General features: G+C 44.5%; 2 protein-coding genes and 1 long non-coding RNA gene across 5 annotated transcripts in view; 2 read left to right on the top strand and 1 right to left on the bottom strand.

Moving 5' to 3' along the window:
- Positions 1-10101: 10101 nt before the first annotated feature.
- On the bottom strand, positions 10102-23049 carry Tsn (translin). 3 transcript variants are annotated; one of them, NR_153836.1, is made up of 6 exons: positions 22225-22316; positions 21361-21454; positions 20333-20429; positions 16788-16903; positions 16279-16358; positions 10102-12625 (listed from the first exon to the last, which is right to left on the bottom strand). NR_153836.1 is itself a non-coding variant. In NM_011650.4 (6 exons), the coding sequence occupies exons 1-6, from the start codon at positions 22652-22654 to the stop codon at positions 12392-12394; spliced, it is 687 nt and encodes a 228-aa protein (NP_035780.1). In that variant the 5' UTR covers positions 22655-22934; the 3' UTR covers positions 10102-12391. The 3 variants fall into 3 exon arrangements, 2 of the variants coding, with proteins under 2 accessions (NP_035780.1, XP_030108858.1); NM_011650.4 differs by lacking the exon at positions 22225-22316 and adding an exon at positions 22589-22934; XM_030252998.1 differs by lacking the exons at positions 16279-16358; positions 22225-22316 and adding an exon at positions 22589-23049 and having other exon boundaries at positions 12552-12625.
- A 10381-nt stretch (positions 23050-33430) lies between these two features.
- Nifk (nucleolar protein interacting with the FHA domain of MKI67) lies at positions 33431-45419 on the top strand. The gene is made up of 7 exons (NM_026472.4): positions 33431-33585; positions 35170-35313; positions 39213-39321; positions 40941-41152; positions 42194-42250; positions 43932-44066; positions 44338-45419. Exons 1-7 carry the CDS (start codon positions 33481-33483, stop codon positions 44527-44529), a joined length of 954 nt encoding a protein of 317 aa, NP_080748.3. The 5' UTR covers positions 33431-33480; the 3' UTR covers positions 44530-45419.
- A 25490-nt stretch (positions 45420-70909) lies between these two features.
- Positions 70910-71193, top strand: part of Gm28867 (predicted gene 28867) — a 4129-nt gene continuing 3845 nt past the window's right edge. Inside the window, exon 1 of the long non-coding RNA NR_166200.1 lies at positions 70910-71035. This is a non-coding gene — a long non-coding RNA (predicted gene 28867). The remainder of the gene's footprint in view (positions 71036-71193) is intronic.

Raw genomic sequence — 71193 nt, forward strand, 5'->3', positions numbered from 1 at the left:
AAATTTTAAAGGTATTAGTTAAAGTGGACATTTCTGGCTGTGCCATGTGATGTTTTGCTGAAGCAGACCCGTGAGTGGACATGTGATACGTGGAGAAGGTTTAAGTAGGATGCAACAGCCAGTGATGGCGTCTGTACATAGCTAACAGTGCAATGCTTCGCTGGCCTCATATCTTTGCTGATCTTCACTTCATTGAGAGAGCACAGCAGTGAACTTCCGGCTTTCCAGCTGATTTTGGCCCCTTCTCCTGACTCGTGCTGATTCAGTGGAGGCTTGGCTGCTTCTGCTGGATCGTGCTGCCCCTGCTGATTCATGTTTGGTGACAGTTTTTAACTGGACTGTTGGTATCCTGACACTGCTGAACTGGACAGTTGGTAACCTGACAACAGAGATTAGAATCTCTCCAAAGAACTCCTTCTAAACAGGTCCACACCCCCTGTCCTTGACTATCTCTCCTCCCCTACCTTTGGATGGTGGGCTAGAAAGAGGGTGTTGAAGCATTTCAGAACCCTTATTAAAGTAGGTTGTGAAAACTCTAAGCCTATACATTAGAAACCAAACCCTTTCATCTAGTGCTCCACCTGTTGATGAGGTTCCCTGAAAGCCAGCCTGGCCTCCTGCACAGCTCTTCCCACCACCAAGAACAACCTATGCCAGCACACCCAGCTCTATCTCTCTCTCTCTCTCTCTCTCTCTCTCTCTCTCTCTCTCTCTCTCTCTTTCTAACAAAGGTTTAAGCCAAGACCAGCATCACCAAGGTGTACCCAAACCCAGCACACACAAGGCTCAGCACCATGCTCAGTTTCAAGTACATTGCCAACACTTTGAATTTTTTGTTTTATTTTGATTTTGGGTTTTAGTTTTATTTTGATTTTGGTTTTTAGTTCTAGGTTGTCTTCCAAAATCCTATGTAACCAAAAATAATCTTTAATTCTTTTATACATTACATCTTTACTGGTTTCTCCCCCTCCACTCCTCCTCCTCCTCCACCACCACCACCACCACCACCACCACCACCACCACCCCACCATTCCCTCCCCAAGGATAATCTTGAACATATTGTCCTGCCTCTCAAGTGCTGGGATCAGACATGTACCACCACACCAAGTGGTACTGAGGATTCAACCCAAGACTTCATAAATGATATGCCAGCACTCTACCAACTGCACATCTCCAGCCCATCTTGAAATTCTTTGTAGTTTTGGGGCATGTTTCCATGCTTTCACTTTGAAGAGCTCTGCAAGGTGCATAGCCAGTCCTGAGCACAGCACATACCTAGCAAGAAACACACGGCTGGGTCCTGCCTATGATCCCTAATGTTTCCACAAGAACAATGTGATTGCCAAGTTCAGATAACCTCTTCTCCTTCCAAAGGAGGGGACAACTGAAGAAGAAGAATAAGACTCATTGCTTGAGCCTCCCCTCCAAGGGACTTTTGTATCTGAGCCCCAACCAAGTCTATATGTGTGAATACACAACAGGTGTAGCCACAGCCTCATTAACCAACCTCTCTAAATTCTGTTTTTTCTTCAATTATAAAACCACTGAACACTCATTGCAGAATACAAAAAAAAAAAAAAAAAAAAAAAAACACGATTTTTTGGTTTTGGGTGTTCTATTGTTGTTGTTGTTGCTGTTGCTGCTGCTGCTGCTGCTGCTGCTGCTGCTGTTGTTGTTGTTGTTGTTGTTGTTGTTGTTGTTTTGGGTTTGTTTGTTTGTTTGTTTTAGGACTCTTTTGCATCCCATGCTAGCCTTGAACTAGCTAGGCAGCAGAGGATGATCTATATATGTATGTAGATAATACGATAATACCTACCCAAACCCCTCCCACTCCAATCCCCTTTAAGCCCCCCCCCCAACATCTCCCTCCCAACCTCATGGTCTTTTTTTTTTTTACTGACCCATTAAGTCCAATTAGTGCTATCTTCCCCCAGTAGCCACTACTCTACTTCCATCTTCCAAGTGCTGTAATTCTAGGCAAGCGCCACCATGCCTTGTTTATGCAGTACTGGAGAGAAACCAAGGGCTTGTGTATTTGGGGCAAGCATCCTACTGATGGAGCTGTCTCTCCAGCCCATGATTATAGAGAAATGCCAATAACAGTAAAAATAAAAGGCCACTAATGGCCTCCATATCTTCAGACCATTATTGTCCATACCATTGGGTCTTCCTTCTATTTATACCTAAGTTTCAGTCTTTCACCAAAGAGAAGACCACCTTCTGCTCCTCCCACCTAAGAAAAAGTTCCCTCACTAAGAAAAAGTACTGGCAATTTGGGGATTTTTGTGGCTTGTGTCCCTACAAGGCCCATTGAAGGATCAAAACCAATTTGTTGCTGTTGCCAAGGGCTCTCAAGTCCCTGAAGTTAAAGATTTATAGGATGAAGGAGGGGTCTACAAGGCCTCACTCTTAAGATCTATAGATAGTTAACAGTACTTAATAGGTTTTCTTGGCCAATGAAATGAGCCAATTCAAGTTGAATTAAAAGTAAAAGAAGGTTTATTGGGGGCAGCTCTCAGGCAAGTTCACTGGTCTCAAAGAATGAGGCCTCAAAGAAGAGAAAGAGAGATCACACAGAGAAGATGAACTCAGGGAGAGAGGTTAAGAGAGAGGCAGAAGTAAGGACAGAGGGCAGGAGTAAGACAGACAGAGTAAGAGAGAGATCTGAGATGACTGTCAGGTCCTTTTATCTGCAGCACACACCAGCCAACTAAACAACTGCTAGGTCCCTGAAAGCAGGCCAGTGGAACTGCCTGGATGTTAACAGAGTTAAGGTTAGGGGTCCCAGGTTTGAAATCTAACAGTACTTTAGTGGTGTGGCCATACATATACATACACACATAAACGCATCCATTCAATATATACATATATGAATATATATAAATCAGGGACCAGTAAGATTGTTCAGTAATTGCTCTACATAGCTGGTTCCAGGCCAGCCAGCAGCTACACAGCAATACCCTGTCTAAAAAAGGGGGGGAGGACTAAAATAACTTTAAGTAAATTAATAAACTGAAGCACATTCTATAAAAGGAGTAAAGGAGGGGCTGGTGAAATGGCTCAGTGGTAAGAGCACCCGACTGCTCTTCCGAAGGTCCGAAGTTCAAATCCCAGCAACCACATGGTGGCTCACAACCATCCGTAATGAGATCTGACTCCCTCTTCTGGAGTGTCTGAAGACAGCTACAGTGTACTTACATATAATAAAAAAATAAATAAATCTTTAAAAAAAAACAAAGGAGTAAAGGAAAATTGCAGGGCCCTCAGTGGAGGGGTGGGATAGCAACCCACCTAAAAGAAATGCAGGGACAAAAATGGAGCAGAGACTGAAGGAAAGGCCAACCAATGACTGACCCAACCTGGGATCCATTCCATGGGCAGGCACCAAACCCTGACACTATTATTAATACTATGATGTGCTTGCAGACAGGAGCCATCCTCTGGGAGACTGTACCAGAAGCTGACTGAGATAGATGCAGATACTTACAGCCAACCAATACACTGAGGTCTCGGACATCTATGGAAGAGCTAGGATTGAAGGAACTGAAGGGGATGACAACCCCATAAAAAGAACAACAGTATCAACTAACCTGGACCCCTGTGAACTCCCAGAAACTAAGCCTCCAACCAAAGATCATACATGGACTGGTCCAAGGCCTCTGGCACATATGTAGCAGAGGACTGCTTTGTCTGCCCTCATATGAGAGAGGAAGTGCCTGATCCTGTAGAGACCTGATGTCTCAGGGAAGAGGGATACTTGGAGGAGGACACCTCTCAGATACAAATGGGAAGGGGTGAAGAACTCTGGGAGGGGGGACAAGGGGGCAACATTTAAGATGTAAATAGTTTAATTTAAAAAAAAGAAAAGGAAAACTGGGCTACAGAGGAGCTGACTTTGAACATCAGATATGACAGGGGCTGTCCTCTTGGCTTCGAAGTATCCAAATTTGCTTCCAACCCAGGTTCCTGGAAGGGTAAAGTTGGCTGCAACTTCTGCTGTCCCCTTTCCTTGTTCCTGCCCATTCTCCAAGTCTGTTTCTCTAGCGCTTCAGCCAGCTCAGTGTTTGCATGATAGCCTTCCAAGAACACTTTTTCTGCTTACCTTGGCCAGATGGTGAACAGTGAAGTAGCCCAGGCCCAGCGGTGTCTCAGTCCATTTCTCTAGCTGTAACAATACCCACACCGGGTAACTTATAAGTGTACAGGTGGTTTTGTGTGTCAACTTGACACAAGCTAGAGTTATCACAAAGAAAGGACCCTCCCTTGAGGCAATGCCTCCATGAGATCCAGCTGTAAGGCATTTTCTCAATTAGTGATCAAGGGCGGAGGGCCCACTGTGGGTGGTGCCATCCCTGGGCTGGTAGTCTTGGGTTCTATAACCCCAGAAGTGTTCAAATCCCTAAACAGCACCTTTAATTGGGACCCCCACATAACTATCCTACTCCCACAGCTGTTCATCCATTGGCATGGTTACCTCATCACCTTCTCAAACCCCACTCTCAATGTTGTTACACTGGGCTTAAATTTCAAATGTGAACTCCAGAGGGACACATTAAAACCAGAGAAGGGGGCAGGCTGAGGAGGCTGAGGCAAAGGGGTAAGGGAGGGACTGAAGGAAACTAGGTGCTCAGTGGGGACCCCAGGGTTAGGGGAGATGGCAGGTTTGGGAACTGAATCCATGCAGACCTTAGACCCAGCCCCACCAAAGTTCTGAAAATTACTGGTCAATCTTCCCCTTCTGTCATTTCCCCTTAGTAGTGTGAAGATAGCTTAGTGGACAAAGCGTGCTTACTTAGCATTCGAAGCTCTGGATTCCATCCCCAGTGTCAGGAGGAGGGAGGGGGAAGAGATGGAGGAGAGAACCTCCATTTGTGCAGTGTCACTGCTCACCGCTGATGCCTTGCCCCATTCCCCTGACTCTCCATATCTTGACACTGCTCAGTCTCCGGAAAACAGTCCATATTGAGATATATTCATAGGAGGGTTTGTGTGCACGCACATGCGTGCATGCGTGTGCTCCTGTGTAGTGTTCATGTAGGTGCACAAGTGTGCCATTCCTCAGTCTCCTTCCTCTGTACATTTCTGACTAGGTCTCTCCTTGGCCTGAAATGTCTCGGAATCAGACTAGCTAGTTCCAGGAATCTGCCTGTTATTGCCTACCCTCTCACCACTGAGAACACAAGGGAGAGCCACTGTGACTTTTTACATGGGTTTAGGGAATCAAACTTGGGTCTTTATGCTTGTGAGACAAGCATTTCTATCAACTAAGCCATCTCCCCAGCTAAAGACCTTCTCTTTTTTTTTTTCCCATTTTTATTAGGTATTTAGCTCATTTACATTTCCAATGCTATACCAAAAGTCCCCCATACCCACCCACCCCCACTCCCCTGCCCACCCACTCCCCCTTTTTGGCCCTGGCGTTCCCCTGTAGACCTTCTCTTAAAACAACAAATTTATTTCAGGGGAAGGAGGCCTACATGCCACGCTATGCGTGTGGAGATCAGAGGACAATTTTTTTATGAGCTGGTTTTCTCCTTCCACCATGTAAGACCCAGGGATCAAACTCTGGTTGTCAAGCTTGGCAGCAAACACCCACTGCAGGCACCATCTCATAACCCCCAAGCCCCTACCTCAGATTTATGTTTGTGTTTGGGTGTTTTGTCTGCTTTAGTGCCTCTCATGGCCAACCCTTGTGTGCTGTATCCATTTATTCTTCGTGTTCCCAGGGCAGCAGGTGATAGAGTGATGAACAGGTTAGTGATGAGGTGAGCAATGGCAACAGTCCTTCTCACATCTCAGGGAAGCAGGCCATGCCCTGCTCAAACAGTATTCCCTAGCCATGGGTGGCTGGGCCATGGGGCGGGCCACTGTTGGCTTCCTGATTTTTGTGTGTGAATGTGTCTATGCAGGTGCCTTTGCATGTGTGAGTCACAGGCATGCCTACAATGCATATAGCAGCAAGGAGAGGTCATGGGATCCCTTAGAACTAGAGTGAGCCACCATGTGCTAGGACTCAGACTCAGAGAAAACAGCCAGTGCTCTTAACCGATGAGTCATCACTACAGCCCTAGACCCTTCCTTTTCAAGCAGCTACTCTGTGGGCCCTTCAGTGGCCCAGAGCAGCCATGCGATTGCTCCAGAGGGCTCCTATAGCTTTGACTTTTCCACCATGATGGACTGAGCCGCGTGGGGGCCAGTGAGATAGCTCACCAGGCAAAGGCACTTGCTGCTGGGCCTAGTGAACAGAATTCGACCTTCCATCCCTGGGACTCGCATTGTAGAAGAGTGTACTGACTCCCAAAAGTTGTCCTCTGACCTCCACATGTGCGCCATGGTGTATTCCTGTGCGTTTGCACACACACAATATATTAAAATTTTTTATTTAAAATAACAAAAAACAAACAAACAAACAAAAAAAACCAGCCCTTTCACCCTTAAGTTGCTCCTTTCCGGGTATTTTATCATAGCAACAGAAAAGAAACCAACACACACACACACAGAACACAGTGTTCTCACAGAGCAGTGAGTGGTAATGCAGCCACAGTCAACAAGAACTCAGAATTATCCAAATGGGAGACCGCCACACCAAGGACTGAAATCCCACTCAGCAAACGTTGTTTAGGCAGCGATCCAAGCAACTGGAGCTGGCAGGTCTACTGACACTGGTGCTCCAGACTGTGTTTAGAAGACCAGGAAATGGCAAAAGCACTGCTCAGATGGTAGCTGCAGACGTGTTTCTATGAACTAGCTTCCTTTGTTTAACAGAAAGAGAGCAGCTGCTGCTGGGCACAGGAAAAGCTCACTAATCCAAAACAAAAGTCCTTTTCTCTTCTTCCATTGTGTGGGAATAAGCCTTCCACTGTTCTGTGTGGTGTGGTACTCCATACCTGTGAGACATTTATTCATTCAGTGGGCAAATGTTTAACAGCTACTGTGTGAACAAGAGAACGTCCTCAGCCTCTTCTGATAGAAGCAAAAACTACAGGACTATCAGACAGGAGCTGGGAATGGCTCAGGCGGTAAAGTGCTTGAGGCACAAACAGGACCAGAGTTTGAATCCACATTAATAAATAAATGAATAAAGTTGGGCACTGTTTTACGTTTGTATTACAATTGCTATGATATGATTAAATTCCATGACCAAAGCAATCTGGGAAGAAAAGGGTTTCTTCGGCTTACACTTTCACATCATAGTCCACCACTGAAGGAATTCAGGCTGGAACTCAATTAGTGCAAGAACCTGGAGGCAGGAGCTGACGCAGAGGCCATGGAGAGGTGCTGCTTACTGGCTTGATTGTTATGGTTTTATCAGCCAGCTTTCTTACAGACCACCAGCCCAGGGATGCCCCCACCACAGTGGGCTGGACCCTCCCACATCAATCACTAATTCCTACAAGTCAATCTTATGGAGGCATTTTCTCAACCGAAGTTCTTTCCTCTCAGATGACTTCAGCTTGTGTCAAGCTGACATAAAATTACCAATAGCACTCATTCATTGTTTTAGTTGATGGTTGAATCTCTTACCTGTTTACATATTGTTTCAGCGCCCCTACCATCTTTGTGGGGTTGAGGTTCAGATGTACACAAGTACATTTATATGTGTAAAAGTCAGATGTTCTTAGGCACCATCTCCTTTATTTTTGAGGCAAAGACAAACCTGTAATTCATTAGGTAGCCTAGACAGGCTACCAGGTGAGCCCTGGGGAACCAATCCCCGCCTCCTTGGCACTGGTATTGTAAGTACACATTACTAAGTCCCAATTTTTTCAATTTGTTGAGAATGAGTCTTCAAGTTTGCCAGGTGTGCTATTAATCAATTCAGCAAAATCTCAAATCTCCTGTAAGACTGGCCTCTGAGCAGGGCTTGTAGGGGTTATCTTGACTGGGACAGGTGGGAAGCCCCACCCATTTTGGATGGTTCCACTCAGTGGGCTCTGATATTAGACTGTATAAAAGGCAGAAAGGCAGCTGAGCACCAGCATGGACCCATTTCTATCTCCTGCCTGGGAATGAGATGGGAGCAGCTGCTTCAAGCTCCTAACACTTGACTTCCCCACTGTGAAAGTACCTTTGACCTCAGAGCCAAAATAAACCCTACGAGGGTTGCTCTTATCAGGGTATTTTATCACAAGAAACGTAAGACAAAAGCCCTAACTTTTTAAAGGAAAAATAATTTTCCTCCTATATTCATGTTAAAATTTAAAAACAACTACACCCAGCTAAAAGGTATGCAGATACTGGGAACTCATAGTGGTTTTTGAATTTCTTCTTTTTGGGCTAGGGGGTAATAGCACAGAAGGTCATCAGGGAAGAGATGGTCTTACAGGAATGCCAAAGCTACAGTTAAACCAGACACGGCCAGAAGCACATGCCTATAGTCCCAGCTACTTGGAAGGCTCCAGCTGAAGGATCACTTGAGTAAAACGCCAGATTGGGCAACACACCAAGATCCTTCAATCATTTGAACACACATTTAAAAGGGCTTGTTTCACAACTTACTCAAGGAAAGCTCCTCTCCAAGCCAAGAAGTGCATACAGCTCAAAGTGTTAGCTGGAGTGTACCTCATCAGGCAGAGTGCTCAGCTACCACGGACAAAACCTTAGGTTTCAATCCCAATACTGATTAAACCAACCATGCTGGTAAAAGCCTGGAATCCCTGAGCTAGGGAGGTGGAGGCAATTAGGAATTGGAAAAACATCCAGAGACCACCCGAACTCTATCATCCTATAATTAGCCAAGTTTTAAGATGCAGCTTTCCTCAGTTCTGTGTCAGATTTGGAATTGAGGCCCAGCTAAAAGGGGAGGACCACTATAAAAACCAAAGGCCATAACTTACTCTAACTTACATGTGTGAGAGCATGCCGGCTCTTTTGCATTCCTGGACTTCCTGGCATTATCTTAACTGCTTCAAACTTCGGAAGATGGAGTCCTCAGCTGCTACATACCCTACTGGCTCTGGCCCATATGAATCAAATCATTGATTCATACTCATGTGAGGTATCTAACAGTGATGACTCCCCTTTTTATATAAGTAGTCAGCTTATGATTCAAGGACCTGCAGAGGGGATGCACTCACCAGGAGGGACTGAAGCTAGCAGTTGCTGCCAGAGATGCCTAAGGGTCTTCCACCTTAGTCAGCCCTTCCAGAAATACTCTGGAGGACCCAACTAGAGACATGTCTTTTAACTGATCTTTTAGACGTGTCCAGTCAAATTGACAACCAAGATTAACTGTCACGGCCACTGTAGTAAGCACTGCATGAATAAAATCAATTTAAAGGCAGTTGAGCCACCAGACTGACATGGGTGCTGGGAACCCAACTCAGAGCCTCTGAAAGCTATACATGCTCTTAACTGCTGAGCCATCTCTCCAGCTGCCCTACCTAATTTTCTAAAATTGGAAAACAGTGTTGAGGCTGGGGCTATACATCAATTGCTAAAACGTTTGCCCTGGACTTGATCCCTGGCATGGCATAAACCAGGTATCATGGAACACACAACCTGGGCACTCGTGGTAGAGGGAGGAGGATCAGAAGTCCAAAATCACCCTCAACTACACAGCAAATTGAAGGCCAGCCTGGGCTACAGGAGACCCTGTCTCAAAAAATAAATGACTAATTCTGGGAGCTGTGTACCTCAGTGGTAGAATGCATGTTTAGCATATGTGATGATCTGAGCTTAATCCATGGGTCAGCAAAACAAAAGGTATACTAAAACCAGAGGCAATATTTCTCAACATCTTCAATTCAAACACCTTTAATTTCTTCATGGAGGTCGATCATGCAGACAGTATCTGCATTTACATCAAAGCCCTGGGAGTGACTAGTGTCTTGGTTGGTGTCACCCTTACACAACAGCTCAGGCTTACCACTCCAGGCTTCTTCAGCCAGCAAGGAACATGAAATTTTTTTTTTTGAGACAGGGTTTCTCTGTGTAGCCCTGGCTGTCCTGGAACTTACTCTGTAGACCAGGCTGACCTCGAACTCAGAAATCCACCTGCCTCTACCAAGTGCTGGAATTAAAGGTGTGGGCCACTACTGGCCAGCAGAACATGAACAATTTGATTCTCCATAGAGAAGAAGAGTTCAAACAGCAGCACACTACTTTACAAAGAGACCAAAAACAGTTTTATTGCTTTACAAGCCAGTAACGAACACAACTAATTATCAACATGACACTTCTAAACTCTCAAGTAGAATCACAACACTAGAACATACTCCTTCACTTTTAAGTGCAATTTGTTCATTGCATCTGAAACTGAATTTCAAGAGTTATGTATGGTGGCAATGACCTAGAGTCCCAGCTGCTCACAGGCTGAGGCAAGAGGAGAGCTTCAGCCCAGGAGGTTGAGACCAGCCTAGACAACACTACAGGCAGGACATTACAACCTCTGTCTCTAAAGAGGAAAATATGAAACTTTTGACAAGAGCTTTAATGATGTCTAGCAGAACCCACAAGAACAGGCAAGAGCCTGTGAAACTACCATGCAACTGAAAAGCCTTCTACCTTCCCAGACACTTTCAAGAGTCTAATCCTGTACTCAGGAAACGGAAACAGAGGTGCGAGTTCCAGGCCAGCCTGGACTACCAGCAAAACCCTGTCTCAAATGGTAAACTAACAAAAATTGCCTAATACCTTACTCTAACCCTGCAAAAAGAACCATGAAGAAAGCTAGTCTACATGTCCAACAATATACAGCAATCACAGCTCATTCCTCAGGATGGGAAATTAGAGTCAGCCTCCTGCCACCCCGCTCGCTGCACAACGAAGGGTTGAACCCAAGGCCTCAAACATGCGAGGGAAAGTCACTGAAACATACCCCCAGCCTTTTTGGTTGGTGTTTTTTGTTTTTTGCTTGTGTGTGTGTGTGGGGGTGGGTGGTCTTTTTTTTTTTTTTTTTTTTTTTTTTTTGTCACAGGATCTCACTCAGTTAGACAGGCTACCCCTGAAGCCTTGAATTTGCCAATCTCCTGCCTCAGCCTCCTGTGTACCTGGGAGCACAAGCCTGCACTTTCAGGCCCCACTTTCCAGTTAGTCTCTAACCATGGCCTGATAAAAGCCAGTGTCAAAGATCCCACTGCACAAACATGAAGCCCAAAATGCTACCAAGAAAGAAAGGGTGACACCCCTGAGTACTTCCTATTACACTAGTAATGGCAGCAGCTTCCTGTCAGAGGGTGCAAAAAAAAAAAAAACCTACACTATTTTTGTTGGGTTTTTTTTTTCTTTTTTTCTTTCAGTTTTTTGAAGTCCTAGGATGGACCATTGCCTCACATTGCCAAGCAAGTCTATCACTAAAAGCTACATCACCAGCCTTGACTTTAATAATTTCAGTTCTACCCCAAGAATGGCCACATATGAATTCTTATGCGATCTGAAAAGGAGAGGGCATAGAGGAGCCCAAAGTTTACATGACTACCCTAAACTATACATTTTAAATGTACTGACAGAATCACAACCTTCAATTTCTTATTCCAAAAAATACTGCCAATCACATGAATTTTTTAAAGCCAAATTTTACTTTCTTCTACTCCAAACAGCACTGATGTCTCTAAGAAGCCACTCCTCAGTACAGATAAGGAGTGAATACATGAGGATGGCTTTCTACTCCCAGACCAGTTCTAGCTGGCTGCTGAGAAAAGGTCTCCATGTTTACAAATACAGCACACAGGTGTTAGCTCTAGGCAGGTGTAAAGACTAACTGCTACGGCAGCCGGGGTGTAAGGTGATGTCAGAAAACAGATGCTCTAACCCAACACAAGACATCACAACGCTTTTCCAGAGGCTCTTTCTACCTTGACCTTGCTGGGTTGAACTGTACAGTTTCATCTGCTCTGTTTTAGTAGCAGGGACAGAGTCGGGGCCTCAAATTTCCTAGGCAAAAAATTCAACTCACTTACAAGACTTAAGATGGGCAAAATAAAGTTCCCTTGCTTGTCAACCATTTTATTCTCACACTGCATCCAGGCTATAGCTGGAAATGGAGGACTAATCTGGACCTAGAAAACATCATTGTTTACTTGTGGGAGAAATTACAAACAAGACAACAAACCTGTCAGTCAGTACATCAACAGTCAGGTAAGCAAGAAAGGACTTTTACCAAGGGACCAACATTCACACTGTTGACAAAATGGTAATACGACGACAACACGGCACGGCAAGTGCACTGAAAATCAACAAAAAAACCCCATCCGTGGAAAGGTTTCTTTTTCTTTTTTTTTTTTTTGTTTAGATCCAAAAAGTATTTCAATTCTGACACTCACAGCACACAGCTGGTTACGAAAATAAAGCGCAGTGTTTAGCAACTGGTGTGCTAACTACAGGAAGAGGCACTGAGCTAGCCCTCCCTGGCAACTGCGGCGCCAGCAAGGCCAGCCCCAGGGAAAAGCTCCTATTTTTCACCACAAGCCGCTGCTGTCTCCTTATTGAAGCCTCGGATGGAAAGGTCATAGACCACCTCCTCTACTTTCTTCACATCGTACTTCAAGCCGTCGTAGCGCTTCCTCAGGGAGTCATTTTTCAGATTGAGAAGACGAAAACCAGAATCCAGCTCATTGATGAAAGTAGAAATGTGAAGGGGCCGAGAGTAGTCTCCAGCAGTGACACTGTTGACAGACAGCCTCGACTGCACAGGGAGAAAGAAATCGGATACATCACTATGTGGGTTCTCCCTCCACACCTTCCCACTAATCACAGCTAGAAGCTCAAATTGAAACAGCTACACTGAACTGATGTTCTGTATTCAAGATGCTTACATGTAAGCACATTAAAACAGAAGGTTCTCTGAAACAAACGCCACCAGAACTGAGGCAATGTCTGCTACACGTGATGGACATAATGAGCATCTTCTAAAATCTCTAATGACTTTAGCTGGCTATTATGAAATAAAGTTATAGTAAATTAAGCAAATGTCATTTTTACAGCTCAATAGCTACTGTATAGAACAGAAAACCTGTCACAACAATCACAGGTATCTTTTCAAACATAGGCCACATGATTACCTATCTAATAATACACTACTGAGAGTTCACCTGGCCACCTAGAATTAATAAGACAGACAGGTAAGAAGTCAAAATTAAGTCAGCTCAACCGTCTTGAAGGCCGGGTAGGATTTGAAGACCCAACTCACAAGATCTCCTTCCCCATGAAGTCCTATCCATTCTGCCAGGATTCCCTGAGAAGGGACTTCAACATATACCAACACATAGTATTCAAGACACTTCACCCCAGCCACTAACAGTATGACAGTGCTCAGGTTCAAGCCTGCTGATCAGCTGCCTCTAACAAGTCAGAGTTGGTGATACAATTTTTCAATGGGCTTCTGTATCCCCCTCCCCATTTCCATGTTGAGAATGTCTCAAATTTTCACTAACCTACACAGTTAATTTGTTCTCTAAAATTACTCTATGAATTAATACAGTTGTCAGAAATGTCATGACACTTCTAGAAGAAAGGGGTAGGTATTACAATCTTTTAAATTAAAACTTCATAAATCACAGCACTTGGAAGGTAGAGGCAGAAGAATCAAGAGTTCAAGGTCACCCTCAGCTATATAGCTGCATAGTGAATTCAAGGCCCATTTGGGTTTCAGGAAATCTTGTCTCAAAAAAGGGTACTCATTAGGCCAAGAGGTGGTGCACACCTATAATACCAGCACTCGGAAGGCAGAGGCATTTAGATTTTGGTGAATTCAAGGCCAGTCTGTCTACCAAGCAAATTCCAGGACAGCCAAGGTTACAAATAGAAACCCCGTCACAAAAAAAAACAAAAAAAAACAAAAAAACACAACAACAACAAAAGGTGCCCACTAGTAAATGTACAGTTCCTTCCCTTAGCATCTGAACTGGCATGTTTCTGACCCTACCCTAACTGTTAACTGTGACATATACAATGCTATCAATGACGGCCTCATGACTGCTAGATGTATAAGCAACTTTTATTCACCTAATGTAATGATCACATCCAAGGCTTTCTGCCTCAGTTTACTCCCTACGTCTAGTCCTGGAAGCTTCCAGCCTCCATACAATCTACAGTATCTAGGCCTAGAATGTTTTTAGCCTCTGAGACGTATGTACTACTGAGTAAGCTTATACTTTTTAGGTCTTTCTGAACTCTGGCTGGCCGGCTGGTCAATACAGCAGTTCTGGTTCGAAACTCCTCTACACACTGACTGATTCAACCTAGCTTCTTTCAGCTTCTGACTGAATTGTTCTGCTTGCCCTCATACTAACTTTGGCAATCTGTTCTTTTTGTTTGTGTTTGTTTGTTTTTTCAAGACAGGGTTTCTCTGTGTCCTGGCTGTCCTGGAACTCGCTCTGTAGACCAGGCTGGCCTTGAACTCAGAAATTCACCTGCCTCTGCTTCCCAAGTGCTGGGATTAAAGGTTTCACCACCACGACCAGCTTGGCAATCTGTTCTAATCTTCTGGCTCTTTCACATTCTCTGGCTCATTCTACCTTCACCTGTGTCTAGCTTGTTCTCCCTTTAACCTGTCTCTGTAAAACTCTCTCTGTAAAACTTCCCATTCTCCTTTTCTCTCTCTTAGGTAGACTCTCTTTCCTCTCTGTTCTCCTAAGAGTTAGGCATAGCCTATTCTGTCAAATCTTTCTCTGATTTCACTTTGGGATTATAAATGCATTGCCACCATGCCTAACGTTTGTTTAAACATGGATTCTGGGGATCATACTCTCAATTAGATATCACTCTCTACAAACTTTATCTTCATTGTTTAGGACTAAAGGTGAGTACTAAAACTGTGTCTGTATTCGAGCCAGAGTAGCCATGCTGCCAGATTAAAATCCCTCTATAGCTACAGGGCCTAAAAAGACCCTAAGACTTCTTCAGTTCAGGCAGCCATTTTAAAAGCTGAAAATGAAACAGTAGCAGGAAATTCAAAACAGTGCCTGGTGTGCTGGAGAGAGGTGAGTTGGTAAAGTGTTTGCCCTGCAAGCATCAGGACCTGAGTGTGGTCCCCAGAATCCATGTTTAAACAAAAGTTAGGCATGGTGGCAATGTAGTTATAATCCCAAAGTCGGGGAGATGCAGACAGGTATAGATATTTGAGACCTGCTGGCTAGCCTGCCTAACCTGTTTGGTGAAAGAGACTGGAACTCGAGCAGGGCAGGGAGCAGGAGCTGATGCAGAGGCCATGGAGGGATGTTCTTTACTGGCTTGCTTCCCCTGGCTTGCTCAGCCTGCTCTCTTATAGAACCAAGACTACCAGCCCAGAGATGGTCCCACCCACAAGGGGCCTTTCCCCCTTGATCACTAATTGAGAAAATGCCTTACAGTTGGATCTCATGGAGGCATTTCCTCAACTGAAGCTCCTTTCTCTGTGATAACCCCAGCTGTGTCAAGTTGACACAAAACTAGCCAGTACAATTGACCCCTTGTCAACTTGACACACAAACACATCACTAGTAAGCCTCAACCCTTACATTCTTATTCATCCCCAAGATCTAAATAAATTTAAAAGTCCCACAGTCTTTACATATTCTTAAAATTTCAATCTCTTTAAAATATCCATCTCTTTCACCAAATAGGTTAGGCAGAGAAACCCTGTCTCTCAAGAACAAGTTTTGACCTACAGTGGGTAGTTCAGTGGGTAAATGATCTGAGTTCCATCTCCAGGACCCACATGGTGGAACAAGAAAACCTACGAAAATCTGTCCTGTGATCTCCATGCACACTCCAGGGTATGTACATACATACACACTAAACAAGACTTTTTTCTTCCAAAAAAAAGATAACCAGCACAAAGAATGACAGCAAGGTTGTCCTCTGGTCTCCAGATACACACTGTTGAGGTCTACCCCTCTACCACAGCTAAAGCCACTTTGTTCCATGCCTGAGCCAGAAAAATAGCTTGAGTCAGAGCCACACACCCTATATGTTCTGTATGTTCTGAGATTTGATAATCTTAAGAAATTTCACAACCATAAGCTCCACTTAGGACCAATCAGAATAAAGGTCAGTTAAAACTGTTATGTCTAGCTAGCCAAAATAGCTTGAACCAGAACCAAAAGGCAATACTTCCTACACCTGCACATGAGCTCACTGTGGGTTTTTCCTTTATACGTAGATCCTGATAAATGTTCCAGGTCCTTGCTTTCAGCTCCCAAGTCTGAGCTACAGCCTTGATCGATCAGTCTTGGGGTATGAGCTCAATAAACCAGCCCTGTTTAACTGAGACTGGAGTCTGAGGGATTTGTGTGGTGATTCCCGAACCTCAGTATGTACTTGCACACACAGGACTACCCCGACACACACATTTCTTACCAGTTCACTGGCAAGAATTAAAACTCCTGAGAGATAATCTTCCACATCCAGATGAAACCCTTTTTCCCGATCTGGTTCAACTAAAAATTAAAAAAAATTTTTAAATTCAGAATAAAGGACAGTAATGCTATGAAAGCAATTTAGGACAGAACAAACGTACACATGCACAAAACCTGCTCTAGCTTCTGAAGGCCTCACCCTCAGCCACTCACAGACACCACTACGCACTCTTCATGCTCACTGCCAAGCCTGACCACCTCAGTTCAGTGCTGGGAACTGACTGGCTGATGGAAGGGGACCAACGCCCAAGCTGCCCTGAGCTCCACAGGAGCACCACACCTTCCATGTTCTTAAGTAGACAGTGCCTAAGGAAGAACACCCAGAGCTGTCGCTCTGACCACACACACACACACACACACACACGAACACACACACACGAACACACACTCAGAGAGAGACAAAACCTAAGCTAATGTGCGTGATTCTACAGATCACACTGAAACACTTACTGCCAAGAATCTCTGTAACAGCCTCTCGGGTCACCAGGGTCTCTGTTTCCAAATATACCACAAATGCTGCCAGGAAGACCAGGCGCTGAAGCACGAACCGCCAATGCTCATGAAACCTGCAAAAATGGCATGGCAAGTATCAGGTTAAGGACTGCCACAAGGACACACTCAATATGGCTCATCCCAAAAGCTTAGAAATAGGGTTTTTCTACAAACAAAATCTTATGGACAACCCCAATATATAAAACAAACAGAAGCAACTCAGCACTCAAATACATTAAATAGATATGGTATGAATCTGACAAGTTTAGAAGTGTAGTATTTACCTATAAGTATAAACAATGAGAAGCACAGTCCAATTTTTTAATGAAATGAAAATTAAAACTAAAGACATGTTTATCAATTTAACTAAAGGTTTTCAATAGTCTTAAAGACAAAATTAAGAAACCTAAAGACTATGAATGAGGGCACAGCTGACAGAGTGTTTAGCTTAGTACATACAGTTTCTACTCCACAAACAGCATAAACTAGGCTTGGGGCATAAATATATGTAATGCTAGCATTCAGGAGGTCAAGACAGGAGGGTGAGATGTTCAAGACAACTGTGGTAGCTTGAATAGGTATAGCCCTCATAAACCCATGTTTGAATGCTTGTTGGCCCACAGGGAATGGCAGTATTAGAAGATGTAGCCTTGTTGGAGTACGTGTGGCCTTATTGGAGGAAGTGCATCACTGTGGAGGCAGGCTTTGAGGTCTCCTATGCTCAAGCTACACCCAGTGTGGCACAAAGTCTCCTTCTGCTACTTATGAATCAAGATGTAGAACTCTCAAATCCTTCTCCAGCACCAAGTCTGCCTACAATCAAATCCTAAATCACTAAATTATCATACAACCAAAAAGGAGGCCATAATAAAAACTCTGGCAGCACATGTGTGGTGGCACACTTGAAATCCCAGCTCTCAGGAGACCTCAAATCACTGGAGTCCAGAGGTGTGAGAACAGCTAGGCAACACAGCAAGCCCAGCCTCATAAAACCAAAATAAACAATCAACCTACAAGCTCTACCAAAAAGGTGAAAATTCCTCAACCTTGAGTATTTGTGCCATGCCTCCCGATTTTCTTCTTTCTTCAGGGGCTGGAGGAGAGGAGTCTTCCATTTTTTAAAAACATAGTATCACTGGGGCTGGAGAGATGCTCAGTGGTTAAAAGCACTGACTGCTCTTCCAGAGGTCCTGAGTTCAAATCCCAGCAACCACATGGTGGCTCACAACCATCTGTAATGATATCTGATGCCCTCTTCTGGTGTATCTGAAGACAGCTACAGTGTACTTATATATAATAAATAAATAAATCTTTAATAAAAACATAGCATCACACTACATAGCCTTGGCTGGTCTGAAATTTGCTATATAGAGCAAAGTAGCTAGGATTGCATCAATTGCCTCCAAAGTAGTGAGATTACTGGTATGTGCCACCATGGCTGACTTCTGATATTCCAATGTGGCAGCAAATTCAAAACATATTCCTCATTGGACATAGTAGCACACACATATAATGCCAGGACTCAGGAAGCACTTGATGAGGATGCTCCAGGCTACATAGCTAAACTGATTCAATAAACAAATAAATAATTAAGTAAACAAATAGATGGTCCAGGCTACATAGCAAAACTCTTGACACACAGAGAGACAGGCAGACAGATAATAAATAGGTAAACAAAGTGCTGGTCATGGTGGCACATGCTTGTAATCTCAGTACTTGGACAGTCAAGGCAGAAATAAGTATCAGTAATAATTTCAGGTCAGCACCTCATCTACACAGCAAACTTCAGACCAGCCAGAACTACACAGCAGTACCTTGTCTTTTTCTTTCTTTTTTTTTTAAAGTTACTCAACAGAAAATAGACACAGGTCAAGAAAGCCAGCTCTAGGGCTATCCATGTGAGTAACCTCCAGGTGCAGAGAGTCTTTCAGTCCTGCCAGCTTTACTGCTGTGGACTTTTCCTTCATTACTTTACCATGGTAATCAGCAGGTCTGTTTTGATTTCTGCTTGTTTTGAGACGGGATCTCACCTAGCTGGATTTGAATTCACAAATATAGCCAAAGGTGTCCTTAAATTCCTGATCCTCCTGCCTCCACCTCAAAACTCCTGAAATTACAAGAGTGAGCCACTACACCCCATTGCTTTTATATTTAAAGGGTTGCTAAAGGTAAAACCCAAATATGACTGTGTCAGAATATAACTGCAGAATCTAAAAAGCAGGCCACCACACGGGACTCCAAAACAAACAAAGATCCTTGACTCTCACCAGTGGCTTGCCATCCATGCCCTATGCACACATGTCACATTTATTAATTGAGTGTACATCTTTAAAACAGCATCTTTGTTAACTACAAAGACAAGCAGAGGACTGGAGAGAAGGCTCAGTGGTTAAGAGCACTGACTGCTCTTCCAGAGGTCCTGAGTTCAATTCCCAGCAACCACACAGTGGTTCATCTGTAACAGGGTCTTATGCCCTCTTCTGGTGTGTCTGAAAACAGCTACAGTGTATTCAAATGAATAATAAATCTTTAAAAAACAAAAAAAGAAGTAGAAATTTCTGGATTCTTATTTATTATAGTTCACAAACACAGAAATATAGTTGTTTACAGTTTAATGTCTATAAAACCCAAATCATTTTTAAAGCTGTATTTCATAATCAAAACTAGCAGTATTTCTTCACTACTGATATAAAAATAGTATAATCTTAAAATTAAGAATACTGAACATTCAAGCTGGGCATGGGGCGCACACCTTTAATCCCAGCACTTGGAAGGCAGAGGCAGGCAAATTTCTGAGTTCAAGGCCAGCCTGGTCTACAGAGTGAGTTCCAGGAAAGCCAGGGCTACACAGAGAAACCCTGTCTCAAAAAACCAAAAAAAAAAAAAAAAAAAGAATACTGAACATTCAACAATGTATAACAACTTTACTCACTATAAAGAAAGCATAACGGATGTTTCATACAAAAAATGACACAGACCTACTGAGCATGTCTTCTTAATAGAAAGTGACTTATTAGAGTTTGATAAAATTGGATAAAAATCTTGAAAATCATAGCAAAGATCGTACTGTCCTAAAACCCAGTGCCCCAATAGACACCCTGAAATAGGGTCAAAATATACATATGCATATCTCTTCTTGCAAACTAGCAAGAAGAGAGGTCATGAATTTGAAAAAGAATGGAGGGGGGATATGAAAGCTTGGAAGAACGAAGGGAAGAGAGAAATGTTGAAATCAAATTACAATCTCAAAAAATAGCAATTTTTTTAAAAAGCAATGGTTACCTTACAAATTGTCTTTAGTTTAAAAAAAAAAAAAAAAGGAAATATTAAAACACTAGTTTTCCTGACACCATTATCAATGCGATTCTTTGTTGTTATTTCTACAAAGACTTCTGCCTATTCGTAAGCAGAAGTCACTAATTCATAATTATTCAATACCTCTATTTCTCCTTTCTTTAAACAAAAATATAATGCTCTAAATGAGCACTGTTTTTCTTACAAACCTGTAATACTGCTCAGCGGGGAACTTGGTCTTCAGGGACGTGAGATGTGTTTTTACTGTACTGAAATGTTCTCTCGCTTTCAAGCACCTCTTTGGAACTGATCATAAAAGATAACAAAATTTAATAATGAAAAACTTACCAAATTGCCAATGTAGTTCTTGCTAAATCATCTATGGAGTCTATGTGGGCATTAATCACCTTGAAATCTGAGGCCATTAGTCCTCAGCTACTTTTCCTGTAAGTCCTCACACACCAAAAATCAAGACTATTTCTACCTCCCATGGTCAAAAAAAAAAAAGAACTTTACTGACTATTCTCAGATTGATAAATTTTACATCATTGCATAAATGACTTGCCTTGGTAACCTGTAAGCTGTGTATCAGAAAATAACTTCAGCTCTCAGCTATGCTGGCTGCATTGTACAAAGGGATTCATGTCTAACTTGACATATTAGAATCTCAACAAAGGGCTGACTATAAACATGAATTTTAAAACATTTTATACCTGGCACTTTATTATCTACAAATGTATATTAAAAGGCATTCAAAAAAAGAAAGTAAAAATAGAAAAAAAATTTAAAGAAAAAAAGGCATTCAATCATTAGAATCATTCATTAAAATACACACAAAGACTCACATGTGCCAACTGTAATGAAACTCACTGAAGTCTGAGGTTCAGGTGAGAGGAACACAACTCAACACAGCCTGGGCAACAAAGCAAGACTCCCGTTCTCTCTCTCACACACACACACCAATAGACTAACATAGCAAAACAACATTCCTATTTAAACCACACTATACACACATGGAAAAGCAACCAAAATATCAAGAATATCGTAAATCCTCAAAATGACCAAACCCCTATTCTCCAATTTTCACTCACAATAATAAATAAATAAAAGCATAATAAACACTCCTCACAATAAATGACAAAAGTGTACTCAGTATGTCCTTTTAATGGACTTAAGAGTGATATGTTGGACAAAAAAATTTAAAAATTTTTTCAAACATCAAAGCAAAAAAACTTACTGTCCTGAAATCCAGTACCCTGGTGGACCCCTTGAAGTAGGGTCAAAATCTCTCGAGCAGTTTGTTCTAAACTCTGTACAACTTTTCGTATTTCCTAGAGAGAATTAAAAACAAAAGCCAGATAAGGTCAGTGTAATCTTCAGCAGAGTCGCCTACAAACATGCTACCACACCCTCACATTCAGTCACAGCTCTCAGACTTTCACAAGAAGGGATTCTTCAGGTGTGAATCCAAACTCTTCCAGTAATTTCTTCTTGTCACAACTCAAGGAGCTGCTAAAAAAGCCTCAAATTCTACAAGTAGCCGTGAAAGAAAAATAGCCACCTGCTCAAGAACCCAACTGAGACACTATATAAATGAATAACTGACAATGTAAATGTTCTCTATAGAACAAAAACTTAAATACAAAGTGGTGACTGATTTTCATTCATTCATTTTGCACACATTCTCTGAGCACATTTAGTTATGGGCATTATGCAAACATCAGAGACGCAAGCAACTCCTTCTAGCAATAGGACGGATAAATGGGTTTTTTTTTCTCAATTTCTCACGATTTTAGGAGCTAACAGAAAAGCAGTCAAAATAAGGACTATAAATTTTGCACGTGTTAATTTCAGCACTGAAAACGCTGAAGGCTACAGGTTCGAGTTCGAGGTCACCCAAGGCTACTACACATCAAGATCCTGTCTCACGCGCAAAAGGAAAACAGCCAGAGAGCAGAAAATAAACTAATTCCAGCAAAAGCAGATAATACAACCAAGGGTCCTCAGACAGAGCAATATCTGGAGCATTAGACGAATAAAAAGTTAACTTAAACACACACACAGTAACGAGTGTAAATAAAAGGAGAGCGGGGAAAGAGACCTTGTGAGCCACCGGAGAATCTAGATTTTTTTTAAATTTTTTATGCGGGATGAGAAGCTACAGAAGAGCTTTTTGCTTAAAGAAAGACCGCAAGTGCTATTTAAAAAAAAAAAAATACCAGCAGCCAATATAGAAAAGATGTGCTGGTTAGCCACGGGCGTTAACCGAGCCTGGGACTGGAATACTGAACTAGGAAAGGTGATATTCTAAGAGGTACATGACGCTGAGAAGTCGAATCCGGAACCAAGAGGCGGCCTAACCTAAACCCATCGGGCCTGAAAACGAGAGACCGAGCAGGACCAGGCCAACTGGACCAGCCTGGCTAGGAAAAGAAAAAAAGGAGATGGGGAGGAAGGGGGCTCGCCTCTCGGATGTCCTGCTCGGCAGCCAAAAAGCCCTGCAGCTCCACGAAGATCTCGCTCACAGACATGGCGCTGGCTGCCCTACAATCAGTCAGCACCGGAGCACCGCCGAAGAAGTACGACCCACAAACAAGTAGCGGACTCGCTCGCAACGCCCGTCGCCGTCGCCACTGCCGCGTCCACTAGCCCTTGCGCCAAGGCTGGCGCCGGGGTCTTCCCACACCCGCGGCGCACCGGAGCCCGGGCTGCCCGCCGCAATGCCTGAAGCGCCGCGCGCACAGTCCCGTGCCGCGCTCTTGCCCAGAATCCCGACGGCAGGGCCGAGCCTCGCCTGCCGCCCGCACGTAGGCATCTCCGGAAACAGCCCTACGTAGGGGCTTCAGTGGCCCGTGGCCGTAGGCCGGCTGATAGGCAGCTCCAATTAAGGAGGTGGGGATTCGCAGATAGGCATCTAGGAAAACAGCCGGTTGGGGGGGCGGGGGGGGGGTCCTTAGGGACACTTGGCTCGTAGAAGGCGGGGCCAGCGAGTGGCGCGGTTTGCTTATCCATGTTATCTGTGTACTTCAAGCAAGGGAGGGAAGTTATACTTCTGTCTGCTCAACAAAGAGCATGCATAAACTGAATGGGGAAGAATGGCGAGAGAATGTAATCCGATAAATGAAAAATAATAAAAGACTATAATCTAAATAAATATTAATGAATAAAAATATTATCTTCGGGTCTGGAGAGATGGCTCAGCGGTTAAGAGCATCGACTGCTCTTCCAGAGGTCCTGAGTTCAATTCCCAGCAACCACATGTTGGCTCTCAACCATCCATAATGGGAACTAATGCCGTCTTCTGGTGTGTCTGAAATGCAATGTACTCATATGCATAAAATAAATAAATCTACCAAAAAAAAAAAAAAGAAAAGAAAAGAAAAGCGTGTTACTGTAACCTTCAACCAGGGACTACACTTCAGCTATGAACGTGCTTCAGGGCTTTGAAGTCCTTGTACATGATCTGCCTCACAGCTATCCTATCCTCCCAATGAGTATCATGAAGATCTCTCTGGTCTTGAGCAGTCTTGAAGAGGCCAGAGTTCACCTTGTAGCTCCTGCCAGCTGCTTCTCCACCTGATCACCGAGTGCACTTTCTGAATGAGCTTGGATGGAGTACTTCCTGTTATTTCTTTGAAAGAGTATCGTCTGTGGTGGCGTGAGGGCTCTTAACCATCGAAAGGGAGAGATTGACAAACTTTAGCAGTTAAAGGTTTGTCACCAAGACTGACAGTCTGATGGAAGGAAAGAACCAACTCCCACAAGTTGTCCTCTTCAAACACACACACTACACTCACACACACACCAAGTAAATAAATGTGTAATCTTTGATGGACAGTCTCATACTCTCCCCCAGCCCAGAAAATCTATTTTAACTACAAAAGAACCATTCTTTGAAGGAGCAGGAACTAGCCAAGACACCCACTTGTACAGGAACTGTTTTTGATCATGTTCTGGACCCAGTTTCCTCATAACTTAGTAAGAAATATTCTTTGGGGGGGGGGGTCGAGAAAGGGTTTCTCTGTGTAGCCCTGGCTGTACTGGAACTCACTCTGTAGACCAGGCTGGCCTCGAACTCAGAAATCTGCCTGCCTCAGCTCGAACTCAGAAATCTGCCTGCCTCAGCCTCCCAAGTGCTGGGATTAAAGGCATGTGCCACCACTGCCAGGCTTGTGGGCTTTTTTTTTTTTTTTGAAAGAATATTGTAAGTGCCCTTTACCTTTCACTGGAATTTAGAATTTAGATACCTTGCTAAGCATGGGAGAAGGGATTCTTTTGATCTTAAAGCTTTTCTATTCCAACAGCCAATCCCTTCTTTTGTGTTCTTCTGTTTTGTTTTGGTAAAGAATATGTTAGATCTCAAAGAAACACATCTCAGAACCTTTGGCTCCTCCCAACACTTCTCACCAGCCCCCTACCCCAAACCTCTCCCAGGGCCTGGGCTTCAGCTTCTCTTCCCCTACTTTCTCCTCCCTATAAAAAAAAAAAAAAATGTGGCTACACACTCTCTTCATCTCCCAGTCCTTGCACCTCCTCTTCTGTTCCTCTCTCACTCTCCCACCTCTCTCTCCTCTTGTTGTCAGCTTCATATCTACAATAAACCCTTCTCAACCATACCTTGGAGTGGCCACTTCCTTGTTTTTTATTAATTAGGGTCTTAACTAGGCTAGTGTTTAACTCATTACGAAGCTAAGGACAGCCATGAACCTCCCGATCTTCCTGCCTCCACTTCCCCAATGCTGGGATGACAAGCATGGACCACCAGGGTCTGCTTTAAGTCATCATTTGACCAAATTTCCATGGCTGCCATTTTCTTCAAGTACCTTTTGAGAAAGTTTCCAAAAACCCAAGTTCAGGATGTGGTAGACACAAGGACAGTGGCTCCAGCAGCAACATTTGGGAAGAGTGGCTTGTGGGTGTTAGGAGCATCGTACTATCCACTCTCAAATGGACTCTCAAAAATTCTCCTCTGATTGACAAATAAAATGTAAAAATGACAAGTTTATTTCAAAATTAACTCTATTCTTAACTTTTCAATTACGCCTATTTACTCACTGTCTGTGTGTTTGGTTTGTATGGGCATATGTGAAGATCAGAGGACAATAGAAGTCAGTTTCGGGCTGGTGAGATGGCTCAGTGGGTAAGAGCACCCGACTGCTCTTCCGAAGGTCCGGAGTTCAAATCCCAGCAACCACATGGTGGCTAACAACCATCTGTAACAAGATCTGACGCCCTCTTCTGGGGTGTCTGAAGACAGCTACAGTGTACTTACATATAATAAATAAATAAATCTTTAAAAAAAAAATAGAAGTCAGTTTCCTGTTTCTACCATGGGAAACCTGGAGTTCACGCTCGGGTCATCAGGTTGGGAGGCAAATGTCTTTAAACACTAAAATACTACCATTGCACTGTCTGGAACCAAAGGAAAGAAAACAACTGACTTAGAAAATAAATTCCCAAATCTGCTATGGTGACACACGTCTTTAGTCCCAGCACTCGGGAGGCCAAAGCAGGCAGATCTCTGAGTTTCTGAGGCCATCATTATCTGCAAAATGAGTCTTTGACAGTCAGGGCTCTTACACAGAAAAACCTGTCTCAAAAAAACAAAATAATAATAATAACAATAATAATAATAGAAAATGAACTTCCAAGTAGACCAGATTTATAAAAACATAATCTCTACCATTGCAATTGGTCCGAGCTTGTTAAAGCAATTATGGAAACACTTAGGTGCAGCAATAGAACTGAATGGTGAAAAATTCAAAGATACCTTAGATTAAAACACCACAAAGTGCCATACTTTTGGATCCACAGGACAGCCTTGCTAACGAGCAAATAATAACTGCTCTCACTACACAGAAATTAAACCTCACAGAGCAAAGCATGAGGGCTACATCTGCTTGTAAGCTCAGCAATTGGGAAGCAAGAAGATCATGAGTTCAAGGGCAGCCCAGGATAGCACACAAGGCCATGTGTTCAAAGTTGAACAGAACCATTGCTGTCTGGGAGCAGCCTACATCAGCCATACACCAGTTTGACCATGAACCCCTGCTGTAACTTGGGTCTGGAATTTTCCCTGAAGGACTGTGTATTGAAGTCATTCTCCTGAGCTCATGGAGCTAGTGGAGGCAATGGAAACTATGAGATGGGACATAATAGGATACCTTAAGGCCCTGTCATTGGAGGTGTATTCCTAGTGGGTATTGTGGAACTCTGGTTCCTTCCTTGTTCCCTATTCACTCCCCTCCCTTCCTTTCTCCCTTCTTTATGGTTCTTTCAGGGCTCACATAGGGCAAGATGACTCCAGACTTGCCATGTAGGTAGGGATGATCCTGAATTTCTGATCATCCTGTCTTCCCCTTCCAAGCATCAGGATTGCAAGCCTGGGCCACAAGGTTCTGTCCCTCAGTACCTTGTCAAGATTAGATCCCTCAATCTTCCTGCTGCTGCTGCCAAAGAGGATCCAGTAACGCAAGGCCTCAGGACACAGAGACCTCAATAGAGAGCAGATTCACTACTTCAAAATCAAATTTTATTTTTTATTTAAATGTTATCCCAGCACTCAGGAGTCAAAAGCAAATCTCTGAGTTCAAGGCTAGCCTAGTTATAGAGTGACTTTTAGGACAGTAAGGACTACACAGAGAAACACTATATAGAAAAATGAAACAACAAAATGTCTTGAGACAAAGAAGGTCTTGATCTGTAACCTTGGCTGGTCTGGGATTTGCTAAGTAGACCAAGCTGGTGTGAGTTGTATTGCTTGATCCTGAGATCTGCTTCCCAAATTCTGGGATAGACACATGTGACATCACATCTGAGACCTAATTTTTTTTGAACTTTTATATTCTCTCTCTCACACTATCTTAGTTAGGGTTTCTATTGCTGTGAAATGACACTATGATCAAGGCAACTCTTATAAAGGAAAACATTTCATTGTGGCTGGCTTACTGTTTCAGGGGTTTAGTCCATTATTGTTATGCCCAGTTTGCAAGACCCTCCAGAGACCACCAGGGACCACAACTCAAGTGTAATCACATGACAGTCTTTATTTGAGTTCAGACTCAGGCCAAATCCTCCCTGAGCAACAAGATAGGAAAGCTATGCGCCGATCTGGGCTTAGGATTTATATAGGGAAGATTTGCAAGCTGGGGCTTCTGAGCATTGGCATTACATAATTGGGTAAATGGGTAAAGGAATTTTTTTTTTGTTTTTTCTATTCACATGTGATTTTTTTATTGGATATTTTATTTACATTTCAAATGTTAAACTGATTGATTCCCTGTTTGCCCCCTGGGAAGCCCCCTATCCTATCCCCTCTCCCCCTGCTTCTATGAGGGTGGTCCCCAACCCGCCCACCCACTTCCTCCTCCCTATCCTCGAATTCCCCTACACTGGGGTAACAAGCCTTCACAGGACCAAGGGCCTCTCCTCCCATTGATGCCCAACAAGGCCATCCTCTGCTACATATACAGCTGGAGCCGTGGGTCCCTCCATGTGTACTCCTTGGTTGGTGGTTCAGTCCCTGGGAGCTCTGGGGGTTCTGGTTGGTTGATATTGTTATTCTACCTATGGGGTTACAAACCCCTTCAGCTCCTTCAAACCTTTATCTAACACCTCCAATGGTTGGCTGTGAGCATCTGCCTCTGTATTTTCAGGCTCTGGCAGAGTCTCTCAAGAGACAGCTATATCAGGGTCCTGACAGCATGCACTTCTTGGCATCAACAATAGTGTCTGGGTTTGAAGACTGTATGTGGGATGGATCCCCAGGTGGGGACACCTCTGGATGGCCTTTCCTTCAGTCTCCTCCACACTTTGTCTCCATACACTTGTATTGGTTTTCCTTCTTCTTGAGCTTCATGTGGTCTGTGAATTGTATCTTGGATATTATGAACTTTTGGGCTGATATCCACTTATCAGTGAGTGCATACCATGTGTGTTCTTTTGGGGTTAGGTTACCTCACTCAGGATGATATTTTCTAGTTCCATCCATTTGGATAAGAATTTCATAAATTAATTGTTTTTAATAGCTGAGTAGTACTCCACTGTGTAAATGTACCACATTTTCTATATCTATTCCTATTTCTATATCTATATCTATATCTATCTGTTGATGGACATCTGGGTTCTTTTCAACTTCTGGCTATTATAAATAAGACTGCTATGAACATAGTGGAGCATGTGTCCTTATTACATGTTGGAGCATCTTCTTGGTATATGCCCAGGAGTTGTATTGCTTGATCCTCTGGTAGCACTGTGTCCAAGTTTCTGAGGAATTGCCAGACTTATTTCTGGAGTGGTTGTGCCAGCTTGCAATCCCACCAGCAATGGAGGAGTGTTCCTCTTTCTCCACATCCTCGCCAGCATCTGCTGTCACCTGAGTTTTTGACCTTAGCCACTCAGTATTCCTCAGTTGAGAATTCTTTGTTTGGCTCTGTACCCCATTTTTAATAGGGTTATTTGTTTCTCTGGAGTCTAACTTCTTGAGTTCTTTATACATATTGGATAATAACCCTATATTGGATGTAGGATTGGTAAAGATCTTTTCCCAACCTGTTTGTCCTATTGACAATGTCTTTTGCCTTACAGATGCTTTGCAATTTTATGAGGTCCCATTTGTCAATTCTTGATCTTATAACACAAGCCATTGCTGTTCTGTTTGGGAAATTTTCTCCTGTGCACATATATTGGAGGTTCTTCCCCACTTTCTCCTCTATAAGTTTCAGTGTACCTGGTTTTATATGAAGTTCCTTGATCCACTTGGGCTTGATCTTTGTACAAGGAGATAAGAATGGATCAATTTGCATTCTTCTACATTTTTCCCAAGTGGAACCAGCACCATTTGTTGAAAATTCTGTCTTTTTAGCCACTGGATGGTTTTAGCTCCTTTGTCAAAGATCAAGAAACCATGGGTGTGTGGGTTCATTTCTGGATCTTCAATCCTATTTCATTGATCTTCCTGTCTGTCACTGTACTAGTACCATGCAGTTTTTATCACAATTGCTGTGTAGTACAGCTTGAGGATGGTGATTCCCCCAGAAGTCCTTTTATTGTTGAGAATAGTTTTCGCTCTCCGGGTTTTTGGTTATTCCAAATGAATTTGCAAATTGCTCTTTCTAACTCTATGAGGAATTGAGTTGGAATTTTGATGGGGATTGCATTGAGTCTGTAGATTGCTTTCAACGTGATGGCCATTTTTACTATATTACTCCTGCCAATGCATGAGCATGGGAGATCTTTCCATCTTCTGAGATCTTCTTCAATTTCTTTCTTCAGAGACTTGAAGTTCTTGTCATCACAGCCATTTCCCCATGGATTCTGGACATGGGAACTCAGCTCTTAAAGCTTGAACAGCGAACACTGCACACTGACCTTCTCTCCAGGCCCCGGTCCAGATGTGTTTGTGGCTGCCCTCCTGTCCAATGACTTCTGAATAGAAGACTGGGCTTGCTTCCATCATTTCCTGGTGGTACCACCTGGAGCAGAACCTAGTTTTTAGAATTCTTGACATTTTTTTCTCAATTTCTCCAAGAAGGTCTTCTAGAATGATTCTGCTTCTGGAAAGATGGATTTGAAACACTTTTCTTCCTTCCTGCTGCTAAGTATTGATAAAGGTAAGAACCATGGAGGTTACATAGAAACAGTTGCAAGGAGGTACCGAAAGTCTGAGTAGACAGAGCATGCAGGGTCCACACAGTTTAAGACATTGCATGAAAGTACCAGGTGTGCAGCTCATTCCTGTCCTCCCAGAACTTGGGACATTGAAGCAAGAGGATCATCACAAGTTCCAGGCCAGCCTAGGACACAAAATAAGACCCTGTTGCAAACAAACATCTTTTTTAAAAGGAGATTTCTCAGGGCTGACTAGGTGACTCAGTGGTGAAAATACTTCCTGCTCTTGCAGAGGACTCAGGCTTCCAGAACCCATGTAGCAGCTCATGGTTATCTGCAAGTGCAGGATCAGAGAAATCTGACTCCTTCTGTCCCCCATGCACATCAGGCAGGCACATATTACATATGCATACATACATACATACATACATACACATGCATATATAGTTACATGAACACAAGCAATGTAACTAAAACAAAATGAAAGTAAATAAATATTTTTAAAAGAAGATGAGAAGTGTGGAGGAAAAGCAAGCAAGGCACATGCAGGGTCCATGGCTTTAGGAGGCACAACAGGTGTGTGGGTCCATGCTTTTAATCCCAGCACTCAGGAGACATCAGCAGAAATATCTCTGTGAGTTAGAGGTCAGTCTACTCTATTTATAAGTGCCAGGGCAGCCAGGGCTACATAATGAGACTGTGTTAACAGAACAGAAAATCAGAGAAGGAATAGAAGAACTCGATGACATCACAAGTAGCAGGTCCTGGGCTGGGGATATAGCTCTAGAAGTTGAGGGCTTACCAAGAATGTGAGTTCCTGGATTTAACTGCAGTACTACATAAATCAGATGTGACGGTTCAAATAAGAATGCCCCCATACATGGGATGATGTATTTGAGTATGTGGTCCCCAGTTGGTGGAACTGTTTGTGAAGAATTAGGAGGTGGAGCCTTGTTGGAGGACATGTATCACTAAGGGAAGGCTTTGAGGTTTCAAAAGTCCATACCATTACCAGACATCTTTCTGTCTTCCTGCTACTTATGGGTTAGGATATATGCTCTCAGCTCTCAGTGCCCTGCCTGCCTGCCTGCTGCCTGCTGCCTGCTGCCTGCTGCCTGCTGCCTGCTGCCTGCTGCCTGCTGCCTGCTGCCTGCTGCCTGCTGCCTGCTGCCTGCTGCCTGCTGCCTGCTGCCTGCTGCCTGCTGCCTGCTGCCTGCTGCCTGCTGCCTGCTGCCTGCTGCCTGCTGCCTGCTGCCTGCTGCCATACCCCCTACCATGAGTGTCATGGACTCACTCTCTGAAATGTAAGTTCTAAATAGATTCTTCCTTCTATAAGTTGCCTTGCTGGTGATGTGTCACCACACTATTAGAAAAGTAACTAAGGTGCTGGGTGAATTGTGCATGCCAGAACTTGGGAAGTAGAAGCTTTGTGTTTACAGAAGATGGGCTCTCTCAACTCTCTTGGCTGCCTGCCCATGCTTCCTGCTACCATTTGCTGCCATGACTTCTCTGCTATCATGGACTCTTCCTCCGGAGCTATATACCAAAGTAAACTCCTTTCCCCATAATTTCCATTGATCAAGGTGTTTTATCACAGCCACAGGAAGGTAACTGATACACTCAGGAAGAGGGAGCTTCAATTAAGGAGTTGCCTCCATCAGATTGGCCTGGGGATGTGTCTTTTGGGGCATTTTCTTGATTGGTGGCTGACGTAGGAGAGCTCAGTCCACCGTGGATGCCAACATCCTTTGACAGATGGCCTGAGTTATATAAGAAAAGTGGTTGAGTGTGAGCCTGGGAACAAGCCAATAAGCAGTGGTCCTGCATGGTTTCTACTTCAGTTCTTGCCTTGGTTTCTCTCGATGATGGATTTTAACCTATAAGGAACAAAATCTTGCTTCTCCCCCAGGTTGGTTTTGGTTTGTCTTATCATAGCAACAGAAAGAAAACTAGGACATCCCCAGAGGACAGCCTGCTGGAGTTGGTCCTCACCTTCTACCATTTGGGTTCTATGGTCCAGTTCAGGCCTTCAGCCTAACCTCCATAGCCTTTACCCTCAGACCCATCTTGCCATTGATTGCCTTCCTCCTTTTGTAGGGACAGGGAGGGTCTCATGTATCGCTGGCTGCCTAGATGTTGGTTTACTCAGAGTTGGAAGTAGAAGCCAGAGCTTCATAAAAGGCAGGTAAGCTCTGTGCTGAGCCTGCACCTCCAGCCCCTCTTCCAGTGTTCCTTATGTCATAACATTCCCCAAAGGGGCTTAAGGAAGCCCCATCTCCCCAGAAGTTGCTCTCTTAGATAAAGGGCTTCTTTTTTTATCCACTGAGTCTCAAAAATATTTTGCTTAAAATAATCTTCAGACCGGGTCAGTAAGGTGGCTCAACAAGTAAAGGCACTTGCCACTAAGCCTGAGTCCCCAAAACCCATACCGTGGAAGGAAAGAACTACAGCAAGTAGTCCTTTGACCTAGACACATGCGATGCAGCACAAGGGTGCACACACCCATACTCACTGACAGGCATACACTACACACAAAATCAATCAACCTGTCAATCAATTAATCTATAAGTAAATAAACAAATGGAGAAAAGACAACTGTTTCAACATAAGAAACTCTTACAAGCTTCTCCTTTTGTTTTCTCAAAATTCCTATTGTGTTACCTAAAGAAACTTACTAGGGAACTCAAGAGATGGCTCTGTGGTCAAGAGCTCACAGTCCTTAATTCCAGTTCCAGTGTTCTGATGCCCTCTTCTGGCCACTGCAGGCACTGCACATATAGGGTACATATACAGGCAAAACACTCATCGCATAAAAATAAAATAAATGGGGACTAGACAAATAGCTCACAGTTAAAAGTATTTTCTGCTCTTCCAGAGGACTTGAGTTCAGTTCCCAGTACATTGGACATCTCTCAACAGCCTGAACTCCAAGTTCAGGAGATCCGACACCATTATTCTCTATGGTCATCTGAATTCCTGAACACATACCCACTCACAGACACAGGTGTATAATATCAAAAATATAAATAGGTGTTGGATTATGCTGTGGAGACTTCCATGATGAGGACTGGTGGAATTTCAAGTCCTGAACTTGAGAGACCTCGGGGACTGGTGGAATTTTTTTCTTGTAGGGCAGGGTCTGGCCACTCTCCCACTTTTGGATGGTTAGAAAACCATTAGGGACGTTGGAAAACATGCGGGGGTGGGGGGACTGGGGAGGTTGGCCACTGGATCTCCTCAGGCAGGGGCCTGGCCACTTTCCTGCTTGAGCGTTTACAAAGTTTACAAAAGGAGCCCACAGAGGGGAAGGCTTTTCCTGTTGCACGTTGGCATGAACAGGCAACGGGCATGGCTAATGTTTGAGACTTTAAATTTGTTTTTGAGTCCATGGAGCCCAGGCTGTCTTCGAACTATGTTTATGAGAATGGCGCTGAACTCCTGATCCTCCTGCCTCTACCTCCCAAGTGTTGGGATTACAGATGGGGGCAGGGGGCGTGGCTCCAGTCACATTTTATGAGGCACTGGGTTTCAAACCTAGGACTGAGAACAAGCGCTTCACCAACGGAGCCTTAATCCGATTTTAAATGTTTTTAGTTTGTGGCCAGTAGGTGGCGCTCGAGCTGCCTCAATTCTAGACACCGGGGCCTGCTCTTTTGCTACACTTCCGCCTCTACTTCCGCTTCCGAGACGCGAAGGAAACGTCACTTCCGAAGGCTCCGCGTGGATTGACTTGTTCGGGTTCTCCAGCATGGCTGGGTTAGCAGGCCCCGCGAAGCCGAGTCTGGCATTGAACCCGCAGGAAGACTCGCAGTTTGAGAAGGCTCTGACGCAGATCCAAGGGCGCACGAAGAAGGTGAGCGGCGCGGGGCGGCCGGGCTGGCTCGGGAGCCAACCTCTCACGGGCTGGGAGACGATGGTTCCAATCAGGGGACCGAGGCAGGTCAGGAATCGGTGTGAGGTGAAGGAGGAGGGGTACCACGTGTGGGAGCATGGCACCCCCAGATCTCAGAATGTGTTAAAGCTGCCACGCTTCCGCTTTGACCTGCAAAATGAGGGTTCATGGTCTACCGCAGCATTCGGAAGGTGTGTTATGTCCCCTTAGTTTGTAGTGCTTAGAAGACGGAGTAGACGTCCCGAAGCCCACGTCCTGGGAGGATCGAGAGTCAGAATACAGCTCAGGGTCAGAATTCAGAATAGGGCTTCAACCTGTCAACCTGTCGAGTTCAGTTTGTATGCAATGTCCCTAACGGAAGTTTATAGTCCCTTTGGTTTGCACCATGGAGTGCATTGGAGAGAACGACAGCTTTTCTTTTTTTATTGTTGTTGTCCTGGGGGTCTTTTGGGAGGGTCGCTTTTGTTACAGTGTCAGTATAGGGTTTATTGTAGCCCAAGCTCACCTCACATTTGCTGTGCAGTCGAGGTCTTGAACCCCCTATATCCACTTCATGAATACACTATAGGTCACCCGGTACCCTACCTGACAGGAAACAAGTTCTTGTTCTCTGGGGTCATAGTATGGTGATAGAGAAGGAGAGTCTGCACCATGAAGGTTAACAACCGGAAACAGTTAAGATTCGGTGTAATAAACTGCCAACTGCATTCGGAGTTGAAGGTCTTGGTTTCACAGTGTTACTCTGAACATGACAGACTGTTACTTGCTTGTCCATTTAGCTCTTGAACACATGTTGTGCTGACTGTTTTGTAGGGACAGGTGGGTGTGGACATATGTGTGCCTTGGTGTGCATCATGGTGCGTGCGTGTGTGGGAGTCTGTCTCTTGCAGAGTCTGTGGCTCTGTGTGATTGAACTCAGGCCTCAGCCTTGCTCAGCAAGTGCTTAAGGGAAGAGAGATACCAAACACGGAGTTTTTCAGTTTCTGCCCTGATAGAGTTATGAGTTTGTTCCTGGACCAAGGGGAAAGAATGGTGTTGAAAATTTGTTGCAGGCCAGGCAAGGTGACTTTTACCTTCAATCCTAGTGTTGGAGAGGCAGAGGCAGGCAGATCTCCACCTAGCCTCTGAAAGGACTTTAGGAAGCTGGGTGGCGGGGACACACACCTTTAATCTTAGCACTCAGGAAGCAGGGGCAGGTGGATCTGTGTGAGTTTGAGCCTAGCCTGGTCTACAAAGCTAGCTCCAGGACAGCTGGGGCTACCCAAAGAAACTCTGTCTCAAAAAAAAGAAAAAGACATTAGAATTAATTTACTCTGAGGTTATGGAATGGTAACATACTTTCGTTGAAAAATAAAGACCTTTGCAGGGCATGGTGATATAGGACTTTAATCTTAGCATTCAGCAGTTAGAGGCCAGCCAGGTCTACGTAGTGAGTTTTGGGCCAGCCAAGGCTCCATAGTGAGATCCGGCTCAGAAAAATGTGTATACGCACAAACGTTTTGGTGTAGTATGAGTTTGTATTTTTAAAATGTTTATCTGTTTTAGCCTCAGCAAAAGAAGAAAGAAAAACTTAACCGTGGAGTAGTTTATCTGGGCCACCTACCTTCAACACTTTCTGAAAGCCACATCTATAACTACTGTGCCCAGTTTGGCGACATTAGCAGATTCAGATTGTCTAGAAGTAAGCGGGTAAGATTCTGTTCCTGAATTCAACTATGTATATTTTGCTTGTCAATTGTATGTCATCCTTTGTATTCATAGGCACAGCGTTGTTACCTACAAAGTTCCTGCTCGGGAACTTTTCACAAGCCAGGCATGGTGGCACCCCCCTTAAATCCAGCACTCAGGAAGCAGAGGCAGGTGAATCGGTTTAAAGCCAGCCTAGTTTACATCATGAGTTCGGAGATACCCACAGCTACATAGAGAGAGCTTGTCTCTAAATAAAGTAAATATAAGTAAAGTGATTTTACAAATTGCAGTGGAATCACAAGAAAGTAAGCTTGGTGTAGTGGCCTGCCTTTAGTCCCAGCACTCAGGAGACAGGGACAGGCAGAGTTTGAGGCCAGTCACGGTTTCATAGTGTGGATTTCTATCTCAATAAAAAGCGGGAAATCATGAGGCTGTGGAGATAGCTCAGTCTATAACTGTCAACCTACAGAAGCCAGGAACGGTCATATGCGCATGTGATCTCAGTGCTGGGAACGTAAGGCTTGCTAACCAGCCAGCCGAGCTCAGCTCCAGGCCAATGACAGAGACACCCTGGGAAATGCCCAGAGGTCCGAGCGCTTGTGCCATAAACATGAAGTGGAACACGTGCACACACACCCCTTCTTCAAGCACCAAGTGAAAGGCCAGGTGTGACCCCAATATTGGAAGCTGGAGCCACTGATTGTAGAACTTGTTGCCAGCCAGTTAAGCCAAAAGAGCAAGCGACCAGCTCAAGAGAAAGTCCTGTCTTGAGAGAGTAGAAGGTACTGTGCGCGCTCCGGCCTCGGCCTGTGCACAGACAAGGTGGTGGAGCGCCTTGCGGAACAGCACTGAGACTTCATACTTGGAGTTGGCTCACCTTTGTTAGAAGGTTCTAGCTGGGAGCTCACCCGACAGGCCGAGGGCTGGATGTGCTTACAGGGCACAGCCACACGTTGCTTACAGGGCTTCCCTCGGGAAAATCGGGCAGCAAGGATTGAAATTTATATCAATCTCAAGAGCAGAATCAGTGTTCTAAGTGTTCATTTAACTAAGGTAGTTGCTTCTCGTCCTCAGACTACACAGACAAGTAGATCGTGTTTATTTTGCGACTGCTAACCCTGGGGTTAATGAACTTAAGTTTGGTTTATGTAAGGTTTCTCTAATAGAGCCCCTAAAACCACAGGAATCATTTTTTGTGAATTTGCTTTTACCGGGGTTTAAGTCAGGGGATGGAAATTGTCGCTTTGTGACCACCACCTTCTTGAGGCCTACTGCCAACTGATTCCTCCCTGGAAGAGAATTTCCTCCCCTGGGGACTCCTCCCGCTGGTTGCCTCTCCTAGTTCCCTGAGCAATTCTTCCTCTTGGGAGACTTGTGCTGTCCCATCTGTTCTTTTGTTTGCGTGTGGGGAAGGAGAAGACGAGTCTTGCATTGTCCTGAGGAGGCTCGTGGGCTTTGGCGCTTTCTTTGTGGGTCATTGAGTCTCCTGGAACTCGTCTGGAATGTAACTGCCGTCTCCTGCAGGTGCCATGGCCAACACAGCCAGCAGCCTCTTTCTTTCCTTTTGTCAAGTGTTTCTCCTCAGTTCCTCCAGCTTCCTGCTAATCTTAGTAGCCACTTCCTCTGCCTGAGTCATGGCTTCTAAATCCTGTAGACTCTACAGTCTCATAGGATAGCTATTCCTCACTTGCTCTAGAGGTTGCTCCCCAAATACATCTGATTCTTGATGTATTACTGCACTTGTTTGACAGCTACCAGGAGATGCAATCTTTGTTCACTGTTCAGCTAGTGAGATGCAGTGAAAAATGAGTCCATATTTACTCCAGAAACTTGGTTCCAGCTCGAGAGCCAAGAAGTGGCTCAGATGCTAGGATGAGCCATCACTTGCATGTCAGAGACCATGTATTTCAACAGGTTTTTAAATTTACATCTTCTAAGCACCTTTAAAGTGTTGGGTTTTGATTTGGTTGGTTGGAGTCGGAGATTAACTGTGGAGTTCTGGCTGTCCCAGACTTGCTACCTGGACCAGGCTGGCCTTGAACTTGTAGCTGTCCTACCTCTGCTTCCCAATTACTAGGATTATAGGCACTCATCACCATGCCCAGCTTAAAGGGAATTTTTATTATTTATCTGTCTGGGTATTCTGCCTGTCTATGTGTTTGTGAACCGCATGCATGCCTAGTACCTGCAGAAGCCAGAATGGGGGGCATCAGAGCTTCTGAACTAGGAAATTGAAGCTGCCATGTGGGTGCTGGGAATTGAACCCAGGTCCAGTGCTCTTAGCCACTGAGCAATCTCTCCAGCCCCTACAGCCTTCCTAATGCTGCAACCCTTCTATACAGTTCTCATGCGGCGGCCCACAGCCATGAAATTATTTCATTGCTACTTCATAACTCTGATTTTTGCCTGTGTTATGATGCTGGGGCTTAAACCCACCTTTTTGTCTGTGTTGGGCATCCAACCCTTGGCTTTTTGGTTTCTTTTCTTTCTTTCTTGATTACTTTTATTTATTAGAATGGGGCAGGAGTGAATGTAGAAATCAGCTAGTTTGTTTTTTTTCCTTCCACCTTGTGTTTCCTGGGGTTGGAGTCAGGTAGACTTGGTAGGTAGTGCCATTGTCTGGTGAGTCATTTCACTGCCCTTGATTTTTGTTCTTGGAATGGCATGTCCTTTCAAATTCCCTTTCAAAGGATCTGTTAGTTTGCAGTGGTAGTCTGTTGTTTTGGTGTGGTTGGAAGTGTTGGTAGGAGATGGTTGGTGGTTGATACTCAACCTGGCCTTACTCTGTCTGTGTAACTGAAATTAACTTTGAATTGCTGATGTTTGTTTTTGTAATATGTTGTTGAGCTTTGTGGGACATTGGTATTTTCGTGGCATCCTGATGAGAGGGTTTTTTTTTTTTTTTTTTTTGGTTTTTTTTTTGGTTTTTCGAGACAGGGTTTCTCTGTATAGCCCTGGCTGTCCTGGAACTCACTTTGTAGACCAGGCTGGCCTTGAACTCAGAAATCCGCCTGCCTCTGCCTCCCGAGTGCTGGGATTAAAGGCGTGTGCCACCACGCCCGGCTTCTGATGAGAGTTTTTAAATTGCCCTCGTTTCATGGAATGACAGTCTGTTACTTAACACAGGTCAGTGCCAGGATCGAAATATAGACATTTGAACTCCAGAACCCACCCTATACTTATGACCATTCTGGGTGTGGGAATCCACTCATGAGCTGGTACAGGGGTTAGGAAGTCCAGACCAGTTCCTTTGCCTAGGCTGTGGAAATCAGGGCAAGTTCCTGGAGGCTTGTTCCTGGAGGTTGTTCCCACCCTTAATGTGTGAGGTGAGGTTGAGCTTGCCTGTGTTCTCCTCTGGCACTGGGGACTGAACCAGGGGAAACACGATAGGTTAGCACGGGCTTACATTGCTATTTTATTTTGAGACAGTTTTACTTAGTTGCCCAGACTGTCCTCATTATACTCACAAGATCCTGCCTCAGCCTCCTGTGTAACTGGGATTCCAGTCTGGGATTACCCAGACTGCTAGGGTTTTAATGAAGGAAAAAAAATCTGGCCCTCGCTGGTGTGTGCCAAATAAGACTGCCAATGAAATGAGAAATGAGTAGACAAATCCAGAACTGTGAAAGCCCAAAAGATAGCCTTCTTACCACCAGCGAGTACTACTGAATTCATTGTAGCCAGAATACTCAGGGATGTATCATACTAAGCCGAATTTTAAGGATACCAGAAAATCTATATTCCAAGCTGTGACTGTCTTATCTGTCTGTCTGTGTGTTAGTTTGGGGGATGGGGGCAGGGGCCAGCGGCTTTGAAATAGTAAAAGTTGCGACTGGGGCTTTTTAGGAGCTTGGTGATAGTTAGACTTAACTGCTCTTTTGTGGGTTTTTCTGTTACAGACTGGAAACAGCAAAGGCTATGCCTTTGTGGAGTTTGAGTCTGAGGATGTTGCCAAGATAGTTGCAGAAACAATGGATAACTACCTTTTTGGTGAAAGACTTCTATCATGTAAGTATTCTGACCTTTCTGCACTGTGATGGGATTACAAAGTTACTCGTGACATTGTACTCGGAAGAGAAGCTGACCCATCTTTAATGTGTGATTGGAAAGAATTTTGCTCAAATTGAAAACTGGTGGGGTTAAAGCCCAGCATTAGTGGTACACGCCTTTAATCCTGGCACTTGGGAAGCAGAGGCAGGCTGATCTCTCTAAGTCCAGAGGCATCCAATGCTCTGTAGAGACCTTATGTCATCAAAAAAGGAAAAGAAAACTGGGGGTTAGATAGGCATAAGCCAGGAAAAGGATGGCAGTGCAGCCTGAGGTCATTTCTTACCCAGTGAGTGGTGAATGCCAAACCAGAGGTCACTAACCTTTAGTTATTGGGATGTTAGGGGATTCAAATGGGGAGCAGAAGATGGGCTACAGGTCTGTGAGGCCTGGGTGCAGCCTCTTAGCCGAGTCTACACAGGGCAAGACCAAAAGTAAAGAATCACATTTCAAGATCAGACTCAGTGAGGGAGGTGCAGCCCTGGCCGTAGCCCGGCTCCGGGCTCAGTAAGAGGCAGTTTGAAAGAAGTGAAGCAGAGAGTAAGAGAGTAGAAAGTCTTCCTTGCCCTGCACAGACGCCTCACCCACAGATGCACGTGTAAGTTGTTTACCACAGAGACGCTGTGAACTTTTGTGTCCGTCACAGGGAACCTGTGGCATCACCATCCAGATCTCTGTCTTTGGAAGGTAGACCTAAGTGTGCAGCCTGCCTACACCCATGGTAGAGTGTACCCTGCCCTGGGACCAGTTTACAGGTTCACAGGGCTTCATGTAACTTCTCCCAGTTCCAGTCACCATGGGAGACATTGTCATGGTCATGGTGTTCCGTGTTCGGTTGAAAGCCTGGCTCCTGTTGGGAGAAAGTGGCTGAGCAGAAACCTGAGGGCATTTGTGCTCTGCTCTGTCCTGCTTGAGGAAGATACCAGAAAGGGCTCTGAGTTCTACTGGGTTTTTTGACTCTTGCCACAAATCCTTACCCTGTCCAGGACAGAGTGGGATTATCGGGGACTAGGAGTGTAGTTTAGCTGGTAGAGTACTGGCCTAGCGTGCACGAGGCTGCACATACACTGCATCTGATGGTTCAAGCCTTTGCTGCCTAGATTTGGGGGAGTGGAAGCTGGAAGACCTGAAGTTCAAGGTCATTCTAGGCAACTTTAGGGCCAGCTTAGGCTATGTGAGTCCCTGTGTTTAAAAAAGAAAAGAAGGAAGGAAGGAAGAAAAGAAAAGAGAGAAAGAAGAGGGCGGAGAGGTGGCTGAGCAGGTCAAGCTGCTCTCTCAATGTCTTCCAGTCACCATGGGAGACATTGTCATGGTCATGGTGTTCCGTGTTCAGTTGAAAGCCTGGCTCCTGTGATGGTCTGAGTTCATTCCCCAGATCCCACATCAAAATAAGAGAGAACCAACTCCACAAAGTTGTCCACAGCCTCCGTGGGCAGGGTGTGTGAACCCACACACATGCATGGACAATAATCATTGTTTGATGTTTAAAGGTTATTTCTGTCATATAGGTAGTTCATACCACAAGAAATGGCTTTTTGGGAAATATAAAATTAGAAGACCCTTTCCTCTTTGTTTTATAGGTAAATTTATGCCACGAAAAAAAGTCCATAAAGACCTTTTCAGCCAGAGGAATGCTCTGTTTCACCGGCCATCATTCCCAGCAGTGAAGCGCTATAATCGGAAACGAGGACATTTGCAGATGTTGAAGATGGAGTATAGGTTTAAGAAGAAGGAAAAATTACTCCGGAAGAAACTAGCTGCAAAGGGGATTGATTATAGTTTTCCCTCACTGGTAAACATCCTTTTCCAGTTTCCTTGGTGGTTTCTCTTGGGGTGAGCTCCCTGCCTCAATAGTTGTAGCCCATGTCTGATGATACAGAATCTACCTCAGTGCTCCTCACACGCTAGGTTGGGTTTAGTTTGTATATGCGACTCTTTTGGTTGATGGCGGCCAGGCTGGAGTCTGCCCATGCTAGGCAAGGGGTCTGGTACTGAGGATGGGACCCAGGGCACTGAGCATACGTCATCCATCCCTCCCACCCTCAAACAGCTTTTAGAGAAAAGACCTGGCTGAGTTGCATGGACTGGATTGGATGTAGTTTGTAGCTCAGGCAAACCTTCATCATAGATCCTCTTGCCTCTGTGTCATGGGATCCTGAGTACACAGATGAGCTTGCTTACAGCCCTATACAAGTGGCTGCTACTATTGTTGATGTTGATAAGAATGGGTCTCTCATTCCAAGCTGGCATCAAACTTAGAATTTCTGATCTTCCTGCCTCTGCTTCCTAAGTGCTGGGATTTCAGATATATGTAATGATTCCAGGTTCATGCAGTCCTAGAGGTATAACACAGAGCTTTAAGTATTTTACTTTGTATGAACTTCATTCCCAGGCCCCTGCCAGGTTTTTACCCCCAGTATAATTTCCTGCCTGTGCACCAAGTGGTTGCCAGGTGGCCTTGGAGGCCAGAAAAGCATTGGGTACCCTAAAACTATAGTTTACAGATAGTTGCAAGTCACCATTTGGGTGCTGGGAATTGAATCTGTTTCCTCTGAAAGAACAGTCAGTGCTCATAACTGTTGAACAATCTCTAGTCCCTGGCTGTTTTTTATTTTTATTTTTTAAACCAAGATCTTGCTACATGATCTAGGCTTCCAGAAAACTGGAGACTTTTCTGCCTCAGCCTTCCAAGTGATAACTCACCCAGGTTACAGCAAAATCTTGCCCTTGGTTACATTCAACCCATTTGGCAATTGGACACTGATGCTTAAAATAGGAATTCAGCTACAGCATATGCATATAGCTGATAAATATGCAAATTGTTTATTTGCAGGTCCTACCTAAGCCAAAGAACATTGCTGTCGCTCATAGAGATTCTGAGGGTAACCAGGTAAGATCATCTGGATAATGGCCACTGCTAGAAATACTTTCAGGAGTGTTGGCAAGACTTGGAACGAAGCACTTGCCACCAAGCCTGGCTGCCTAGTTCAGACACTGAACACTCTCACATTGTTGAAGGAAAGACTGACTCCTGAAAGTAATCCTTTGAGCACCAGGCACATGCTCACAAATACGCACAAAGTAATCAAAAAAAGCTTTTTTTAAGGTAAATTATCTGAATAAAGTAATTTCTACTACACATTTTGTTAAAGATTTCATATAGTTGGTGGGTGTTTTGGTGTTTATTGGGGGACTTTTCTAAGATCTAATGATTTTAATGTAGCTGAAGGGGGAGTCCCAATGTTACACAGTAAACCCCTAAATTACAGTCCTGAAGATGAACCTCCCGTCCTCCTGCCTCCCACATCGCATCCTTGATGCTAGAACTGAAGGCTTATGCCACTAGACCTGCTCTCCTGCATTGTGGGAGTGTTTGGGTTTTTTGAGGTTTTTGTTTTGTTTTAGAATTATTTATTTATGTATGTGAGTACACTGTAGCTGTCTCCAGACACACCAGAAGAAGACATCAGATCCCATTACAGATGGTGGTGAGCCATCATGTAATTGCTGGGAATTAAATTCGGGACCTCTAGAAGAGCAGTCATGCTCTTACCTGCTCAGCCATCTCTCTGGCCCTGCATTGTGGATTTTTAAAATCCTAAAATCATGTGGAGAGCTGGCCCATTGAGAAAGAGCACTTGCTACATAAATATAAGGTCCTGAGTTCAAATCCTAGAACCCACATAATGTCAGGTTCATGCTGTATGTTCATGTTCATGCCTGTGACCCTTGGAAGAGGGGGATCATGGACATGTGATACTTGCTACCCACCAGTCTAGTTTCCGGTTCCAGGAGAGACTTTGTCCAAAGGAAATAAAGCAGGCTTGCATACACACAGTTGGGAGCCACCATGTGGGTGCTGGAAATTGAAGCTAGGTCCTGTGGAAGAGCAGCCGGTGTTAAACCATCTCTCCAGCCCCTTGATCCTCATTATCTTGTCATTTTAGAACATGCTTTTTGCTTCATGTTCTCTCAAACTGGAAATAGTCATAAAACTCAAAGTCAGAGAGAATCAGGTGAGCATGGGTTCTGTGATTGATTGTGGTTGTGTATAGGTTGGACCTCAGCAACCACAGGAACAAGAAGTGAATTAGCAGAGGCGTTTCTCCCTTGCTAGTTAGGAAACGAGATAAGGAAGCCTTGCTGCACTTTCTCCTCTGCTACATTAAGGAGTCCAGGTGTCTTTCACTAGGGTTGCCGAAGGTTTCCTTGACTGAATCTTAAGAATGTTTTCTATCTTTCATAGAACCTGTCAACCTTTTGCCCAAAGTTGTAATTAGTTAGTGGTGAGGTGACATCTATTTCCAAGCTTATTATGCCTTCCTCAGAATCTAGGTGTCTGTTGCTTTTTTGCCCCAGTCTCAAGTCACAGAAGTGTTGTGTCAAAACTTGAGGACAAGCTGTGGTGTGATCCCGGCTGAGATAGTCATGCACCATAACACCCGGGGAAAGCACAGCCTGTGCCCTGCTGACGTCAGCTAACTGGCAGTTTAAAGATAGGCATACAACTGTAACATGCGCCCGTAGCTGAGAAATAAGCAAAGTGTTAAATCCTAGCCTTTATTTTTCAGGTTTTACCTGACCAAAAAGAAGGGCTTTCGGGTGAACCTAGGAGAAAGGAGAAGATGATGAAAGAGGACATTTCCAATAACATTCCTAAGAAGCGTAAGAGGTCTAGGAGGAAGAAGTCGTCTGTGGACAGCCAGGTGAGCATGCCCTTGCATTCTGGGAATCAGTTGCTATAGACATAATTTGAATGAGGAAAAGGGGTCTTCCCTTGTGTCAACAGGAAATAAAAGCAGGCTGAAAATAGATCCCATGGTACACCTTAAAACTAGGAGGCTGGAGGTGTCACGTGTTCCTGGTAAAGGCTAAGAAGGTAGTGGTGTTGGGTGAACACTAGGGCAGTAGTGACTCTGGGCTGTGTTCATAGCGCCTCTGTGCAGTCCTAGACTATAGTGCTCTTCTTGCTTTCAGGGTCCCACACCAGTTTGTACACCGACGTTTTTGGAGAGGCGAAAATCGCAGGTGATGGAAGTCGGTGGCGATAAAGATGATGAAATCATTCTCAAGCTGCCTGTGCCCCCAGTGAAAGAAGACACACAAAAGACCCCAACATCTGCAAGCCCTGGGGGAAAAAGACCGAGAAAAAGGAAGAGCAAGCAGTGATCCCGCCAGCGTTCTGTGCATAGTTCTAGGCAGATGTGTTGTTATAAGGGACTACTATATTTTACTAAGTGCAGTGACTTGCAAGCACAGACAAGACTGTTGGAGGAAGAATACATGTTTGGTTTTCCAGTGAGGAAAGCCACTGGGAACCTGACTGTGCCCTTTCCTGTCCTGAATTTGTCTTCAGGCTTCATCGGTCCCTCAGTTTTACTATCCTTATGAAACTCAGGCTTAACTACCACCAAACAACCGATTGGTGCTGTTTGGACGGTGTGTAGTTGTGTATCTAAACCCCTCCAAAATATGTCAGGCTTCAGCCTCAGACATCTGAAACTGGAAATGAAATCCAGAGAGTGAGAGGGCAGTTCTGGTTTAGATTTCCACATGTGTCCAGGAGCTGAGGAGGAGTCCGAAATGACCCACAGTTACTGCAGCTAAGCTAGTGTGTAGGTGTCACAAATCAGTTTCAGCAGTTGTATTCAAGATTCACTGACCAGACTTTTCTACAGTTTATTTGTGTACAAGAGAACCTAAGAACTTTGTGGGGAAGTAAGAAATGTCACCATCTCCTGTTGTAAGTTTCTGTACCCTTTCTATGCTTTTGTTTTACTAATTTGGGTTTCTTGAATATAACTGTCAATCTCCTTGATTAAGCTTCCTTTTTGTCCAGTTGTGGGGCCAGTTGTGGGGTATGAGTGAGTGTACATGCTGTGTGTGTTCCTGAAGGGAAATCACTTGTCTTCTAGACCTCTGCCCCTTAATCATCTGACATAGGACTCTGGTTAGACAGTTTTTCTCTATGTTGTCCTGACTATCCTGGAACTCACTTACTCTATCCACCTACCACTGCCTCCCAACTGCTGAGATTAAAGAAGCTGGCTTGAAGTGGGACTTTTTTTAAATTTATTTATTTATTTATTATATGTAAGTACACTGTAGTTGTCTTCAGACACTCCAGAAGAAGGAGTCAGATCTCATTACGAATGGTTGTGAGCCACCATGTGGTTGCTGGGATTTGAACTCAGGACCTTCGGAAGAGCAGTCAGAGCTCTTAACTGCTGAGCCATCTCTCCAGCCCCAAGATAGAACTCTTAATGAACCTGATTTGAAGCCATAACACACAGCACAACCCAGGTAGTAATGGAGTTTGGGACCTGGGTGAGCACTTTTGAGTGCAGGGGCCTTTCAGATACTCACTTGCAGACACTTCAGACTTTAGAACCTAGCTTTAGCTACAGCCTAATTTCCTAATTTTTTTTTTGATGGTTTAAGCTAATGAATATAATTTAGAATCAAATCAGAATATCACAGCTTAAATGCCTATGACATCTTTTGTATGTGTGTAAGTCAGGCTATTTCTTCAGTCAATTCACCTTATGTGTATATATGTCTGATGTTAGGAGAGGAAGGAACACACACATGTATGGAAATCAGAAGACCATTTTGAGACAGGGTCTCACAAAGCAGGCCAGAAAGCCTCTGAGATCTTTCTCTGTTGATAGGTGCACCACCAAGCCTGGTTTCTTCACATGGGTTCTAAAGACCAAACTGCTTGTAAGACAAGTCTTTTCCTGTGTCATCTCAGACCCATTTTTTAGTTTGTTGAGACCGTCTTTGTATTCCGGGCACGTGATATAATTAAGGATGACCCTCCTGTATCATCTACCTCTGGGTATATACCATCCTGCCTGGCATCTCCCCTGCTCTCTTACCAGGATTGAACCCTGTGCACCGGCCAATGTTTGCCAGTGATTTGGACACTAGGAACCACCCTCACATTTACAAAAACTGAAATGAGCATTTACACTTAGCTAAGGGAAGCTGGGGGGTGGGGGGGTGGCTCAGGCACTAGGCTTGATTCCCAGGACCCACATGACAGCTCACAATTGCCAGTGACTCCAGTTCCAGGAGATCTAAGTGCACCAGACACCTGTCACAGCTAAGTCCCAACAGTGTCGTCACTGCTGATTGTGGCATCATGACCATTTGTCATCACAGTGCTGCGGTGTGCCATCACCACACATCTGACATTTTGATGTCACAGGTCAGTTGAGAATGCAAGGCTCCATTGTGTCATCATGTGGCATTGTGCTGCAGGGCTCCGTTGTGATAATGACTGTTCTGGAGACACCAGAATGTCCACTAATGACGGGGTGCTCCATGTATGCCACTGGATCACCAGGTGCACTGTGGCATCCCGGTGCAGCGTATAACAACACCATACGGCACTTTGTGTCATAAAGTAGTATTCTGACACAGCAAACCCCTGCTGTTTGCTTGTGGTGTCACAATCCTCAAATACTATGTTGAAATGATTCAATGTGACCAGAAACTCATTCTGTGCTGGTCATGATGCTACACATGGGTAATTTCCCAATAGTGAAAGTAGGAGAATGGAGAGTTCCCAGGGTAGCCTGGCTTACATAGTAGACTCCGTTTCAAAACAAAACAAGAAGATAAACTTGAGATTAGATCCGTGGTGTGCTTGTTTCACATGCTTGAGTCCCTGGGGTATACTCCCAGTACTGAAAATTGGTCATGGTACACAGTGGAGGCAGGAGGATTGTCCTCCTTAATTATGCTGGCCTGTCATGGTTTGAAGACCTTTGAACTCTTGGGTTCCCATGTAACCAATCAGGTTGTTACATGATAAATAAGTATTTAATCAATCATGCCCTCCCATGATTAATTAGTATGTGGTTGATTGAGGAAGCCCAGCACAGCATAGGTGCCTTCCATGGGCTGGTGGCCCTGGGTTTACAGAAAGTGGGCTTGAGCAGACCCCTCCATATCAGCTCCTGCCTCCAGGTCCTGCCTTTTTCAGTGAATTGTGGTTTGGACATGTAAGAGGAATAAGCCATATCCTCCCCCAATTTGCTTTGGTCTTGGTGTTTCATTACAGCAATAAAAGCCCTGTGAAGACAGGTTCTCAAAATAACAGCAACAGTTGAAGCCAGCCTGGTCTACAAAGTGAGTTCCAAGACAGTCAGGGCTATACAGAGAAACCCTGGGGGGGGGGGGGGGGGGAACCAAACCAAACCAAAACAAAACAAAACAAAAACCAGCAACAATATACCAGTAGGTGGCAACAGAGCCTAAAAACTAAATCTGGTATTTAGATTGCCAGAAGTACAGGATTAGTGGAGGGTGGGGGGTTACACTGTTACTTTTTTTTGTTTAAAACAGTCTTTTCTATCCCTGGCTAGCCTCAACTTGCTGCTTAGCCAAGGATGACCTTGAATTTCTGACCTCCCTGCTTCTGCATTTCCAAGTGCTGGGATTCCAGATGTGTATACCACTATAGTGCTTTTGCACTGTTGCGGGTGGGTGGAAGCCAGGGCTTTGTGCATGCCAGATAAACATTCTACCTACAGAGCCAGGTTCCCACACCCCAAACCTCTACTTAAAACTAAAATTCCACGCTGGGAATTTGGCTTTGCTACCAAAATCACTGTTTTTAAAAAGAAAAAAAAAAAAAAAAGTCCTATTTTGTTTTAATTTCTATGGCGGTGCTTGTCCCCATAAAGACCAGAGAAGGTATTGCCAGAATTACAGACAGTTGTTAAGCCACCAACATTAATTCTGGAAAGCAAATTTGGATTCTTTGGGAAAAGCAACAAGTGCTCTTTACACTGAGCTACCTCCAGTTCCTAAAACAAGTCTGTAATTTACAATGTATTTTCAAGTCAATTTTACTTACTTAACTCTGCTTCGAAGTGTGTCGTTTTCCCCTTTACTTAGTAATCTCAACATTTTGGATTTTCTTTTCTTTCATTCCTTTTTTTTTTTTTTTTTTTTTTTTTCCTTTCTGAGGCTGTCTTTAAATCCTCGATCCTCTTGCTTCCACCACTGGAGTACTAACTGCAGGTATGACACTACACCCAGCTGGGATTATTTTTCAAGTTCAATCTTCATGATGTATTTCTAGCCTTGTTCATCTCAAAGACAAAATTTTCAATTCTATTGATAAGTTAGAGTTTACCTTAGGGCCAGGAGTTAGTGTGCCCTCCCTTCTCCCACCAGACATGGTCTCACTGTGTAGTTCGGGCTATCCTGGAACTCAATACATAAACCAGGCTAGCCTCTAACTCACATTTAAAGGCATGTCAACGTGTCTGGTCTTCTTATGTTAATTTTGTTTGTTTCTGAGACAGGGTTTCTCTGTGTAGACCTGGCTGTCCTGGAACTCACTTTGTAGACCTGGCTGGCCTCAAACTCTCAGAGATCTGCCTCCTGAGTGCTGGGACTAAAGGCGTGCACCACAATGCCTGCTCGTATGTTAATTTTTAACATTTATATTACACCTGGCCCGAGTGTCCCATTGTTTTGGTTTTTTGGTTTTTTGGTTTTTCGAGACAGGGTTTCTCTGTGTAGCCCTGGCTGCCCTGGCACTCACTTTGTAGACTAGGCTGACCTCGACCTCAGAAATCCTCCTGCCTCTGCCTCCCGAGTGCTGGGATTAAAGGCGTGCGCCACCACGCCCAGCGGAGTGTCCCATTGTTTAAATTACAGAATACTTCTAGGTTGGGATGTAGCTCAGCTGATAAAGTGCTTGTCTATCAAACACCAAACCCTAGATTCTATCTCAAACAGGGCTGAAACCTGGCCTGATTGTGCCTGCCTGTAATCCCAGCACTTGGGAGATAGAGACAGGAGAATTAGGAGTCCAAGAGGTCATTCTTGGCTAAATACTGAACATGAGACCAGCCTGAGATACACTGCCCCCAAAGTAGGGATAGCAACAGTGGGGGGGTAAGGCACAAGTGTAGTGCAGATGGTTTTAACCCCAGCACTCAGGAGGCAAAAGCAGGTGGGTCTCTGAGTTTGAGGCTAGCCTGATCTATGTATGCTCTATTAAGGCCAGCCTGGTCTACAAGACAACTTCCAGGCCAACCAGGGCTGCCTAGTGAGACCCTGTGGGAGGCAAGATTCCTTGGTGATTTAGAGCAACTTCTGTTCTTGCAGAAGACCTGGGTTCAATCCCTAACACCCACATGGTAGATCATAAATACCCATCTGTAACTCCAGTGTCAGGGGCATCCATCACCCTGTTCTGGCATCCAAAGGCACCTGCAAATGTTACTAGTTTTACAGTTACATTGCTGAGCAGGTGTCTAGATGCCAGCATTGCTTCGACCATGCTTCCAGAAGAGGACTCTGCATCGAGAGATGTTACTTCTCTGGCCAGATGGTGCCCGTTTTAGAATCTTCCTAGTTATAAATAAAGCTGTCAGCTCTCTGATGCCCAGAAAAAGCGACTCAAGACATTTGATACTTGCCAAACATGGTTTCTGTGCAAATGTTCCCACGTTAACACTGCTGCCCTCCAGCCATTTCATTCACAGTTTCCCCTGGGTCTGGGAAAATAAATGAGCAGACAGGTTGGGGTTGAAGTTGATGAGGGCAAACAGAACTCAAAAAAAACTCCTGCTAATTGGCCAGCAGGAGAGTAACATAGGGTGGTGGTACAGGGTGATCTATCACTGGCAATGTGTTTCTTCTGAATGAATATGACATTTCCCCATCTATTTCGCCTTTAAAAAAAGATTTGTTTATGTACATGGGTACACTGTGGCTGTACTGATGGTTGTGAGCCATCATGTGGTTGCTGGGAATGAAGGATACTTACTCCAGTCAGCCCGTTCACTCTGGCCTAAAGATTTATTTATTATTATATCTATTTATTATATTTATTATTATATCACTGTAGCTGTCTTCGGACACACCAGAGGAGGGTGTCAGATCTCATTACAGATGGTTGTGAGCCACCATATGGTTGCTGGGATTTGAACTCAGAACCTTTGGAAGAGCAGTCAGTGCTCTTAACCACTGAGCCATCTCTCCAGCCCCCTATTTCTGCTTTAATATTTCAGAAAATGGTTGTGCTGTGGATGGTTGTGGCTTGTATATGCTCAGCCCAGGGAGTGGCACTATTCGAAGGTGTGGCCCTGTTGGAGTAGGTGTGTCACTATGGGTGTAGGCTTTAAGACCCTCATACTAGCTGTCTGGAAGCCAGTCTTCAACTAGCAGCCTTCGGCCTTCAGTTGAACTCGGCCTGCACCATGCCTGCCCAGATGCTGCCATGTTCTCACCTTGGTGATAATGGACTGAACTTCTGAACCTGTAAGCCAGCCCCAATTAAATGTTGTCCTTATAAAAGTTGTCTTGGTTATGGTGTCTGTTCACAGCAGTAAAACCTAACTAAGACAATGGTTTCCTGTTTGTTGTTTGCTTTTTTAATTTTTTGTTTGTTTTTTAAGACAAGGTTGTGTAACCCAAGTGTTTAAACATGCTTGACCCATAGGAAGTATATTAGGAGGTATGTCCTTGTTGGAGTGGGTATGGCCTTGTTGGAGGAAGTGCATCACTGTAAGGGTGGAGTTTGAAGTTCCAGCCAATGCAGAAGGGTCAGTCTTCCCATGTTTGCATTCAGAAAAACATGTAAAACTCTAGCAACATTCCTGCCTGGATGCTGTCATGTTTCCTGCCTTGATAATGGACTGAACCACTAAACCTGTAAGCCAGCCCCAATTAAATTGTTGTCCTTTATAAGAGTCACCTTGGCCATAATGTCTCTTCACAGCAGTGGAAACCCTAAGACATCAGGCTTGCTTAGAACTTGAGGTCAGAGCTTAAACTGACCTTGACCTCCCGATCCTCTTGCCCTCAGCCCCCCACTGCTGGGGTTACAGGTGTGTTTCACCATGCCTTTGGTTGTTTTTGTTTTGAGACAGGGTCTCCCATGTAACTCTGGCTGGCTTAGAGCTCAAGATAACCATCAAGATAAATCAACTAGCAAAATAATATGTATGTGCTTGTGGCAGAGCTGGTGACACGAGTTTGATATGCAGAATCCGCGGTGGGAGGAGAGAACTGGTTCCCCAAATCATCCCCTGTCCTCTGCACATACTCACACACATACAGTGAAAAATAAAATCATTATTTTATTTATTTTTTATGTGAATGAAGGTTTTGCTTATATGCACGTAAGTGCACCGTGTGTGGTTTTTTATGCCCAAGAAGGCCAGGAGTGGGTATCAGATCCCTGGAACTGGAGTTACAGTCAGTTGAAAACTGCCACGAGGGTGCTGGGAACTAAACCCAGGTGCTCTGTAAGAGCAGCAAGTGCTCTTAACCTCTGAGCCACCTCCCCAGCCAGGAAACACATTCTGTAGCACAATGTACTGGATGCTGTGATGAAAAATAAAGCAAGAAATGGACATAGGGCCAGGCAGTGATGGCGCATGCCTTTAATCCCAGCACTCGGGAGGCAGAGGCAGGCGGATTTCTGAGTTTGAGGCCAGCCTGGTCTACAGAGTGAGTTACAGGACAGCCAGGGCAAAACAGAAACCCTGTCTCAAAAAAAAAAAAAAAAAAAAGGAAAGAAGGAAGGAAGGAAGGAAGGAAGGAAGGAAGGAAGGAAGGAAGGAAGGAAGGGGGGGAGAGAGAGAGAGAGAGAGAGAAAAGAAAGAAAGAAAGAAAGAAAGAAAGAAAGAAAGAAAGAAAGAAAGAAAGAAAGAAAGAAAGAAAGAAAGAGGGAGGGAAGGAAGGAAGGAAGGAAGGAAGGAAGGAAGGAAGGAAGGAAGGAAGGAAGGAAGGAAGGAAGGAAGGAAGGAAGGAAGGAAGAAAGAAAGGAAGAAAGGAAGGAAGGGACATAGGGGCTGGAGATGCCATTCAGCTGGTAGCACCCATGAGGAAGCCCTAGGACAGACATCAGAAATGTGGTTCAAGGAAGAGTCAACAAATTAAGCCTGGGAGCCTCCCTCCTCTTCCCCAGTGCCTCCTCCTGTCTGGTTTGGTTTGGTTTGGTTTGGTTTGGTTTGGTTTGGTTTGGTTTGGTTTAGTTTAGTTTAGTTTTTGAAACAGAGTCTTACTAGACAGCCCGGATGACTAGAAACTATGTAGACCTGGAACTCACAGACATCCAAATGCCTCTTCTTCCCAAGTGACAACGGTGCTTTGTGACACATGCTGGGTTTTGTTTGTCTTTGTTTTTATTTGAGACCTAGTCTTGTGTAACCCAGACTGGCCTCCAACTCACTGTGTAGACAAAGATGTCCTTAGACCGCTGGTCTCCTTTTTTGGCCTCCTGAGTCCTGACATTACAGATGTACAGATGTGCAACACCACACCTGGCCTAGGACCATATAAGCAAACCAGTTTCTCTTTCTCTCTCTCTCTTCTCTCTCTCTCTCTCTCTCTCTCTCTCTCTCTCTCTCTCTCTCTCTCTCTCTCTCTCTCAACACACACACACACACACAGATTCTTATTAATACACTGAATAGGACCACTTCACCAGCTTCTCTGAACACTTGGAACACCTTCCAAAGCTGCTTGGTTCTTTTTCATCACCACAGGGAACTATAAACGCCAAAGAAATCTGAGCCAAGAGATGGAAAAAGCCTGACACCCTGGAGTCTCTTGGTCCTGCTATTCCCTTGACTTTTTGGTTATGTTCTTCCACCCCCTTGAAACTACTTTCAACTTAATTGCTGTCACAGGCAACCAAAAAATGTCCTATTAGAAGGTGTATAGGGGGCTGGAGAGATGGCTCAGTGGGTAAGAGCACTGCTCTTCTGAAGGTTCTGAGTTCAAATCCCAGCAACCACTTGGTGGCTCACAACCATCCATAATGAGATCTGACGCCCTCCTCTGGTGTGTCTAAAGACAGCTACAGTATACTTACATATAATAATAAATCTTTTTTTAAAGATTTATTTATTTATTATATGTAAGTACACTGTAGCTGTCTTCAGACACTCCAGAAGAGGGAGTCAGATCTTGTTACGGATGGTTGTGAGCCACCATATGGTTGCTGGGATTTGAACTCCAGACCTTCGGAAGAGCAGTGGGGTGCTCTTACCCACTGAGCCATCTCACCAACCCATAATAATAAATCTTAAAAAGAAAAAAAAAAGTTGTATAAACGGTTGCTGGACCATGGTGGCATATATATTTAATCCCAGCACTTGGGAGGCACAGGCAGGTGGATCTCTTGAGTTCAAGTCCAGCCTGGTCTGCAAAAAGAGTTTCAGCATGAGGGGCTATAGCGAAACCCTCTCTTGGGGGAAAAAAGAGTTGTATAAACTGATAACATGACCACTCTATAGTATGGCTCAGGGGAAAGTTTCTTTGGAGGTATGTAACAGGGAGAGAACGGCTAGAGGCATCTGGCATGGAGAAAAAAGAGCGGAGAAAGTAGACTGAACATGGCCAGTGGACTGGAGCTGACTGGCCAGGACTGACTGTGAGAGGGGAAAATAGCAGGGGAGAAAACAGAGAGAGAGAGAGAAGCAGGGCATAGAGAGAGGACTTGGCTGGAACAGCAGGATGATAAGGAGAATTTATAGCTGTGGGGAACGAAGCTCAAGAGCTGGAGTGAGTTTAGGGTGAGCAGGAGGTAAGGTGGGCTAGGACGCTGGCAAGGACATTGAAGTGAGTAGCAGGTACTTGTGATAGCAGCATGCGCTTTGATACGCTGATAAGCACCACGGGTCGCCATTTGTCCATGACAGAGATAAGGGAAATGACTCCTTTTGGTAAAGGGGACCTGAGCTTCACAAGTTCCCAAGGAGTACTGGCTTTTCTCTAGCCACCAGAAACCCTCTATGGTCAAGGCTGAGCACGGTTCTGAAGGTTTGGGCTGTCTTTGAAGTATATGGAATTAGAGTTTCCCTCAGACCTGTCAGAGGTCACAGATTTTACTGGGGATGGGGTGGGGTGAGCAATGTGTGGGAGGCTGAGATCTGTCAGAGGTCTTCCTCAACCACTTTCCATCTGTGTGTGTGTGTGTGTGTGTGTGTGTGTGTGTGTGTGTGTGCACCTGGGGGGAGGATGTCCTTTATCATTCTCTACCTACCTGTCTCACTTGTGACTATTTCTTACTGAACCTGGAATTCATGTTTTTCCAGCTAGGCTGGCAGCCAGCAGGCCCCATGTCTCTACTCCCACCCCCACTTCGCTGGAGTTATACGAAGTTATAGGTTATAGCCATGCCTAGCTTTTTACATATTACTAGGCGATAAGTCATTCTCCACCAACTAACAAGCCAAAACAAAGTCTATAAAGGCAGGTCCATTGGGAAGCTGTTCTCAGGCAGGATCATTGGTCCCAAGAACTGAGAATAGTAGTGTCACCATGGCAAGGGAGACAAAGCAGAGGGGTAAGAGAAAGAGGAAAAGAGTGTGTGTATGCAGGGAGAGGGAGAATACAGAGAGGAAGAGAGAGAAGAGAGATCAAAATGTCTTGGTTATATAGGGAAGAGTTTTGGGGGGGAGGGAAACCCCAACCCCTGGGCTGTAAGGTTTAGCATAGAGTGCCAGCTGGGTAGGCCGTCTATACCCTGTAACTTGTAGGGACTGAGTGATGCTGGGAGAACTTGAAGGTCAGGTCTGCTTTGGTTTGTAAAATATGCACCTCAGACACCTGGGGTCTAAATCCTAACACACAGCTCTTACTGAATGAACCCCCAGCTCCACAACACAAGGTTTTCAACCAGTAGATCTGCAACAACTGTAGGCTTAAGAATGTAAAGTCCAACCTAACACACAGTATTGAAAATTAAACTGTCATAGATGAACTCAAGAACAATGGGTACAAAGGCAGCAGGGGACTCTAGAACATTCTGAAAGTCAACCTAACGGGAAGTGGGAAACACACTCTAAGCCTTCTGTCTGGTAGGAGTTACAGCCTTTAAACAGCTTCCAGGAGGAAAGCAAGCACTTTCTGAAGTTGGGGTGGGGGAGGGGGAAGGGGTAGAGTTGGAGTAGGGGGTTGCCGGCACCTCCTTTGTTAGTAAACCACATGGCCAGCATACCACTGCCACCAGGGGGAGGATTTTCCTCCCTTGTGAATTATAAACACATCTTGCATAATTCAGCCCCTGGTCTGGTAGAACATTCCACACTGCTGCCTAGACGTCGGGGTGGGGGGTGGGGAAGACCAACAAATCACTAAGCAGGTATGTGTTGGTGAGGAATTCCCACCAAGCTGCAGGGACACTGGTCCTTTGGATCCACCTGGGTGCACTGGGTATAGGATTTCAATTAATTGCTCCAAGCAGTTGCTGCAGGGTCAGGAGGCAAGGGCTTTCTCTGATGTTAAAACAATCACTTATTTACCTGACCGGATTTTTAAGCAAACACCATGACCCCAGTGGCAATGTCCCTCTTTCTTTTCTCTTCCAAAAGCCTTGCTTTCAGATGATGGTGGTTGTGCAGGCCAGGATGGACTGCTCCATCAACAAAACAAACAGGTCAGGGGAGATGGCTTAGCCCAGTAAAGCATTTGCTGTGCAATCACGAGGAGCAGATCTCTATGTGCACATAAATGCTGGACTGGTGTGGTAATCCATCTGGAATCCCAGCAGCAGGAGGCAGACAAAGGAGGGTGGGAGCAAAGTGGCTAGTTTAGACCAGGTAAGCTCTGGGTTCAAGTGAGAGGTCCGGCCTCAATATAAAAGGTAGAGAGGCATCAAAGAAGATACATATGGCCAATTTTTGGTCTCCACATGCATGCACATGCATGGGCACACATACACACCTGCACATGTACACATGTGCACTGCTGATGAAATAAGACAATTCAAGTCAAATTAAAAGTTAAAAAAAAAAAAAAAGGCAAGTTCATTGGGAATGGACTGCCAGGTGAATTCACTAGCCTCAGGGGACTAGACCAGAAAAAGTGCAAGGCAAGACCCAAAGGCTGGTTTTTTTTTTATGGGTGGTGTTAGCCTTCCTTCTAGGTTCCGCCCAACAGTTACCTAGCAACTGCCAGGTAAGCCTAGCTTGCTATAAAAGGGGCTGCTTGGCCTCTCTTCTCTCTCTGCCCCTTTTCTCTCTCTTCACTCTCTCTCTCACCCCTTTCTTCCTCTCCCCACCACGTGTTCCTGTCTTGCCTCTTCTCTTTCTCTCTTTCTCCCCTCTTTCTCTGCCTCGACTCCCTTCTCAACCTCCCTTCTCATGCCCCCAAATAAACTCTATTCTATACTAGCCCTGTCTTATGGGTGGTACCTGGGAGGAGGAATGCCTCAGGATGGGCCCGCTAGGTACCCCCTCCCACTTACCAAATCTATCCTTGGTTCTACAAAACATATCAGATGGTAGGCAAAGGAAAATGATCTGTCAGCCATACACTGGCCTTAAGCCCAGTTATGGTCATCGAAGGGCAGGGGCCTGAGTGGCTCGTGACTCCAGGTGAAAGGGGTTGTGACAGCTGTCAGGAATGCAGAATTGGGCTTTTGTTACCTTTTTCTGTCCCCATGCTTTCATAGTGGCCCAGTTGGAGAGGGAGAAAAAATGGAATTTATGGGACCATGTGGGTGAAATGGAGTCTTTGCTTTTAACCCTGGGATGGATTCCAACATAAGACACCTGCACCAATATAAGAAGACATTTGGAGTAAGACTTCCATTTTGAGTCGGGGGTTTTTCTTAGTCAGGGTTTCTATTCCTGCACAGACATCACGACCAAGATGCAAGATGGGGAGGAAAGGGTTTATTCAGCTTACACTTCCACACTGCTGTTCATCAACAAAGGAAGTCAGGACTGGAACTCAAGCAGGTGAGGAAGCAGGAGCTGATGCAGAAGCCGTGGAGGGATGTTCTTTACTGGCTTGCTTCCCCTGGCTTGCTCAGCTTGCTTTCTTATAAAACCCAAGACTACCAGCCTAGGGATGGCATCACCCACAAGGGGCCCTCCCCCTTGATCACTAACTGAGAAAATGCCCCACAGCTGGATCTCATGGAGGCACTTCCCCAACTGAAGTTCCTTTCTCAGTGAAGCTCCTGTGTCAAGTTGACACACAAAACCAACCAGTACAGGGTTGAATAAAGTTTACATTTCCAAGACCTCCCAGGGAATTGACATCCTACTTGACACAAAGGTCATGTACATGGGTAACTGAAGTACTGATTGGCAAGTTAAGACATGAATGTTAGGCAAGGAAGCTGAATACCCCAACCAATGGGAACAGGGTAAGTGTACAGAAAAGACATCATTCTAAGGAAATCCCCTGTCCCTCAATCCTGATTGATTGGTGGAACTGGTTTGTAGATTTCAGGCTTAAAAGCTCTGTAGGATTCTGACTAAGGGTGGAAGTTCAGCTCCCAAGTCTGTCCTGCATCCCTGATCTATCAGTCTTGCGGATAGGGGAAGGGGGGTGTTTAAAAAAACAGCCCTGTTTGAGACCAGTGTCTGAGTGGTTTGTTCAGTGATTCCCAGACCCTAATAGTAGTGCACACCTGCAATCCTATCTCTTGGAAGGTAAGGAAGATGGATCAGGAGTTCAAGGTCATGTTTGTATTAGTCTGGACTCTTCAGATGAACTGAAGCAATAGAATCAATATATATCACAAAGTGGGGAGTTGTTAAGATTGGCTTACACAGGGCTGAAGATGGAGAGATGTCTCAGCAGTTATGATCACTGACTCCTCTTCCCAAGGTCCTGAGTTCAATTCCCAGCAATGACATGGTGGCTCACAACTGTCTTTAATGGGATCCAATGCCCTCTTCTAGTGTGTCTGAAGATAGCTACAGCGTACTCTATACACAAAGTAAATACATAAATGCTAAGAAAAAAAAATAAGATTGGCTTACAGGTCAGTCTGTGTTGGTGCACACCTTTAATCCCAGCACTTGGGAGGCAGAGGAAGGTAGATCCCTGTGAGTCCCAGGCCAGCCAGGACTACACAGAGAAACCCAAAAGGATGGACCATCTAGAGATTGCCATATCCAGGGATCCACCCCATAATCAGCTTCCAAACGCTGACACCACTGCATACACTAGCAAGATTTTGCTGAAAGGACCCAGATATAGCTGTCTCTTGTGAGAGTAGGCAGGGACCTAGCAAACACATAAGTGGATGCTCACAGTCAGCTATTGGATGGATCACAGGGCCCCCAATGGAGGAGCTAGAGAAAGTATCCAAGGAGCTAAAGAGATCTGCAACCCTGTAGGTGCAACAACATTATGAACTAACCAGTACCCCGGAGCTCTTGACTCTAGCTGCATATGTATCAAAAGATGGCCTAGTCGGCCATCACTGGAAAGAGAGGCCCATTGGACACACAAACTTTATATGCCCCAGTACAGGGGAACGCCAGGGCCAAAAAAATGAGAATGGGTGGGTAGGGAAGTGGGGGGGTGGGTATGGGGGACTTTTAGGATAGCATTGGAAATGTCATTGAGGAAAATACGTAATAAAAAAAACAAAAAACAACAAATCAGCCGGGTGTGGTGGCGCACACCTTTAATCCCAGCACTCGGGAGGCAGAGGCAGGTGGATTTCTGAGCTCGAGACCAGCCTGGTCTACAAAGTGAGTTCCAGGACAGCCAGGGCTATAAAGAGAAACCCTGTCTCAAAAAACCAAAACCAAAACCAAAAACAAAAAACAAAACAAAACAACAACAAAAAAAAAAACCAAATCAACAAGATCAGCTTGTGTGGCAGTGGCCCATGCCAGGAAACGTGGTAAGTGGGTTGGGAAGCCTTGTCAATAGAAAGCATCTGCTGTCAGACCCCAACCCACCCCAGCACTGAAAGGCTGGAGGAGTCAGTCCACCCAGGAAGGCCGAAGAAGCAGATTTTTGATACTAGGCAAAGAGAGCAGCCCTGACAGCAGCAGCAGGAACAGCAACAGCAGCACAGTAGATGAACTTGCCAGCCATGTGAAAATAGGCAGGCAAACAGCAAGAAACCTCTGGATTGCACTATCTTTAGTCTGGGCTGCTACCACAAAGTACCACCCATGCTTAGGATGGATCCTCCAACTTAAAGTTTAGCTAATCAAGAAAATCCCTCACAGATAGGCACAGGAATTTGTCTTTGAGTTAATCCCAGATCCAATCAAAACCAAGATTAATCATCACCGCTACATATTGAGTTTGAGGCCAGCCTGAGCTACATGAGACCCTGTCTCAAACACCAAAAATGGGACTGGAGAGATGGCTCAGGAGAGGACTGAAGAGCAGTCTTCATTGGTGCCACATGAGACTTAGACTGAGTCCCTAGTAGGCAGATAGGGAGAGGAGCCCTGGCTAAGTAATAAAGGTGGCAAAATCCTAAGATAGGGGCCTCTTCCTTACCCTTCTGATCTGAAACAAAAGCCTGACAGCTTAACACAAAGGCCATTGTCTTAGAGACACCATGACCAAGGCAACTCTTACAAAGGCAATCATGTAATTGGGGCTGGCTTACAGTTTGAGGGGTTTAGTCCATTATCATCATAGCAGGAAGCATGGCAGCATGAAGGAAGGCAGACATGCCGCTGGATGAAGAAGCTAGTTCTGCTTCTTGATCAGAATGCAACCAAGAGAGAGTGGCATCATCAGGTAGATAGGAGGAACTTCTATTCCACAATGGGTGGAGCATAGGAGGAGACCTTCAAAGCCCACCCCTACACTGACACACTTCTTCCAACAAGGCCACACCTCCTAACAATACCACTCCCTATGGGCCAAGCATATTCAAACCACCACAGCCTTGTAGGCTTTTGTCTCCCATCTGGAGGACCCCTGCAGACAGATTGGCTCAACAAGTTCTCAGCCTGATCCGGACACACCTAAGCAGCAGTTGTGCCCAGCAGCCATTCTGTCTTTCTTCAAACTGACCAAGCCTAAACTGGGTGAGTCAGACCTTCAGAGATGATAAAACCCCCAGAAGAGTCGATTTTTTTGGCTTCCCAAGTCATGTCCTTGTGTGCCACCTCATCCACACCCTCACTTTGCAGAGGGTCTTTTCTTTTTCTGAGTGCCTGGTGCGTGTGCACATGTGCGTGCGTGTGCATGTGTGTTTGCTCTTATTGCTCCACACCCCCCTTCCTTAACAGCTGATTCTGGTGGCTGCTGTCTGAGGTGTCTGAGATTTGTCACACCAGCCTTGAAATTTTTTTCCTCCCTTTGAATTCCTTAACTGGCAGAGAAAACTGACACAATAAAGAACCTTAAACTATATCAACATGACGATTCACAACCATCTATATATCCAGTTCCAGGGTATTTGATGCCTTCTGACTTCTGCAGAGAGCAGCCACACACACACATGGTACACAGACATACATCCAGGCAAAACATTTATAAACATAATTTTTTTTAATGTTTAAAGCAAAACTAAAATAAGTAGAATAAAATTACTTCAGTGTCACTTTATGCACGCACAGAATTCCTGCCGGGGAGTCATGATTCAAAAACTGCATGCCAGGGCTGCAGAGATGGCTCAGCGGGTAAGAGCACTGACTGCTCTTCCAGAGGTCCTGAGTTCAATTCCCAGCAACCACATAGTGGCCCACAGCCATCCGTAATAGGATCTGATGCTCTTCTAGTGTGTTTGAAAACATGAAATAGATAAATCTTTAAAAACAAAACAAAACAAAAGCTGCAGCCAGGTGGTGGTGGCGCACGCCTTTAGTCCCAGCACTTGGGAGGCAGAGGCAGGCGGATTTCTGAGTTCGAGGCCAGCCTGGTCTACAAAGTGAGTTCCAGGTCAGCTAGAGCTACACAGAGGAAACCCTGTCTCGAAAACCAAAAAAAAAAAAAAAAAAAAAAAAAACAGGTACAAGGACTAACTCATACTCATCATAACATACCTATCACATACATGGACCTATGAAACATACCTCTCAGTCTTGAGGTGCAACTCACTGCTACAGATATTTTTCATGTGCTAGAGGCCCTGTATTTAGTAGATAGCACCTCCAAAATTTACTATGTAGCCACTAGTTTCATTTTTAATCACATGTATCACACAGACAAACTGAGGTTTAAATACACTAAGAAAGAGCACAAGGTTGCAGAGCTGAGATGTAGGTGAGAACACATCCTCTGAACACTGGACCAGAATCATCCCTTCCGTCCACTTCTTTCTCTGTGACTGGAGGGTAGGGATGTGAAGAGAGAGGCATCAGGATGAATAAAGAGGGGCTGGCAAGATGGCTTAGCAGGAAAGGGGCTTGCCACCAAGCTTAAGTACCTGAATGAAATCCCTGGAACCCCCCAGGTAGAAGAAGAGGGATGACTCCTGCAAGTTATCCTCAAACTTCCATGGGGATAGTGGGACTATCCCAGACCCACTGAAGCTTAATAATTTAAGGTTGACCTTGGGCAGTCTCCCAAATGCTCTAACCTGACTAAACCTGGCACTGTCTCCTCACATGTGACTAGGTCTACCTCTCTCCTCTGACCTTTCACCTCCATGTCCGTAGAGGATCTCCTGTGTCTGCCTCTTCTCCCAGTGAGCTCTCTGCCCAGAAGTTCTGCCCTCCACTTCTTGCCCAGCTATTGGCCATCAGATCTTTATTACAGCCAATCAGATACAATTCTAGGTTGGCTCTAGGCTAGTGAGGACGAACGAATATTTACAAAATATGGGACTGATGATAGACAATAGAAATAGCAATACCGGAGCTGGAGAGGTGGCTCAGTGGTTAAAAGCACTGACTGCTCTCCCAGAGGTTCTGAGTTCAAATCCCAGCAACGACATGGTGGCTCACAACCATCTGTAATGAGATCTGACGGCCTCTCTGGTGTGTTTGAAGACAGCTACAGTGTACTTACATAAAATAAATAAATCTTTTTTAAAAAAAGAAAGAAAGGAAGGAAGGAAGGAAGGAAGGAAGGAAGGAAGGAAGAAAGAGCAGTACCAAGATCCTACCAGCATTTAGCTCTCTTCGGGTACACAATTAACAGTTGTATGTATGTATGTAAATGTATGTATGTAAAGACAACATACCTTTACACAATGTATCCCAAAACACAGGTGTGCTTCGACATGAATGTAGGGCACAAACAACAACAAAAATGTTAGAAATTAACATATGAAGACCAGGCATGATGGCAGGCCGGTACTGGATCAAGCAGAGGTCCTAAAATTCAATTCATGAAGGCTCACAACCACCTGTACAGCTACAGTATACTCATATACATAAAATAAATAAATCTTTTAAAAAAAAAAAGGAGCCCACATGTCAGCTCATCATTAAGTGCAACTCCAGTTCGAGGGGATTTAGTTCTTCTTCTGACCTCCTCAGGCCCCTGCATACAAGTGGTAGATATGCATTCACTCAAGCGCACACATCTACACACAAAAGAAGAAATTAATCTGTGCACACACATGGGGTAGTACCCATGCAGGCTGGAAGAAAACATCAGATTCCCAGGAACCAAGTTACAGAGGACTGTGCGTCCTATGTGCGTGCTGGGAACTGAACCCAGGTCCTCTGCAAGAGAGCAATCAGTGCTCTTAACCACTGAGCTATCTTTCCAAGCCTGTCCCCTTTTTTCAGGGCGTCTAGTTAAATAGGGTCTCACAATGTAGTCCTGGTTGGCCTGTTGCTGATTAAGTAGCTCTCATGAGATCCTGCCTGCCAAGCCTTTCTAGTGCTGAGATCAAAGGTGCGAAGCCCCATGCCCCGCCCACCCCTCCTTCCCCCACCCCACCCCACCCCACCCCTGCCTTGTTCCTTCTTAATCCAATGTCTCTGTTTCTAACCATGTATTCCTCATACAAGTTTTTCATCCCAAATCACAAGAAATCCCAGCACATGCCCCCTGTACCGTGATCTGTGTCTACCATACCATCTTCACACTCATAAATGAAGATATGCAGGGCAGTGGTGGCGTACGCCTTTAATCCCAGCACTTGGGAGGCAGAGGCAGGCGGATTTCTGAGTTTGAGGCCAACCTGGTCTACAGAGTGAGTTCCAGGACAGCCAGGGCTATACAGAGGAACCCTGTCTCAAAAAACAAAAACAAACAAACAAACAAAAAAAAAAAAAGAAAAAAAAAGATTTTCAAATTAAATATGGAACAAAACTTTAAAATTTTCTCCTTAGTGTTCTGAATAAACTTACTGTTGTTCATATATATATATATATATATATATATATATATGTGTGTGTGTGTATGTGTGTGTGTGTGTGTGTGTGTGTATATATATATATATATATATATATATATATATATATATATATATAAACAAGTTAATTTATTAGTTAGTTAGGTTTTTTTGTTTGTTTTTACAACTTGAAATGTGTTGGCTTGGAGGGAATGAACACTGCTATAAAGACATCGGGACAAGCAGGGCATGGTGGCAGATGCCTTTATCTCCAGCTTTTAGAAGGTCAGTCTGGTCCACATAGTGAGCTTCAGGCCAGGCGGGGCTATAGAGTATGACCCTGTCTTTAAAAATTAAATTTAAGAAAAAAATCTATAAAGAAGTAAACAAATCGAGTACTTTCACCATCCCTAGGTTCGCTCAAGATCCTTGTCTCCAGCTTCCTCCCTTCTTCAGCAACCACTTACCTCATTTCTGACTCCACAGTGTCCCTTGTCTCCTGCCCCATCCCAGTCCTACTCACTCTCCCTGTTCTTGCTGGCTTGCTGTTCACTGTGTCATCAAAGAACAGTAGTGATTTCCCACTAAGACTATGACCTCCCCAGCCACAGGTTTGTCCTGGCTTACAACAGTAAATATGGGTGCTTCTCTGTAGTTCCACTAGATGGGATATGAAAGTGCACAGGTACAGCAGGAGCCCTCAAAGCACCTGCAGATGTTTATATTTACAAGCACAGACTGTAACATGTCCTCATTCCTGGAGATACACCAGCAGGCCTTTCAGATGCGTTCTAGATCCATAATATACTCAGAAGCTAGCACAGTTGCCTGGACCATTCTATAGCAAATAGGGCACTAAGAAGGTAGCTGAGTATGTGGGTGGATTCAGTGAAGGTCAACTGAGACCTAATTGGTCTTGGGACCCAGGAGCTAAGGGAACACTAAAGAAACTTTTAGTGAGATGCAATATATCATGAGAAGTTCATCACTTATATTAACTGTTATGTCAAAAGAGCAGTATTGAGTATAGAAGTATAGTAATACAATTTTATTTATCTTTATATAATTCATCATTCCCCCATGGTCACCTGACTTTGTTGTTGTTGTTGTTGTTGTTGTTTTAGTGTGTGTGTGTGCATGTGTGTGTGTGTGTGTGTTTGTCTGTCTGTCTGTCTGTGTATCTGTGTGTCTATGTCTGTGTCAGGGTCTCACTAGGTAGTCAAACTGGTTTGAAAGTCACTATATAAACCAGACTGGCGCCGGGCGTGGTGGCACACGCCTTTGATCCCAGCACTCGGGAGGCAGAGGCAGGCGGATTTCTGAGTTTGAGGCCAGCCTGGTCTACAAAGTGAGTTCCAGGACAGCCAGGGCTACACAGAGAAACCCTGTCTTGAAAAACAAAAAAATAAAAACAACAAAAAAAACCCCACAAAAAACAAAAACAAAAACAAAAACAAACAACCAAACAAAAAACCCAGACTGGCCTGGAACTCACAGAGACACCCACCTGCCTCTGCTTTCCAAGTGCTGGGATTAAAATTATGTACATATGCAATATGTAAATAAACATAATTTAAAAATAAAATTCATTGATAAGGCTAGCAAGATGGTTCAGTGTGTGCCTTAGTTAGGGTTTCCATTGCTGTAAAGAGACTCCATGACCAAGGCAACTCTTATAAAGAACAACATTTAATCGGGGCTGGCTTACTGGTTCTGAGGTTCAGTCCATTGTCATCATGGCAGTAAGCATGGAATGGCACAGGAGGAGGTGAGAGTTCTGCATCTTGTTCTGAAGGCAAACAGAGAAGATTGGCTTCTGGGCAGCTAGGATAAGGGTCTTAAAGCCCATGCCCACAAAGGCACACTTCCTTTAACAAGGCCACACCCACTCCAACAAGGCCACACCTCCTAATAGTGCCTCTTCCTGGGCCAAGCATATTCAAACCACCACAGTTGGTAAATATGCTTGCTGCCAAGACGGAGGACCTGAGCTCAGTCCCTGGGATGCACATGATGGTAAAGAGAGAACTGACTTCTGCAAGCTGACCTCTGACTGTCACATGTGCACCATGCCACCCACACATACAAGCTAATGAGTAAGTGTAATAACTAAGGTTATTTAAAATTCCTTGATTTTTTGTCATTTTTAATTAATTTTTAAAAAATAATTATTTTATTTATTTACATCCCAAATGTTGCCCCATTCCAGTCCCCCTCCCAGAGTTCTTCACCCCCATCTTCCCTCCTCTTACCTCTGAGAGAATGCTCCCCCCTCCAGGCATTCCCCTTACTTGGGGCATCCTTGATGGTTTTGTAGGAAATTTTACAGGTTCTCCGTTCATCCATCCATGCCCGACTGTCTTTATACCATGTAAAACTCTCCAATGTGGTACTTAGTGTTACACCCACCTTTGGAAGGTTCTCTTAGAGTAGGTAAATATGCACAGTACACTCTCGGGAGGATGTGAGAATATTTGCCCACTCTAGGAAAAGCTTGGCCTTTCTTGTTGTTTTTTGGTTTTTTCGAGACAGAGTTTCTCTGTGTAGCCCTGGCTGTCCTGGAACTCACTCTGTAGACCAGGCTGGCCTCGAACTCAGAAATTCACCTGCCTCTGCCTCCCAAGTGCTGGGATCAAAGGCGTGCACCACCACGCCAGACTAAGCTTGGCCTTTCTTAACTGTTCTTTTCTAGCGTGCTCATTCTCACTGCCCCTGTTGTATCTGGGTGCCATCAAGTAAAGTCTACTCAATTCCAGCATCAATAAAGACCAGATGTTTTGAATATTAATAGAGGAAGAAGTCCACAATTCAACATAGGGCCTCTGGTTACTTACATGGCCAGTAATAACCAAGTGTTGTCTCTACTTCTATAGCATTCAGATGAATCTTATCAGCTATCATGTTCACAGCCTCACACACCAGGCTGAGGGAAGCCCTTTCACAGCATATTAAAAGTCTCTTTCCTTCAAGCACTACAGGTACAGACTGCTCTCCATCCTATTTCCTGTACCATACAGGATTGGTAAGTCCTGTCCCACTGGGACTCATGGATCCACCTGTATTAAAGCTGGGATCAGCAATGTCACCTGGCACTTCCGCAGGGCCTCTCCCTCTTTCTTCCTAGTCTGTCCAGGACTCCAAGGTTTTGGCTCACAGGAGGAGCTATTCAGCACAGATCCATTGTGTATTCTTTTTCCTTCTGGCTTCTCTCAGCCATAATAAATAGAAGGCTACCATGTGGTGCCTTGTTCCCCACCACAACATAAAACCACCACTGCCCTGCAAAATCAGAGGCTAGTGCAGAGATAGATACCATGCACATAGCTTCTTCTTATTGCAGATCCTCCCACATGTGGGTATTTATTTATTTATTCAGACTGATCTCACTATGTACACTAGTCTGGCCCAGAACTCATTATATAAAGAGTCCAGATTGGCCTTGACCTAGCAATGATACTGTTGAGTCAGGATTAAAGGCACATGCCAGTTCCACTGGCTTTGTTTTTCTTTTTTCTTTTTTTTTTAAAGATTTATTTATTTATTTTATGTGAGTACATTATAGCTCTCTTCAGACACACCAGAAGATGACATTAGATCACATTACAGATGGTTGTGAGCCACCATGTGGTTGCTGGGAATTGAAGTCAGGACCTCTGGAAGAGCAGTCAGTGCTCTTAACTGCTAAGCCACCTCTCTAGCCCCTTGATTTCTTTTTAACTTCAGGGAATATAGTCTGAAGGTTCATAGACATAAATGCATTGACCATTGGATATATATATATATATATATATATATATATATATATATATATATCCTACTACATAGGGAAGAATGACATATTTCAAGTTTCAAGTGCTCCCTCAGGCATCCCACCCACCAATGTTAGCTTAAGTTTCATGTCTTATCATCCATAGTGTTAAAACCTAGGTAACTGTTACCTGTCTAGCCTGCCATTTTGTGCTGTTACTAATGCTATAAGGAAACTTTCTCATATGCTGTTAGTGCTGTTTTTAGGATGGTCTGTGCTTTTGTGTTCTTGGAAACCAGTCACAACAGAAGTCAGTTAGAACTGTTTTTATAGCGTTAGACACAATAACCTTGGGCCCAGACCAACCACGCAGCAGCACTTCCTGCACCTGTATATGAGCTTTTATAGTATTTGCTTTTATAAGCTGCCCCTGGGATGAACCCCAACATAAGAGAGAGACACCTACACCTGTTTAGAATAAGACTTCCACTTTGAGTATGGGCCAAGTAAAGTTTAAGTTCACGAGACCTTCCTGGAAACTGACATCCTACTTTGCAGAAAGAGACATGTACATGGGTAACTGTCCTAGTTGACAAATTAAGACATAAACATTAGACAAGGCAAGTCCCTGCTGCAGGTGAATACCCCAACCAATAGGAGCAGGATAAGTGTACAACAAAGACATGTTCCTAAGAAAACCCCCATCCCTAAATCCTGATTGGTGGGATAACTTGGCATAGATATTTGTGGGTTTTAGTCTTAAAAGCTTTATAGGATTCTATCTGGGCATCACAGTTCAGCTCCCAAGTCTAACCTATGGCCCTGACCCATCAGTTCTGGGGAATATGCACAGTAAACTATCCCTGTCAGACTGAGATCAGTGTGAGTTTGTGTGGTTTGTGAGGAGAAGCCTGGAGTGGAGAGCATACAAGGACAATAGTCCTCCCAGATGAGCCTTTAGTTCTGTCACGTTCCAGTTCATGCACCTAGCAAAGACCAAAGAGACAATTCTACTCCATTCTAGCTTAGTGGAACAATGAACTTAATTGAGGCTGTTTCTGGACTGTGAGACTTGTGAAACTTACAGTTGCATGAAGAGCTGAAAATTGTTATTTATGTAAGTGAGACAGAAGTTGGTACAAAGGATTGGGGTATAGTGTGATAGGCCTGACAATGTTTTTGTTTGGAGGAATGTAGACCTTGGACTAGAAAGCAGTTGAATACCTTTAGTGGGGCTGAATGGGTCATTCTAGTGGGAACATGGAAGACACTGGTGCTGTGGGTGACTTGAATTGTGGCAACCTGGCTCAAGAAGTTTCAAAGAAGAATGTTCATATGTTGCCTAGAGACTGTTCTTATGATATTTTAGCAAAGGATGTGGCTGCTTCTTGCCCTTGTCTAAAAAGTCTGCCTGAGGTTAAATTGAAGACTTTTGGATTAATTATGTTGGCAGCAGAAATCTCAAGACAGCCTAATATGGACTCTGTCATGTGGTTATTAGTGTTCACGATCATGCAGATTTATAATGAACCGGAACAAGCTGAGCAAGGAAAACACAACATGTACAATTTCAGGAGAAAACGGTTACCAGCCAGGTGGTGGAATGGAGCTAAGTCCTGGGTTCAAGGAGATAAGCAGATTTTTTAAAAGCCTGACGTTAAATGGAATAAAGGGAGTGGTAACCTCAGGGCAAGATCCCACCCAGCCAAGTTTCCAATTTGTGAAAAGGAATTAAGGAAAAATTTAGAGCTGGGTGTGGCAGTGCACACCTTTCTTTAATCCCAGCACTCAGAATCACTAAGTAGGGACCAGCCTGGTCTACAGAGCAAGTTTCAGGACAGCCGAGCTTGGGCAGTGAAGGAAACCATGGAAAACAGAAAGCTGCTAAGTTGAACAAAAAGGATGTTCCAGCCCCAGCAAGCGGCAGAGCTTGGCAGCTTTGGTCACATGGCTCTAACTTCAGAGTCCAGGATAGAAGAAAGGATTTATGGAATATCCCTCCTCAACTAAAGCTGCTGAGGCAAGGAATGTGTCAGAGGTGTCTCTGCATAGAGGCCTAAAGAAGCCATTGGGTGAAGCTGAGGCCTGGATTACCTTGGAGACCCCAAAATCTTGGAGATGCTAGAGCCATGGGATACCTGCTGAAGAAAGCTGCTAACAGGGAGTGGGACCAACTCAAGAGAGAAAAGTGTGTTGCAGTCAACAAAGCTGAAAGGAAGTGGAGCTATGAAGAATGTTTTTATATCAGATATGGAGATATAGATTGGGAGTTTGCCCAGCTGGGTTTTGGTCTTGCTTTGGTCCAATATTTCCTCACTATGCTCCCTCTTGGAATGGTAATGTATGTCCTGTGCTATTGTATGTTGGAAGTATGCAATCTGCTTTTTCATTTTTACTTTAGACGGGTAAGAGTTTGTCATGAATCTCAGAAGAGACTTTGGTCCTTGGACTTTTAAATAAGTTTGAGACTGTTATACACTATGGGGACTTTTGAAGTTAGACTGAATGTACTTTGTATTATGTTATGCCTACAAACCTATGGAGGCCAGAGAATGGAATGTGGTAGTTTGAATAAAAATGGCTCCTAGAGGCCCAAAGGAAGTGGCATTATTATAGGTGTGACCTTGCCGAAGTAGGTGTGGCCTTATTGGAGGAAGTGTGCCATTTTGTGGAAATGTGTTTTGAGGTCTCAGAACCTCAAGCCTGGCCTAATGGCTCACTATCTCTTGCTGCTACCCATGGATCCAGATGTAGAACTTTCAGTTCTTTCTCCAGTACCATGTCTGCCTGCATGCCTACCTACCATGCTTACTGCCATGATGATAATTGACTAAACCTCTGAACTGGAAGCCAAGCCCAATTAAATGTTTTTCTTTATAAGAGTTGCTGTGGTCATGGTGTCTCTTCACACAAAAGAAACTCTAATTAAGACAGTAAGTATCCTCAATGAAGATGGAGCCTTTTCAGCCACATCCCATAATGTTAGCTGAGCTCCCCATGCCCTCCTGTTGGGGCCTGTTATGGAGCACAAGTTCTGAAGGTCTTACGTAGCTAGTCACAGCTGCTCTGACTTCAAGAGGACAGCCACCATATTATACTCAGAGGACAGAATTCTGCTTGAAGGTTCCTAAAGTGTGTATAGCACAAGGAGAGTGGTGGGCCATATGTGCCTATAATCCCAGCCCGAAGGAGGCAGAGCAAGGAGGATTGACACAAGCTTGAAGCCAGCTAGGGCTGTGGAGTGAGATCTTGGTTTTAAGAAAGAGCTGGGGAGTATAACTCAGCCAGTAGCCATGTTTACCAGGCATACAAGAAGCCCAGGGTTCCATCCCCAGCAGAGCATAACATCAGGCATGATGCCACACCTGTAATTCCAGCACACAGGAGGTAGAGGCAGAAGAATCAGGAATCCAAGGTCATCTCCAGCTACACAGCAAGTTTGAGTTTGAGGCCAACCTGAAATATATGAGAACCCTCTATCACACACACACACACACACACACACAGAGAGAGAGAGAGAGAGAGAGAGAGAAACAGAGACAGAGACAGAGACAGAGAGACAGACAGATAGAGAGAGAGACCACACTCACCAGATCTGCCACGGGACCAATCAGCTCAGTGCTGGGGATAAAATGCCTACTTATTGAGGGAGCAGAAAGCAGAGCTCTGGCTAAATCTACTTTGTCTTCAACAGCAACTTTTAATCCCTTTGTCTGGCGAATGAAATCAGTTCCCAGAACACTAAGGTTATTAATAACTTTGGGACCTTTTCCCAGTCTCTGAATCAATTGGCAGACGACTCTGGTTTTTCACCCCTGGATGCTTCTAGTATTTAGAGCTGAGAAGTGACTTTCTCTTCAAGAACCTGTGCTGATTTTTTGTGCAGTGACCGCTGCAGAGCTCAACCCTGGATCTTCTTGCATAGCTAAGTGTGTGGTTGCTTCTTTGCTTCTACTGTCTACTGGGAAGTCCAATGTGTGTTTCCTCTCTCAGATGGCTTCTCACTGCCAAGTGCAGGCCAGAGTGTTGACAGAGAACCATGGAGCCGGCCTGATTTAGATGGAGGTCACTTTGAGCTGCCTCCTCC

Source organism: Mus musculus, chromosome 1 (assembly GCF_000001635.26).
Source record: "Mus musculus strain C57BL/6J chromosome 1, GRCm38.p6 C57BL/6J".
Classification (NCBI taxonomy): Eukaryota; Metazoa; Chordata; class Mammalia; order Rodentia; family Muridae; genus Mus; species Mus musculus.

Excerpts from the sequence above, each read along its gene's own strand:
- Tsn (NM_011650.4), bottom strand. The coding sequence starts at position 22,654 with ATGTCTGTGAGCGAGATCTTCGTGGAGCTGCAGGGCTTTTTGGCTGCC. Across the intron at positions 21,455-22,588 it reads CCGAGCAGGACATCCGAGAG|GAAATACGAAAAGTTGTACA; the intron begins GCGAGCCCCCTT and ends AATTCTCTCTAG. Across the intron at positions 16,359-16,787 it reads TGTTACAGAGATTCTTGGCA|TTGAACCAGATCGGGAAAAA; the intron begins GTAAGTGTTTCA and ends TTTAATTTTTAG.
- Nifk (NM_026472.4), top strand. The coding sequence starts at position 33,481 with ATGGCTGGGTTAGCAGGCCCCGCGAAGCCGAGTCTGGCATTGAACCCG. Across the intron at positions 35,314-39,212 it reads GATTGTCTAGAAGTAAGCGG|ACTGGAAACAGCAAAGGCTA; the intron begins GTAAGATTCTGT and ends TTTCTGTTACAG. Across the intron at positions 39,322-40,940 it reads TGGTGAAAGACTTCTATCAT|GTAAATTTATGCCACGAAAA; the intron begins GTAAGTATTCTG and ends TTTGTTTTATAG.